Here is a 72,089-nt window from a genome sequence, read left to right as displayed (position 1 = left end):
TTATACATGTACTTTAATTAACTAAAAAACCGAATCGGTTCAGAAGGACAGACATAAAAGATGAATGAAATACAAATACGTACGTATAGTGTCTTTCTTACCTACTATACAAAGGTAATAGTTACATACGACCTTGACCATCTAAGACTTGTGTAAACAATACACATGTGTAAATATTGTCTGTGATGTGCTTCTACTGTAAATGTTCTAGAAAGAACGATGGTAATAGCAAAGTAAATATATACCTCAGATTTGTTTAGTATGGGGTGATGCCTATATAATTCATGAGGGGAATATTGAATCCCAAACCTTGTAGGATGCTGTCGGCGTTGGAGGATTAGGTACCTAAAGTTACAGTGTTTACAAATCTAGCAAGTATATGAATAAAAAAAAATCACCTTCAGCCACTATAGCAAGACGCCCGAAGCTTTGCGACCTTTGCCCGCGAAGATGTGTCTTATTATCAGCAAGGTCATCTTAAATCTTTTCCCGTCGCTCGTTGTTGGTAACCCGATAATGGCATTTTTCACCTTTATATGTACCCTACGGTACCCATCTAATGCAACCGAGCTATGTTGCTCTACGTACACTAACTATCCCATTACTGCAGTTTCATGTCAGGAATGATTGTTTAACTGTACACCTACAAACACCAATTAATCTTGGTAAAGGCGAAATCAACAGAGTGACAATGACTCGTATTTTTCCTGAAACTTTATAAAATTGACGATTCCAATACTATCGCTAATAATGTGTATGAGTAATAATTAGAAGTGTTTGTAGCTTGTTTTCCCCACCACAAAAATAACATTAACTGTTGCATTTTTTCATGTCGTATATCCCGAAACAACAGTATAATTTGCTTATTGCACAACGTACGCTATCGTAATGAAGTGTTTAAAACATATCGCCTTATGACAAGACAGGGCTGTTATGATAACGTGCTTTCTACACACGTATACAAACACAAACTACGTTACATACATGTGAACATCACTATATTATGTACATAAATTCAGGACTTTTACATACTACGTCTGTTGACAACATTATTATGCAAAATTACCGGATCTCCTTTATACGCACGTACGTTTTCCCTTTTATTATCCGCATGTCTTTCGTCATAATATGTTTACGTTCAGTTCTTTAGCGGCGCGGTTACGATGCGATGTTCAAATAGTACAGGTTGATGGCACTCAATGTAAAGGTGAGATACATTTTTTAACAATAATGAATAAAGTACATAAATAATTAAGTTTACTTTTCGCAACTTAATACACATTGTTTTGGATGAATGGGCTACTTTACTCTGCTTTCTCTCGAATTTTACAGTATTATCGTCAAATACTAAGATATGATAAAGAATTATTTATAAGGAGTTCGTTTTGGTAGATATGGATAATATTTTGGTAGATCTATATGGATACTATTATTACTTACACTTCTCACATTAATGTTTAAGTCTGGAGAGGCGTGTTTTATTGTCACCTTACCTTACATCAACATCATTTGCGTTATGATTGCGTTGGTTAATTAGGCTCTAAAATAACGTCCTATTTAACAGCTAAGGCTAATATTACCTCACCTGTACATGCATTGTGTTGCGTGTATGAATGTGTCTCCTTTTATAGTGGAAACCTTTCTATATAGTGCTAAAGGCCAAAGGTGCATGAGGACTTCTTAGTTTAAAATACAAACATGTTTAAGATAGTACGTTTATTATTCATTTCAGACGAACATACATGGTTTCCTTTTCGATTTAGGTCGTCAACTTAATTGCATGTATGTTACTATATTTACATTTTCACTTCGCTCCGCCTCAATGAAACTAGTAAACTCCGATCACTTCATTTCCCAATGAAGATGCTTGGTCACGCGCTGACCTCTGACCGGCGTGAGAATACATTTTGACATTGTTTACATTTTAACCTAGTTTTACGCCGCTTCAGTTTTGAATGAACTTTCTGGGATGTGGCCTATCGCTGTACATTTAGAAACACAGACAGAAATGTTTGATAAAGTGATATTAGAAATTGTTGGTAATATGATATTACAGATATTTTACACGTATTTTGAAGAAACGATGACTTAAGCTCAAGCCCCGGAAAATGCTGAACATAGGCTACTGAGCGCAGCGATGTTCATCACTCATCGAAGTAGGCATAATCGAACGCAAATAGTTAGGATAATATGTACAATATATAGATCTATATGTGAAACGGTGACATACATGTAAGCTTAGAAACGATAGATTCCATAAAAATACGCTCAAATACCAAACAGGCTGATTTCAGTGACATAAGCCTAACGAAACGATTCTGCGAGTGTCAAAACCCACGGCATTCGAGGGTCGTTGGAAACCACCAACATTTCAAATAAATGTTTCTCTACTTACTTTATACAGAATTTTAATCCTAAAACTCCAGTTGACAGAGAAGTTATCACATTTCAAGAATAACACACAAGTCTTCCAGTGATCTGCGACTAAATCCCACATTTTAACACGTTTTATTGAGCCCCTCAAGCATGGTTCTTGGACCGCATCGCATACCATAGACACAGGGGTTGGATTTCACAACAGGTTTAGTTAATAAACATTTAACTGCCAGCTACAAACAATTACCAGACGGAAATACAACATTCAGGTACATTCCATAACAATCGCAATTGATTTTTAAAAGATTTGATTATGTTTTGATACCAACTATTCAGCATTTTCACCACAATGTCGTCATTTTCTTCAAAACCGGACCCCTGCTAAATCGAGCAACCGGATTACACGTTGACTGCACTGCTAGTACTGCGCAGTATTTTTTTATTTGAAGCTACATGATCATGTTTTTATGATACAATTTAAGCCATTAATTCCTGTACATAAAAACAATATTTCAAAATCGCCGTTTTTAATTGTAACAACGCGCAAAGAATGAAGTTATTTTCGGAACTACATTTTATGTTGCCTTGGTGACGAAAAGAACTGACTGGCGGCTGTTCCGTAGCTGTACATACATGTACGATAACTGATACAATGTTGCAAATTGTATAATAATCTTATACCGAATACATATAATTTGACTTTTTTCAAAAGCGGGATATTTAAATTGGTTAACGTAAATATAAGGATTGATTATCAATTTTGTTGCTTGCATTGACTGATGAAGAAAGTTAATCTCGTGCAAATGTTACATGAACTGCTTCGCAGTTCACTTCATTTGCACGAGATTAACTTTCTTCATCAGTCAATGCAAGCAACAAAATTGACAATCAATCCTTAATTGCAAGAAAGTCTAGAAAAGTGAAATATAAGGGAATTGCTATCAAACTGAGAATTGCTATCAAACTGTTCGAATCCTACCGAGCACAGGAAATATTTTTATTATTTTAATGTTTTGTCTTTTTAACCATTTAACTGCCAACGGGCCGATTTGGGCCGATCATACCAGTCCCTGACTGCCAAAGGCCGATTTGGGCCGATCGTACATATGCCCTGACTGCCAAAGGCCGATTTGGGCCGATGGGGATACATTTATTTTACTATAAACACATATTTTAACCTAGAGATAGAAGACAAGACATAGATCATGTTTATTGATAAAATTGCATTTCCTGCAAAATAACGGTGTACTGACGCCATCGAAATGATGACGCCATTGACATTATGACGTCATGTATCATGACGTCAGACATTGACGGCGTGATGGCGTGGTTCCGCGTATTTCCCCCAGAAGAAAATCGAAGAAATGCAAGATTTCAAGAAAATCCAAGACTGATCAACATGCCTCCAAGGGATGCCAGGCCCATTATATACTTTTTGCTTTTATTTCCCGAATGCCTGATGAAGGAGATCGTTCGTCAAACAAACAGGTAAACAGGCAACATGATAAACAGTCTGCGTTAACAAGTGCGACGTGATTACACCTAGTACCAGTAATATTGATTTACAAAGTTGAATGGGAAAAGAATATATTTGATTATCAACCTTAGAACTATTATTTGTCATGCACTTTGTGAATGGATCTTTTTATAAGTTTTAATAAGAAAGTGCATTAGAAATGAATTTTTTTATCAAATGTTGTGAAGCATTTAGATATAACGGTAATCAGCAAAATATATAGCACAATAACATTGACAAAATTATACACTATACAGCCCATCACTTCAATGTCTGTGTATTATATGTTTTTTACTTAATATCACATAAAATAAGCACAGTCTTGTAAATAACATTCAAAGCTTTACGGTAAATCCAAAAAATCTTTCTTTCATTGTACCTTTCATAAATATAAATATCGTCCCACTCGTCCCTACCCTGTACCTATACTTCTGATATTACATGTATTTGATAGAACCGATCTACTGTATACATGTATTTGATAGTACCGATCTACTGTATACATGTATTTTATAATACCGATCTACTGTATACATGTATTTGATAATACCGATCTACTGTATAAATGTATTTGATAGTACCGATCTACTGTATACATGTATTTGGTAATACCGATCTACTGTATACGTGTATTTGACAATACCGATCTACTGTATACATGTATTTGACAATACCGATCTACTGTATACATGTATTTGATAGTACCGATCTACTGTATACATGTATTTAAGGAATAGATGTTTATTTTGTTGAGGTTATGAGGGTATAATGATAATGGAGCACGTGTAAATTATGTAACCCCAGCGAAGCAGGGTTACATAAATTTACACGGGCTCCATTATCATTATACCCTCATGACCTCAACAAAATAAACATCTATTCCTTATATTTACAGTTTTTCAAGTAAATGAATATTATCAATTCCCGCGGCAGTTGCATATTTTTTATTAAAATACACATATTATTTTCTCTCCCGCCATCGTCAACGAATTCGATTGAACAGCTGATTGGAATCGAGTCATTCATATGTTCCCGCCAAAAGTGGGGTCATGATCCCACGTTGCTACGCCATCAAGTATTCACGTAACAATAGAATCGCCGCGCGTGTTGTGCTAACATTATACACTGATAATGATAATATTAGAAAGTATGGTTATTGAGTCCGTGTCAGTGCAAACTGTAAATATTTGAAAATACCGATCTACTGTATACATGTATTTGATAATATCGATCTACTGTATACGTGTATTTGATAATACCGGTGTATTTTACTAAACCGATCTACTCTATGCATGTATATGATCATACCGATCTACTGTATACATGTATTTGACAATACCGATCTACTGTATACATGTATTTGATAATATCGATCTACTCTATACGTGTATTTGATAATATCGATCTATTCTATACGTGTATTTGATAATATCGATCTACTCTATACGTGTATTTGATAATATCGATCTACTCTATACGTGTATTTGATAATATCGATCTACTCTATACGTGTATTTGATAATATCGATCTAATCTATACGTGTATTTGATAACACCGGTATACTCTATATACATGTAGCATGCAGTACATATATTTTAAAAACGTAATCTATTCCTTGATTGCAGTTTTATTGTCATTTACATGTATCTGTATTTATTACTTTGGCAGATATGCGAGGAATTATCTGCGAACGACAGAAAATTTAGGCAGGTTCGCACGAGCGCATAGATGGAAACCATTGACAGTACAGACGTTCAAATCCTTTTTGGCCATATTTTTTAACATGGGAATTGTTAGAAAGACCTCCATAGAAGAGTATTGGAATTCGATGTTACCGAGCCAACTTTCATCCTGGTTTAAGACAGTTTCTTCTAGGAATACATTCCAAAACATCTTAAAGTTCCTGCACGTGGCTGATTATCGGAGATTGGCAGACAGACAGGTGTGTGTTATTGAGTGATATAGCTTAGGCCCAGACTTATGTTTTTTATATAAAATATGAAATGTGAGCATTCATTAAATAACAGAGACTAAAAGCCTGTCATACTTCCTTCTATGAAATTGTAAAGCTAATTTGTCGTCCCTGAATGTTGTAATACGATACAGTAAAAGACTTATCAAAATTGTACGATGTATACAGTTTTTCATGTGACATGTTTATTAGAATGTTTCATTATTTTGCAGCATCCAGCTTATGATCCAGCTGCACGCTTCAAACCACTGCTGACCTTCATTAACAGAATGTTTCAAAGGTTTTTGATACCCAATCAGGAGCTATGTGTCGACGAGACGCTAGTGTCTGCAAGAGGTCATAGTATAATGCGTCAGTATATTCCAACCAAGGCAGCCAAATTCGGTATCAAGTTCTGGATGCTGTGTGAAGCGGCAACTGGATACGTCATCCGGATGATGATTTACAGAGGGCGACAATTTGATCCAACACCAAGAGGAGAGTTGCAGGGAACTCATGTAGTGGAAAATCTCTTGAGAGAAACCTCCCTATTTAACAAAGGCTACCATGTTTTCTGTGATAGCTATTTCACTTCTCTTAATCTTGCATCACGTCTTTTAACACGCAATACCTATGTAACGGGAACACTGAGAAAAAATCGCCCAATGCCGCGTACCATTCAGCAGGCAGACCCCCAGGCTGGCACTGCCATTTACATGCGCCAGAGAGATGTTCTTTGTGTAGCATACAAAGACGAGGTGGGTAAAAAACCAGTGCGTGTGTTGAGCACTTTACTTCCTGCTCAGGACCTCCAGACAGGACGCCCAAACATCATTCACCAATATAATAGGTACATGGGAGCTGTCGATTCGTCTGACGCTGTGATGAGCGCTTATAGCTGCGTTCGACGCAATAAAAAGGTTTGGAAGAAAGTAATATTGCATCTGTTTCATCGAATCATGATGAATGCCTATATTTTATACAAGAACAACACGACGGATAGAGTGGTTTCAAGAGACTTAAGTTTTATTCAGATGGTGATAGAAGATTTAGCTGGAGTTCAGTTCATATCGTACTAGTCATCTGTCTGATGAAGGTGACAGTGTACACATCGTACTAGTCATCTGTCTGATGAAGGTGACAGTGTACACATCGTACTAGTCATCTGTCTGATGAAGGTGACAGTGTACACAGTGTACTAGTCATCGTCTGATGAAGGTGACAGTACTACATATCGTACTAGTCATCTGTCTGATGAAGGTGACAGTGTACATATCGTACTAGTCATCTGTCTGATGAAGGTGACAGTGTACATATCGTACTAGTCATCTGTCTGATGAAGGTGACAGTGTACATATCGTACTAGTCATCTGTCTGATGAAGGTGACAGTGTACACATCGTACTAGTCATCTGTCTGATGAAGGTGACAGTGTACATATCGTACTAGTCATCTGTCTGATGAAGGTGACAGTGTACATCGTACTAGTCATCTGTCTGATGAAGGTGACAGTGTACACATCGTACTAGTCATCTGTCTGATGAAGGTGACAGTGTACATATCGTACTAGTCATCTGTCTGATGAAGGTGACAGTGTACATATCGTACTAGTCATCTGTCTGATGAAGGTGACAGTGTACACATACACACATCGTACTAGTCATCTGTCTGATGAAGGTGACATGTACACAGTACTAGTCATCTGTCTGATGAAGGTGACAGTGTACATATTCGTACAATCGTACTAGTCATCTGTCTGATGAAGGTGACAGTGTACATACTGATGAAGGTGACAGTGTACACATCGTACTAGTCATCTGTCTGATGAAGTGTGTACAGTGTCTGACAGGTATCGTATAGTCATCTGTCTGATGAAGGTGACAGTGTACATATCGTACTAGTCATCTGTCTGATGAAGGTGACAGTGTACACATCGTATAGTCATCTGTCTGTACTGTCATCTGTCTGATGAAGGTGACAGTGTACACATCGTACTAGTCATCTGTCTGATGAATGGTGACAGTGTACATATCGTACTAGTCATCATCTGTCTGATGAAGGTGACAGTGTACACATCGTACTAGTCATCTGTGATGAAGGTGACAGTGTACACATCGTACTAGTCATCTGTCTGATGAAGTGACAGTGTACACATCGTACTAGTCATCTGTCTGATGAAGGTGACAGTGTACACATCGTACTAGTGATGAAGGTAGTGTCATCTGTCATCTGTCTGATGAGGTGACAGTGTACACATCGTACTAGTCATCTGTCTGATGAAGGTGACAGTGTACGTATCTGTCACAGTGTACGTACTAGTCATCTGTCTGATGAAGGTGACACAGTGTACACATCGTACTAGTCATCTGTCTGATGAATGTGACAGTGTACACATCGTACAGGTCATCTGTCTGATGAAGGTAACAAGGTACACATCGTACTAGTCATCTGTCTGATGAAGGTGACAGTACACATCGTACTAGTCATCTGTCTGATGAATGTGACACTGTACACATCGTACTAGTCATCTGTCTGATGAAGGTGACAGTGTACACATCGTACTAGTCATCTGTCTGATGAAGGTGACAGTGTACACATCGTACTAGTCATCTGTCTGATGAAGGTGACAGTGTACACATCGTACTAGTCATCTGTCTGATGAAGGTGACAGTGTACACATCGTACTAGTCATCTGTCTGATGAAGGTGACAGTGTACACATCGTACTAGTCATCTGTCTGATGAATGTGACAGTGTACACATCGTACTAGTCATCTGTCTGATGAAGGTGACAGTGTACACATCGTACTAGTCATCTGTCTGATGAAGGTGACAGTGTACACATCGTACTAGTCATCTGTCTGATGAAGGTGACAGTGTACACATCGTACTAATCATCTGTCTGATGAAGGTGACAGTGTACATATCGTACTAGTCATCTGTCTGATGAAGGTGACAGTGTACACATCGTACTAGTCATCTGTCTGATGAAGGTGACAGGTGACAGTGTACATATCGTACTAGTCATCTGTCTGATGAAGGTGACAGTGTACACATCGTACTAGTCATCTGTCTGATGAAGGTGACAGTGTACACATCGTACTAGTCATCTGTCTGATGAAGGTGACAGTGTACACATCGTACTAGTCATCTGTCTGATGAAGGTGACAGTGTACACATCGTACTAGTCATCTGTCTGATGAAGGTGACAGTGTACACATCGTACTAGTCATCTGTCTGATGAAGTGACAGTGTACACATGTACTAGTCACAGTGTTGAATATCGTGTACTAGTCATCTGTCTGATGAAGGTGACAGTGACATATCGTACTAGTCATCTGTCTGATGAAGGTGACAGTGTACACACATCGTACTAGTCATCTGTCTGATGAAGGTGTGACAGTGTACACATCGTACTAGTCATCTGTCTGATGAAGGTGACAGTGTGTACTAGTCATCTGTCTGATGAAGGTGACAGTGTACACATCGTACTAGTCATCTGTCTGATGAAGGTGACAGTGTACATATCGTACTAGTCATCTGTCTGATGAAGGTGACAGTGTACATATCGTACTAGTCATCTGTCTGATGAAGGTGACAGTGTACACATCGTACTAGTCATCTGTCTGATGAAGGTGACAGTGTACATATCGTACTAGTCATCTGTCTGATGAAGGTGACAGTGTACACGTCGTACTAGTCATCTGTCTGATGAAGGTGACAGTGTACACATCGTACTAGTCATCTGTCTGATGAAGGTGACAGTGTACATATCGTACTAGTCATCTGTCTGATGAAGGTGACAGTGTACACATCGTACTAGTCATCTGTCTGATGAAGGTGACAGTGTACATACCGTACTAGTCATCTGTCTGATGAAGGTGACAGTGTACATATCGTACTAGTCATCTGTCTGATGAAGGTGACAGTGTACACACATCGTACTAGTCATCTGTCTGATGAAGGTGACAGTGTACATATCGTACTAGTCATCTGTCTGATGAAGGTGACAGTGACAGTACATCATCATCGTACTAGTCATCTGTCTGATGAAGGTGACAGTGTACACATCGTACTAGTCATCTGTCTGATGAAGGTGACAGTGTACACATGTACTAGTCATCTGTCTGATGAAGGTCGTACTAGTCATCTGTCTGATGAAGGTGACAGTGTACACATCGTACTAGTCATCTGTCTGATGAAGGTGACAGTGTACACATACATCGTACTAGTCATCTGTCTGATGAAGGTGACAGTGTACATATCGTACTAGTCATCTGTCTGATGAAGGTGACAGTGTACATATCGTACTAGTCATCTGTCTGATGAAGGTGACAGTGTACACATCGTACTAGTCATCTGTCTGATGAAGGTGTCTGATGAAGGTGACAGTGTACAGTGTACATCGTACTAGTCATCTGTCTGATGAAGGTGACAGTGTACACATCGTACTAGTCATCTGTCTGATGAAGGTGACAGTGTACACATCGTACTAGTCATCTGTCTGATGAAGGTGACAGTGTACATATCGTACTAGTCATCTGTCTGATGAAGGTGACAGTGTACACATATCGTACTAGTCATCTGTCTGATGTGACAGTGTACACATCGTACTATCATCTGTCTGTGTGACACAGTGTGACAGTGTACACGTCGTACTAGTCATCTGTCTGATGAAGGTGACAGTGTACACATCGTACTAGTCATCTGTCTGATGAAGGTGACAGTGTACATATCGTACTAGTCATCTGTCTGATGAAGGTGACAGTGTACACATCGTACTAGTCATCTGTCTGATGAAGGTGACAGTGTGACAGTGTACATATCGTACTAGTCATCTGTCTGATGAAGGTGACAGTGTACATATCGTACTAGTCATCTCTGATGAATGTGTGACAGTGTACATATCGTACTAGTCATCTGTCTGATGAAGGTGACAGTGTCACATGTACGTACAGTAGTCATCGTCTGTCATGATGAAGGTGACAGTGTACACATCGTACTAGTCATCTGTCTGATGAAGGTGACAGTGTACACATCGTACTAGTCATCTGTCTGATGAAGGTGACAGTGTATATCGTACTAGTCATCTGTCTGATGAAGGTGACAGTGTACATATCGTACTAGTCATCTGTCTGATGAAATGACAGTGACAGTGTACTAGTACGTATATCGTACTAGTCATCTGTCTGATGAAGGTGACAGTGTACATATCGTACTAGTCATCTGTCTGATGAAGGTGACAGTGTACAGTCTGTACATCGTACTAGTCATCTGTCTGTCTGACATCATGTCATCTGTCTGATGAAGGTGACAGTGTACATAACGTACTAGTCATCTGTCTGATGAATGTGACAGTGTACACATCGTACTAGTCATCTGTCTGATGAATGTGACAGTGTACACATCGTACTAGTCATCTGTCTGATGAATGTGACAGTGTACACATCGTACTAGTCATCTGTCTGATGAAGGTGACAGTGTACACATCGTACTAGTCATCTGTCCTGATGAACGGTGACTGTGTTAAAAAAACGTACTAGTCAGTCTTGTTGATGATTCTGCCAGTGTTACGCATCGTACTTAGTCATCGGTCTGATGAATGTGACAGTGAACAATTGTACTAGTCATCTATCTGATGAAGGTGACAGTGTACACATCGTACAGTTCATCTGTGTGATGAATGTGACAGTGTACACATCGTACTAGTCATCTGTCTTATGAAGGTAACAAGGTACACATCGTAATCGTCATCTGTCTGATGAATGTTACATTGAACACTCGTATAGTATCTGTCTGATGAATGTGACAGTGTACCAAAGAACTTAAGCCGTTTATCTGATGAAGGTAACTGTGTACCACATCGTAACTAGCCATATTGTCTGGATGGAGAGGTAACATTGTACACAATCGTACTAGTCAATCTGACTGATGAATGGTGACAAGTGAACACATCGTACTAGTCATTGGAATGTCCTGATGAATGTGATAGTGTACACATTCGTACTAGGTCATCTGTCCTTTATGAAGGTAGACACTTGTACACATCGTACTAGTCTCATCATGTTCTGATGAAAGGGACAGCGTACACATCGTTCTAGTACATCTTTCTGATAAATGCTGAAAGTGTACACATCGTTACAAGTCATCTGTAACTGATGAATGTGACAGTGTTAACACATCGTACTAGTCATCTGTCTGATGAAATGTGACAGTGTACACAAACGTTACTAGTTCAATTCTGTCTATTGAATGTTGAACAGTGTGTACACACCGTTACTAAGTCATGCTGTCAGATGAATGTTGACATTGATACACATCGTACTAGTCATTCTGTCTGATGAATGTTGACAAGGTGTAACACATCGCGACTAGTCATCTGTCTGATGGAATGTGGACAGATAACGCACACATCGTACTAGTCATCTGTCTGATGAATGTGACAGTGTTACACATCGTATCTAGTCATCTGTCTGTTGATGAACGGTGACAGTGAACACATCGTACTAGTCATCTGGTCCTGATGAAGCGGTGACAGTGTACACATCGTACTAGTCATCTGTCTTGATGAAGTGTGACAGTGTATCACATCGTACTATGTCATCTGTCTGATGAATGTGACAGATGTACACAGCCGTACTGGAAGGTCATCTGTCTGATGAATGTGACAGTGTACACATTCGTACTAGTCATCTGTCTGATCGAACGGTGAAAGTGCACACATACGTACTAGTCATCTGTGGTGATGGTCGATGCGAAAGTGTACAACATCGTTACAGGTCATCTGTCTTATGTGAAGGTAACACAGTGAACACATCGTAGCTAGCCATCGGTCATGAAATGAAAAAAAAGGGGGTGGGGGGTAAAAACAAGTACACCTCCTTTCTAGTCATCTAGTCTGATGAATGTAACAAGGTACACATGTCGTACTTGTCATCTGTCGCTGGATTGAGGTGACATTGAACACATAGTATCTATTCAATTTGTCTGGAAGAACGTGATAGTGTTTCTCAACTGTACTAGTAATCTGTCAGATAAATGTAAACAAGGTACACATCTAACAGGCCATCTATCTGATAGATGGTAAACAGTGATACACATCGTTACAAGTCCCATTCTGTATGATAGAAAGTGTCAGTGTACTCAACAGACTATTTCATCTGTCCTGAATGAAGGTGGATCAAGGTACACATCGAAACATCGATACTAGTCCATCTGATCTGATGAATGTACAGTGAACACATTTGTACTAGTCATCTGTCTGATGTAATCTGCCAGTGTACCCATCGTGACTAGTCATCTTGTCTGATGAATGTTTGAAAGTGAACCCATCGTACTAGTAATCTATTGATCTATGTGACATGGTTTACACATCGTACTAGTTCATCTGTGCGTGATGATTTGTGACAGTAAAAAACATCGATACTAGTCATTCTGTCTTATTGAATGTAACAAGGTACAGCATCGTAAATCGTCATATAGTCCTTGATTGATTGTTACATTTAAAACAACGTAACTAGTCATCTGTCCTGATGACTGAGACAGTCGTACACAGAAGTACTAGTTTCATCTGTCTGATGAACACAGCCAATAATACCCATCGTAACTAAGTCATCTGTACTGATGAAGGTTATGAAAGTGAACACATCTTACTAGTCATCTGTCTGATGAAGGTGACAGTGTACACATACCGTACTAGTCATCTGTCTGATGAAGGTGACAGTGTACATATCGTACTAGTCATCTGTCTGATGAAGGTGACAGTGTACACATCGTACTAGTCATCTGTCTGATGAAGGTGACAGTGTACACATCGTACTAGTCATCTGTCTCTGATGAAGGTGACAGTGTACAGTGTACACATCGTACTAGTCATCTGTCTGATGAAGGTGACAGTGTACACATCGTACTAGTCATCTGTCTGATGAAGGTGACAGTGTACACATCGTACTAGTCATCTGTCTGATGAAGGTGACAGTGTACACATCGTACTAGTCATCTGTCTGATGAAGGTGACAGTGTACACATCGTACTAGTCATCTGTCTGATGAAGGTGACAGTGTACACATCGTACTAGTCATCTGTCTGATGAAGGTGACAGTGTACACATCGTACTAGTCATCTGTCTGATGAAGGTGACAGTGTACATATCGTACTAGTCATCTGTCTGATGAAGGTGACAGTGTACACATCGTACTAGTCATCTGTCTGATGAAGGTGACAGTGTACACATGTACTAGTCAGTGTCTGATGAAGGTGACAGTGTACACATCGTACTAGTCATCTGTCTGATGAAGGTGACAGTGTACACATCGTACTAGTCATCTGTCTGATGAAGGTGACAGTGTACACGTACTAGTCATCTGTACTAGTCATCTGTCTGATGAAGGTGACAGTGTACATATCGTACTAGTCATCTGTCTGATGAAGGTGACAGTGTACACACATCGTACTAGTCATCTGTCTGATGAAGGTGACAGGTGACAGTGTACACATCGTACTAGTCATCTGTCTGATGAAGGTGACAGTGACACATATGTACTAGTCATCTGTACTGATGAAGGTGACAGTGTACACATCGTACTAGTCATCTGTCTGATGAAGGTGACAGTGTACACATCGTACTAGTCATCTGTCTGATGAAGGTGACAGTGTACACATCGTACTAGTCATCTGTCTGATGAAGTGACAGTGTACACATCGTACTAGTTCATCTGTCTGATGAAGGTGACAGTGTGTACATACGTACTAGTCATTGTCATCTGTCTGATGAAGGTGACAGTGTACATATCGTACTAGTCATCTGTCTGATGAAGGTGACAGTGTACACACATCGTACTAGTCATCTGTCTGATGAAGGTGACATGTACTAGTCATCTGTCTGATGAAGGTGACAGTGTACACATCGTACTAGTCATCTGTCTGATGAAGGTGACAGTGTACACATCGTACTAGTCATCTGTCTGATGAAGGTGACAGTGTACACATCGTACTAGTCATCTGTCTGATGAAGGTGACAGTGTACACATCGTACTAGTCATCTGTCTGATGATGAAGGTGACAGTGTACACATCGTACTAGTCATCTGTCTGATGAAGGTGACAGTGTACATATCGTACTAGTCATCTGTCTGATGAAGGTGACAGTGTACACATCGTACTAGTCATTTGTATGAATGAATGTGACGTGTACACATCGTACTAGTCATCTGTCTGATGGATGTGATAGTGTTACACAAACCGTATAGTCATCTGTGTGATGAATGCGAAGTGTACACATCGTATAGTCATCTGTCTTATGAAGATAACAGTTGTACACATAGTTTATAGCCAATATGTCTGAATGAAGGGTAACAGAGGAACACATTGTTCTAGTCTTCCGTCTGACGAATGTGACAGTGTACACATCGTACTTGTCATTACGTTCTGATGTATGTGATCTGTGTACACATCTTACTAGTCATCTAGTCGGATGAAGTGGATGTCAGATGTACATATCGTACTTGTCATCTGTATGATGAAGTTGTCAGTGAAAACAATCGTATTAGTCATACTGTCTGATGAAGGTTTGTCAAGGACATTACCCCCCTATATACATCTGTTTGTTGAAGGTGGACAGTGACATATGTACTAGTCATCTGTCTGGATTAAGGTGTTCAGTTGTACATACAGTACTAGTCATCTGTTGATGAAGGTGACAGTGTACATATCGTACTAGTCATCTGTCTGATGAAGGTGACAGTGTACACATCGTACTAGTCATCTGTCTGTCTGATGAAGGTGACAGTACACACACACGTACGTACTAGTCATCTGTCTGATGAAGGTGACAGTGTACACATCGTACTAGTCATCTGTCTGATGAAGGTGACAGTGTACACATCGTACTAGTCATCTGTCTGATGAAGGTGACAGTGTACATATCGTACTAGTCATCTGTCTGATGAAGGTGACAGTGTACACATCGTACTAGTCATCTGTCTGATGAAGGTGACAGTGTACACATCGTACTAGTCATCTGTCTGATGAAGGTGACAGTGTATATGTACTAGTCATCTGTCTGATGAAGGTGACAGTGTACATATCGTACTAGTCATCTGTCTGATGAAGGTGACAGTGTACACATTGTACTAGTCATCTGTCTGATGAAGGTGACAGTGTACACATCGTACTAGTCATCTGTCTGATGAAGGTGACAGTGTACATATCGTACTAGTCATCTGTCTGATGAAGGTGACAGTGTGAATATACATCGTACTAGTCATCTGTCTGATGAAGGTGACAGTGTACACATCGTACTAGTCATCTGTGTGTACTGTACATCGTACTAGTCATCTGTCTGATGAAGGTGACAGTGTACACATCGTACTAGTCATCTGTCTGATGATCTGAAGGTGACATAGTGACACAGTGTACACAGTGTACATCGTACTAGTCATCTGTCTGATGAAGGTGACAGTGTACATATCGTACTAGTACACATCTGTACTAGTCATCTGTCTGATGAAGGTGACAGTGTACATATCGTACTAGTCATCTGTCTGATGAAGTGGTGACAGTGTACATATGACGTACTAGTCATCTGTCTGATGAAGGTGACAGTGTACACATCGTACTAGTCATCTGTCTGATGAAGGTGACAGTGTACACATCGTACTAGTCATCTGTCTGATGAAGGTGACAGTGTACATATCGTACTAGTCATCTGTCTGATGAAGGTGACAGTGTACATATCGTACTAGTCATCTGTCTGATGATGAAGGTGACAGTGTGTACATACATCGTACTAGTCATCTGTCTGATGAAGGTGACAGTGTATATCGTACTAGTCATCTGTCTGATGATGAAGGTGACAGTGTGTACACATATCGTACTAGTCATCTGTCTGATGAAGGTGACAGTCATCGTACTAGTCATCTGTAGTCATGATGAGTGATGAAGGTGACAGTGTACACATCGTACTAGTCATGTACTGTCTGATGAAGGTGACAGTGTGACAGTGTACAGTATCATCTGTCTGATACTAGTGTACATATCGTACTAGTCATCTGTCTGATGAAGGTGACAGTGACACATACATCGTACTAGTCATCTGTCTGATGAATGTGACAGTGTACACAACGTACTAGTCATCTGTCTGATGAAGGTGACAGTGTACACATCGTACTAGTCATCTGTCTGATGAAGGTGACAGTGTACACATCGTACTAGTCATCTGTCTGATGAAGGTGACAGTGTACACATCGTACTAGTCATCTGTCTGATGAAGGTGACAGTACATCATCGTACTAGTCATCTGTCTGATGAATGACAGTGTGACAGGTGACAGTGTACATATCGTACTAGTCATCTGTCTGATGAAGGTGACAGTGTACACATCGTACTAGTCATCTGTCTGATGAAGGTGACAGTGTACATATCGTACTAGTCATCTGTCTGATGAGGTGACAGTGATCTGTCTGATGAAGGTGACTGTGTACATACATCGTACTAGTCATCTGTCTGATGAAGGTGACAGTGTACTACATCGTATACTAGTCATCTGTCTGATGAAGGTGACAGTGTACACATCGTACTAGTCATCTACTGATGAAGGTAGTCATCGTACTAGTCATCTGTCTGATGAAGGTGACAGTGTACACATCGTACTAGTCATCTGTCTGATGAAGGTGACAGTGTAGTCATCTGTATGATGAAGGTGTGACAGTATCGTACTAGTCATCTGTCTGATGAAGGTGACAGTGTACACATCGTACTAGTCATCTGTCTGATGAAGGTGACACAGTGTGTACACATCGTACTAGTACTAGTCATCTGTCTGATGAAGGTGACAGTGTACACATCGTACTAGTCATCTGTCTGATGAAGGTGACAGTGTACTACATCGTACTGACAGTCATACTATCGTCTGTCATCTGATGAATGACAGTGACAGTGTACATATCGTACTAGTCATCAGTGACAGTGTACATATCGTACTAGTCATCTGTCTGATGATGAAGGTGACAGTGTACATATCGTTAGTAGTCATCTGTCTGATGAAGGTGACAGTGTACACATCGTACTAGTCATCTGTCTGATGAAGGTGACAGTGTACACATCGTACTAGTCATCTGTCTGATGAAGGTGACAGTGTACACACATACGTCGTACTAGTCATCTGTCTGATGAAGGTGACAGTGTACATATCGTACTAGTCATCTGTCTGATGAAGGTGACAGTGTACATATCGTACTAGTCATCTGTCTGATGAAGGTGACAGTGTGAAACACATGTACTAGTCATCTGTCTGATGAAGGTACAGTGTACACATCGTACTAGTCATCTGTCTGATGAAGGTGACAGTGTACATATCGTACTAGTCATCTGTCTGATGTGACTGTCTGTACTAGTCAGTCTGTGACAGTGTACATATCGTACTAGTCATCTGTCTGATGAAGGTGACAGTGTACATATCGTACTAGTATCTAGTCATACACATCGTACTGTCTGTCTGATGAGGTGACAGTGTACACATATCGTACTAGTCATCTGTCTGATGAAGGTGACAGTGTACACATCGTACTAGTCATCTGTCTGATGAAGGTGACAGTGTACACATCGTACTAGTCATCTGTCTGATGAAGGTGACAGTGTACACATCGTACTAGTCATCTGTCTGATGAAGGTGACAGTGTACACATCGTACTAGTCATCTGTCTGATGAAGGTGACAGTGTACACATCGTACTAGTCATCTGTCTGATGAAGGTGGTGACAGTGTACATCTGTCTGATAGGTGACAGTGTACGTATCGTACTAGTCATCTGTCTGATGAAGGTGACAGTGTACATATCGTACTAGTCATCTGTCTGATGAAGGTGACAGTGTACATATCGTACTAGTCATCTGTCTGATGAAGGACAGTGACAGTGTCACACAGGTCGTACTAGTCATCTGTCTGATGAAAGTGACAGTGTACATCAGTGTCGTACTAGTCATCTGTCTGATGAAGGTGACAGTGTACATACATCGTACTAGTCATCTGTCTGATGAAGGTGACAGTGTACACATCGTACTAGTCATCTGTCTGATGAAGGTGACAGTGTACACATCGTACTAGTCATCTGTCTGATGAAGGTGACAGTGTACACATCGTACTAGTCATCTGTCTGATGAAGGTGACAGTGTACACATCGTACACATCTACTAGTCATCTGTCTGATGAAGGTGACAGTGTACAGTATCGTACTAGTCATCTGTCTGTCTGATGATGAAGGTGACAGTGTACACATCGTACGTACTAGTCATCTGTCTGATGAAGGTGACAGTGTACACATCGTACTAGTCATCTGTCTGATGAAGGTGACAGTGTACACATCGTACTAGTCATCTGTCTGATGAAGGTGACAGTGTACACATCGTACTAGTCATCTGTCTGATGAAGGTGACAGTGTACACATCGTACTAGTCATCTGTCTGATGAAGGTGACAGTGTACACATCGTACTAGTCATCTGTCTGATGAAGGTGACAGTGTACACATCGTACTAGTCATCTGTCTGATGATGAAGGTGACAGTGTACATATCGTACTAGTCATCTGTCTGTCTGATGAAGGTGACAGTGTACATATCGTACTAGTCATCTGTCTGATGAAGGTGACAGTGTACACATCGTACTAGTCATCTGTCTGATGAAGGTGACAGTGTACACATACGTACTAGTCATCTGTCTGATGAAGGTGACAGTGTACACATCGTACTATTCATCTGTCTGATGAAGGTGACAGTGTACACATCGTACTAGTCATCTGTCTGATGAATGTGACAGTGAACACATCGTACTAGTCATCTGTCTGATGAATGTGACAGTGTACACATCGTACTAGTCATCTGTCTGATGAAGGTGACAGTGTACATGTGTCACAGTGATGAAGGTGACAGTGTATCGTACTAGTCATCTGTCTGATGAAGGTGACAGTGTACATATCGTACTAGTCATCTGTCTGATGAAGGTGACAGTGTACATATCGTACTAGTCATCTGTCTGATGAAGGTGACAGTGTACACATCGTACTAGTCATCTGTCTGATGAAGGTGACAGTGTGTACACATCGTACTAGTCATCTGTCTGATGAGGTGACAGTGTACATATCGTACTAGTCATCTGTCTGATGAAGGTGACAGTGTACATGTACTAGTACTAGTCATACACATGTACTAGTCATCTGTCTGATGAAGGTGACAGTGTACATATCGTACTAGTCATCTGTCATCTGATGAAGGTGACAGTGTACACATGTACTAGTCATCTGTGATGATGTGAAGTGTGACAGTGTACATATCGTACTAGTCATCTGTCTGATGATGAAGGTGACAGTGTACACATACTGTCACATCTCATCAGACAGATGACTAGTACGATGTGTAACTGACAGTGTTACCTATCATCAGACAGATGACTAGTACGATGTGTACCCTGTCACAATCATCATCAGACAGATGACCTAGTTACGATGTGGTACACTGTCCCACATTCATCCAGACAGATGACTAGTATGATGTGTACACTGTCACATTCATCAGACAGATGACTAGTACGATGTGTGCACTGTCACATTCATCAGACAGATGACCTGTACGTTGTGTACACTGTCACATTCATCAGACAGATGACTAGTATGATGTTTTTACTGTCACCTTCATCAGACAGATGACTAGTACGATGTGTTCACTGTCACCTTCATCAGACAGATGACTAGTACGATGTGTACCTTGTTACACTTCATCACACAAGATCTAGTTACGTTGTGTGTACACTTTCAGTCAGACAGGATGACTAGTACGATGTGTTACACTGGGTCACATTCATCAAGACAGATGTAGTACGATGTGTACACTTCACCTTCATCAGACCAGAATGACTAGTTACGATGTGTACACATTCATCATGACAGATGACTAGTACGGATGTGTTTTTACCCTGTCACATTCATCAGACAGATGACTAGTACGATGTGTTCACTGTCCACCTTCATCAGACAGATGACCTGATGTGTACACTGTCACATTTATCTAGGACAGATGACTATTACGATGTGTAACACTTTTCACCTTCAATCAGACAGATAGACTAGTACGTACACTGTCACATTCATCAGACAGAAGACTAGTACGATGTGTACCACTGTCACACCTTCATCAGACAGATGATCTAGTACGTTCTGTAACAGCTGTCATATTCATCAGACAGATGACTAGTACTATGTGTACACTGTCACCTTCATCAGACAGATGACAAGTACGTTGTGTACACTGTCACATTCATCAGACAGATGAACTAGTACGATGTGTACCTTGTTAACATTCATCAGACAGATGACTAGTACGTGTGTACACTGTCACATTCATCAGGTAAGATGACTAGTACGATTGTGTTTCACTGTCACCCTTCAATTAGACAGGATTGACTAGTTACGATGTGTACACTGTCACCAATTCATCAGACATCAGATGACTAGGTATACGATGTGTACCTGTCACCTTCATCAGACAGATGACTTGTACGATGTACACCCTGTCACATTCATCAACAGATGACTAGTACGATGGGTTACACTGTCCACATTCCAACAGACAGATGACCTAGTACGATGTGTACACTGTCACCTTCATCACACAGATGGACTAGAGTACGTTGTGTACACTGTCACCTTCACGACAGATGACTGTTCATTGTGTATCACTGATCACATTCATCAGACAGATGACTAGTACGATGTGTTACACTGTCACATTCATCAGACATCATGATGACTAGTACGATGTGTGTACACTGTCACCTTCATCAGACAGATGACTAGTAACGTTGTATTCAACTGTACACTGTCACATTCATGTCAGACAATGTGTCAATGGTCACTAGTAACGATGTGTATCGATGTTACACTGGCAGATTCATCAGACAGATGACTAGTACGTTGTGTACCTATGTCACCTTTCATCAGACAGATGACTAGTACGATGTGTCTCACTGTCACATCACTCATCAGACAGATGAACTTATTACAAGATGACTAGTTACGTTGTGTACATGTCACATTCATTCAGCGACAGATGACTAGTACGATGTGTACACACTGTCACATTTTCATCAGACAGATGACTAGTATGATGTGTTCACTGTCACCTTCATCAGACAGATGACTAGTACGATGTGTACACTGTCACCTTCATCAGACAGATGACTAGTACGATGTGTACACTGTCACCTTCATCAGACAGATGACTAGTACGATGTGTACACTGTCACCTTCATCAGACAGATGACTAGTACGATGTGTACACTGTCAAATTCATCAGACAGATGACTAGTACGTTGTGTACACTGTTTACAAAATCATCAGACAGATGACTAGTACGTTGTGTACACTGTCACCATTCATCAGACAGATGACTACTAGTACGAATGGTGTTACATGTGTCTTGTCACATTCATCAGACAGATGACTAGTACGATGTGTTCACTGTCACATTCATCAGACAGATGACCTGTACGATGTGTACACTGTCACATTTATCAGACAGATTACTAGTACGATGTGTTACACTGTCACATTCATCAGAACAGATGACTAGTACGCTTTGTGTACACTGTCTGTTACCATTCATCAGACAGATGACTAGTACGTTGTGTACCTGTACAACAGATGTCACATTCATCAATTCATCTAGACAGATGACTAGTACGATGTGTACACTGTCACATTCCAATCAGACAGATGACTAGTACGATGTGTACACTGTCACCTTCATCAGACAGATGACTAGTGTACGATGTGTACACTGTCACCTTCATCAGACAGATGACTAGTACGATGTGTACACTGTTCACCGTCACCATTCATCAGACAGATGACTAGTACGATGTGTAACACTGTCACATTCATCAGACAGATGACTAGTACGATGTGTTACACTGTCACCTTCATCAGACAGATGACTAGTACGATGTGTTACACTGTCACATTCATCACTCAGATGACTAGTACGTTGTGTACACTGTTACATTCATCAGACAGATGACTAGTACGATGTTGTACACTGTCACATTCATCAGACAGATGACTAGTATGCGTTTGTGTACACTGTCACATTTCATCAGACAGATGACTAGTACGATGTGTACACTGTCACATTCATCAGACAGATGACTAGTACGTTGTGTACACTGTCACCATTCATCAGACAGATGACTAGTACGATGTGTACACTGTCACATTCATCAGACAGATGACTAGTACGTTGTGTACACTGTCACATTCATCAGACAGATGACTAGTACGATGTGTACACTGTCACCTTCATCAGACAGATGACTAGTACGTTGTGTACACTGTCACATTCATCAGACAGATGACTAGTACGATGTGTACACTGTCACATTCATCAGACAGATGACTAGTACGATGTGTACACTGTCACCTTCATCAGACAGATGACTAGTACGATTGTGTACACTTGTCACCTTCATCAGACAGATGACTAGTACGATGTGTACACTGTCACATTCATCAGACAGATGACTAGTACGATGTGTACCTGTCACCTTTCAATCAGACAGATGACTAGTACGATGTGTACACCTGTCACATTCATCAGACAGATGACTAGTACGATGTGTACACTGTCACCTTCATCAGACATCAGATGACCAGTACGATGTGTTACACTGTCACCTTCATCAGGACAGATGACTAGTACGATGTGTACACTGTCACCCTTCATCAGACAGGATGACTAGTACGATGTGTACACTTGTCACCCTTCATCAGACAGATGACTAGTACGATGTGTTATCACTGTCACCTTCATCAGAACAGATGACTAGTACGATGTGTACACTGTCACCTTCATCAGACAGATGACTAGTACGATGTGTACACTGTCACCTTCATCAGACAGATGACTAGTACGTTGTGTACACTGTCACATTTCATCAGACAGATGACTAGTACGATGTGTACACTGTCACATTCATCAGACAGATGACTAGTACGTTGTGTACACTGTCACATTCATCAGACAGATGACTAGTACGATGTGTACACTGTCACCTTCATCAGACAGATGACTAGTACGATGTGTACCTGTCACATTCATCAGACAGATGACTAGTACGATTGTGTACACTGTCACATTCATCAGACAGATGACTAGTACGATGTGTTCACTGTCACATTTATCAGACAGATTACTAGAACGATGTGTACACTGTCACATTCATCAGACAGATGACTAGTACGATGTGTACACTGTCACCTTCATCAGACAGATGACTAGATACGTTGTGTACACTGTCACCATTCATCAGACAGATGACTAGTACGATGTATGAACACTGTCACCTTCATCAGACAGATGACTAGTACGATGTGTACACTGTCACATTTCATCAGACAGATGACTAGTACGATGTGTACACTGTCAATTCATCAGACAGATGACTAGTACGATGTGTTCACTGTCACCTTCATCAGACAGATGACTAGTACGATGTGTACACTGTCACATTCATCAGACACCGATGACTAGTACGATGTGTACACTGTCACATTCATCAGACAGATGACTAGTACGATGTGTACACTTGTCACCTTCATCAGACAGATGACTAGTACGATGTGTGTACACTGTCACATTCATCAGACAGATGACTAGTACGTTGTGTACACTGTCACATTCATCAGACAGATGACTAGTACGATGTGTACACTGTCACATTCATCAGGACAGATGACTAGTACGATGTGTACACTGTCACATTCATCAGACAGATGACTAGTACGATTGTGTACACTGTCACATTCATCAGACAGATGACTAGTACGATGTGTCACTGTCACCTTCATCAGACAGATGACTAGTACGATGTGTACACTGTCACCTTCATCAGACAGATGACTAGTACGATGTGTACACTGTCACATTCATCAGACAGATGACTAGTACGTTGTGTACACTGTCACTTTCAATCAGACAGATGACTAGTACGATGTGTTCACTGTCACCTTCATCAGACAGATGACTAGTACGATGTGTACACTGTCACCTTCATCAGACAGATGACTATTACGATGTGTACACTGTCACATTCATCAGACAGATGACTAGTACGATGTGTACACTGTCACCTTCATCAGACAGATGACTAGTACGATGTGTACACTGTCACCTTCATCAGACAGATGACTAGTACGATGTGTACCTGTCACCTTCATCAGACAGATGACTAGTACGATGTGTACACTGTCACATTCATGAGACAGATGACTAGTATGACATTAGTAGTACGTTGTGTACACTGTCACCTTCATCAGACAGATGACTAGTACGATGTGTACACTGTCCGATCACTAGTAAATTGTACCTTCATTCAGACAGATGGCTAATACGATGTGTACACCCTGTCACCTTCATCAGACAGATGACTAGTACGTGTGTGTACACTGTCACCTTCATCAGACAGATGACTAGAACGATGTGTGTACACTGTCACCTTCATCAGACAGATGACTAGTACGATGTGTACACTGTCACATTCATCAGACAGATGACTTAATACGATTGTTACACTGTCACCTTCATCAGACAGATGACTAGTACGTTGTGTACACTGTCACATTCATCAGACAGATGACTAGTATAGTACGACATGTGTAGTGTCACATTCATCAGACAGATGACTAGTACGTTGTGTACACTGTCACATTTCATCAGACAGATGACTAGTACGATGTGTTCACTGTCACCTTCATCAGACAGATGACTAGTACGATGTGTACACTGTCACCTTCATCAGACAGATGACTAGTACGATGTGTACACTGTCACCTTCATCAGACAGATGACTAGTACGTTGTGTACACTGTCACATTCATCAGACAGATGACTAGTACGATGTGTTCACTGTCACATTCATCAGACAGATGACTAGTACGATGTGTTCACTGTCACATTCATCAGACAGATGACTAGTACGATGTGTACACTGTCACATTCATCAGACAGATGACTAGTACGATGTGTACACTGTCACATTCATCAGACAGATGACTAGTACGATGTGTACACTGTCACATTCATCAGACAGATGACTAGTACGATGTGTACACTGTCACATTCATCAGACAGATGACTAGTACGATGTGTACACTGTCACCTTCATCAGACAGATGACTAGTTCGTTGTGTACACTGTCACATTCATCAGACAGATGACTAGTACGATGTGTTCACTGTAACATTCATCAGACAGATGACGATTACGATGTGTACACTGTCACATTCATCAGACAGATGACTAGTACGATGTGTTCACTGTCACATTCATCAGACAGATGACTAGTACGATGTGTACACTGTCACATTCATCAGACAGATGACTAGTACGATGTGTACACTGTCACATTCATCAGACAGATGACTAGTACGTTGTGTACACTGTCACATTCATCAGACAGATGACTAGTACGATGTGTTCACACTGTCACATTCATCAGACAGATGACTAGTACGATGTGTACACTGTCACCTTCATCAGACAGATGACTAGTACGATGTGTACACTGTCACATTCATCAGACAGATGACTAGTACGATGTGTACCTTGTTACCTTCATCAGACAGATGGCTAGTACGATGTGTACACTGTCACATTCATCAGACAGATGACTAGTACGATGTGTACACTGTCACATTCATCAGACAGATGACTAGTACGATGTGTACACTGTCACATTCATCAGACAGATGACTAGTACGATGTGTACACTGTCACATTCATCAGACAGATGACTAGTACGATGTGTACACTGTCACCTTCATCAGACAGATGACTAGTACGATGTGTACACTGTCACCTTCATCAGACAGATGACTAGTACGATGTGTACACTGTCACATTCATCAGACAGATGACTAGTACGATGTGTACACTGTCACATTCATCAGACAGATGACTAGTACGATGTGTACACTGTCACATTCATCAGACAGATGACTAGTACGATGTGTACACTGTCACATTCATCAGACAGATGACTAGTACGATGTGTACACTGTCACCTTCATCAGATAGATGACTAGTACGATGTGTTCACTGTCACCTTCATCAGACAGATGACTAGTACGTTGTGTACACTGTCACATTCATCAGACAGATGACTAGTACGATGTGTACCTTGTTACCTTCATCAGACAGATGACTAGTACGATGTGTACACTGTCACCTTCATCAGACAGATGACTAGTACGATGTGTACACACTGTCACATTCATCAGACAGATGACTAGTACGATGTGTACACTGTTACCATTCATCAGACAGATGACTAGTACGATGTGTACACTGTCACCTTCATCAGACAGATGACTAGTACGATGTGTACACTGTCACCTTCATCAGACAGATGACTAGTACGATGTGTACACTGTCACATTCATCAGACAGATGACTAGTACGATGTGTACACTGTCACCTTCATCAGACAGATGACTAGTACGATGTGTACACTGTCACCTTCATCAGACAGATGACTAGTACGATGTGTACACTGTCACCTTCATCAGACAGATGACTAGTACGATGTGTACACTGTCACCTTCATCAGACAGATGACCTGTACGATGTGTACACTGTCACATTCATCAGACAGATGACTAGTACGATGTGTTTACTGTCACCTTCATCAGACATGACTAGTACGATGTGTACACTGTCACCTTCATCAGACAGATGACTAGTACGATGTGTACACTGTCACCTTCATCAGACAGATGACTAGTACGATGTTGTACACTGTCACATTCATCAGACAGATGACTAGTACGATGTGTACACTGTCACATTCATCAGACAGATGACTAGTATGATGTTTTTACTGTCACATTCATCAGACAGATGACTAGTACGATGTGTTCACTGTCACCTTCATCAGACAGATGACCTGTACGATGTGTACCCTGTCACATTCATCAGACAGATGACTAGTACGATGTGTTCACTGTCACATTCATCAGACAGATGACTAGTACGATGTGTACACTGTCACATTCATCAGACAGATGACTAGTACGATGTGTACACTGTCACATTCATCAGACAGATGACTAGTACGATGTGTACACTGTCACATTCATCAGACAGATGACTAGTACGATGTGTTCACTGTCACCTTCATCAGACAGATGACTAGTACGATGTGTACACTGTCACCTTCATCAGACAGATGACTAGTACGTTGTGTACACTGTCACATTCATCAGACAGATGACTAGTACGATGTGTACACTGTCACCTTCATCAGACAGATGACTAGTACGATGTGTTCACTGTCACCTTCATCAGACAGATGACTAGTACGATGTGTACACTGTCACCTTCATCAGACAGATGAACTAGTACGATGTGTACACTGTCACATTCATCAGACAGATGACTAGTACGATGTGTACACTGTCACATTCATCAGACAGATGACTAGTACGATGTGTACACTGTCACATTCATCAGACAGATGACTAGTACGATGTGTACACTGTCACCTTCATCAGACAGATGACTAGTACGTTGTGTACACTGTCACCTTCATCAGACAGATGACTAGTACGATGTGTACACTGTCACATTCATCAGACAGATGACTAGTACGATGTGTACACTGTCACCTTCATCAGACAGATGACTAGTACGATGTGTACACTGTCACATTCATCAGACAGATGACTAGTACGATGTGTACACTGTCACATTCATCAGACAGATGACTAGTACGATGTGTACACTGTCACATTCATCAGACAGATGACTAGTACGATGTGTACACTGTCACATTCATCAGACAGATGACTAGTACGATGTGTACACTGTCACATTCATCAGACAGATGACTAGTACGATGTGTACACTGTCACCTTCATCAGACAGATGACTAGTACGATGTGTACACTGTCACATTCATCAGACAGATGACTAGTACGATGTGTACACTGTCACCTTCATCAGACAGATGACTGTCAAAGATGACTAGTACGATGTGTACACTGTCACCTTCATCAGACAGATGACTAGTACGATGTGTACACTGTCACATTCATCAGACAGATGACTAGTACGATGTGTACACTGTCACCTTCATCAGACAGATGACTAGTACGATGTGTACCTTGTTACCTTCATCAGACAGATGACTAGTACGATGTGTACACTGTCACATTCATCAGACAGATGACTAGTACGATGTGTACACTGTCACATTCATCAGACAGATGACTAGTACGATGTGTACACTGTCACATTCATCAGACAGATGACTACTAGTACGATGTGTACCTTGTTACCTTCATCAGACAGATGACCTGTACGAGTTGTACCCTGTCATATTCATTAGACAGATGACTAGTACGATGTGTACACTGTCACATTCATCAGACAGATGACTAGTACGTTGTTTACACTGTCACATTCATCAGACAGATGACTAGTACGATGTGTACACTGTCACCTTCATCAGACAGATGACTAGTACGATGTGTACACTGTCACATTCATCAGACAGATGACTAGTACGATGTGTTCACTGTCACATTCATCAGACAGATGACCTGTACGATGTGTACACTGTCACATTTATCAGACAGATTACTAGAACGATGTGTACACTGTCACATTCATCAGACAGATGACTAGTACGATGTGTACACTGTCACATTCATCAGACAGATGACTAGTACGATGTGTACACTGTCACCTTCATCAGACAGATGACTAGTACGATGTGTACACTGTCACATTCATCAGACAGATGACTAGTACGTTGTGTACACTGTCACATTCATCAGACAGATGACTAGTACGTTGTGTACACTGTCACATTCATCAGACAGATGACTAGTACGTTGTGTACACTGTCACTTTCATCAGACAGATGACTAGTACGATGTGTACACTGTCACATTCATCAGACAGATGACTAGTACGTTGTGTACACTGTCACATTCATCAGACAGATGACTAGTACGATGTGTACACTGTCACATTCATCAGACAGATGACTAGTACGATGTGTTCACTGTCACATTCATCAGACAGATGACTAGTACGATGTGTACACTGTCACCTTCATCAGACAGATGACTAGTACGATGTGTACACTGTCACATTCATCAGACAGATGACTAGTACGATGTGTACACTGTCACATTCATCAGACAAATGACTAGTACGTTGTGTTCACTGTCACCTTCATCAGACAGATGACTAGTACGATGTGTACACTGTCACCTTCATCAGACAGATGACTAGTACGATGTGTACACTGTTACCTTCACATCAGACAGATGACTAGTACGATGTGTACCTTGTCACCTTCATCAGACAGATGACTAGTACGATGTGTACACTGTCACCTTCATCAGACAGATGACTAGTACGATGTGTACCTTGTTACCTTCATCAGACAGATGACTAGTACGAGGTGTACCCTGTCACATTCATCAGACAGATGACTAGTACGATGTGTTCACTGTCACCTTCATCAGACAGATGACTAGTACGTTGTGTACACTGTCACATTCATCAGACAGATGACTAGTACGATGTGTACACTGTCACATTCATCAGACAGATGACTAGTACGATGTGTACACTGTCACATTCATCAGACAGATGACTAGTACGTTGTGTACACTGTCACATTCATCAGACAGATGACTAGTACGATGTGTACACTGTCACATTCATCAGACAGATGACTAGTACGTTGTGTACACTGTCACATTCATCAGACAGATGACTAGTACGATGTGTACACTGTCACATTCATCAGACAGATGACTAGTACGATGTGTACACTGTCACCTTCATCAGACAGATGACTAGTACGATGTGTACACTGTCACATTCATCAGACAGATGACTAGTACGATGTGTACACTGTCACCTTCATCAGACAGATGACTAGTACGATGTGTACACTGTCACATTCATCAGACAGATGACTAGTACGTTGTGTACACTGTCACATTCATCAGACAGATGACTAGTACGTTGTGTACACTGTCACTTTCATCAGACAGATGACTAGTACGATGTGTTCACTGTCACCTTCATCAGACAGATGACTAGTACGATGTGTACACTGTCACCTTCATCAGACAGATGACTAGTACGATGTGTACACTGTCACCTTCATCAGACAGATGACAGTAGTGAGTACGACTAGTACGTTGTGTACACTGTCACATTCATCAGACAGATGACTAGTACGATGTGTACACTGTCACATTCATCAGACAGATGACTAGTACGATGTGTTCACTGTCACCTTCATCAGACAGATGACTAGTACGATGTGTACATTGTCACATTCATCAGACAGATGACTAGTACGATGTGTACACTGTCACATTCATCAGACAGATGACTAGTACGATGTGTACACTGTCACATTCATCAGACAGATGACTAGTACGATGTGTACACTGTCACCTTCATCAGACAGATGACTAGTACGATGTGTACACTGTTACCTTCATCAGACAGATGACTAGTACGATGTGTACACTGTCACATTCATCAGACAGATGACTAGTACGTTGTGTACACTGTCACATTCATCAGACAGATGACTAGTACGATGTGTACACTGTCACATTCATCAGACAGATGACTAGTACGTGTTGTGTACACTGTCACATTCATCAGACAGATGACTAGTACGTTGTGTACACTGTCATATTCATCAGACAGATGACTAGTACGATGTGTACACTGTCACATTCATCAGACAGATGACTAGTACGATGTGTACACTGTCACATTCATCAGACAGATGACTAGTACGATGTGTTCACTGTCACCTTCATCAGACAGATGACTAGTACGATGTGTACACTGTCACCTTCATCAGACAGATGACTAGTACGATGTGTACACTGTCACATTCATCAGACAGATGACTAGTACGATGTGTACACTGTCACATTCATCAGACAGATGACTAGTACGATGTGTACACTGTCACCTTCATCAGACAGATGACTAGTACGATGTGTACACTGTCACCTTCATCAGACAGATGACTAGTACGTTGTGTACACTGTCACATTCATCAGACAGATGACTAGTACGATGTGTTCACTGTCACCTTCATCAGACAGATGACTAGTACGATGTGTACACTGTCACCTTCATCAGACAGATGACCTGTACGATGTGTACCCTGTCACATTCATCAGACAGATGACTAGTATGATGTTTTTACTGTCACATTCATCAGACAGATGACTAGTACGATGTGTTCACTGTCACCTTCATCAGACAGATGACTAGTACGATGTGTACCTTGTTACCTTCATCAGACAGATGACCTGTACGATGTGTACCCTGTCACATTCATCAGACAGATGACTAGTACGATGTGTACACTGTCACATTCATCAGACAGATGACCTGTACGATGTGTACACTGTCACATTCATCAGACAGATGACTAGTACGATGTGTTCACTGTCACCTTCATCAGACAGATGACTAGTACGATGTGTACACTGTCACCTTCATCAGACAGATGACTAGTACGATGTGTATACTGTCACCTTCATCAGACAGATGACTAGTACGATGTGTACACTGTCACATTCATCAGACAGATGACTAGTACGATGTGTACACTGTCACCTTCATCAGACAGATGACTAGTACGATGTGTACACTGTCACCTTCATCAGACAGATGACTAGTACGATGTGTACACTGTCACATTCATCAGACAGATGACTAGTACGATGTGTACACTGTCACATTCATCAGACAGATGACTAGTACGATGTGTACACTGTCACCTTCATCAGACAGATAACTAGTACGATGTGTACACTGTCACCTTCATCAGACAGATGACTAGTTCGTTGTGTACACTGTCACATTCATCAGACAGATGACTAGTACGATGTGTTCACTGTCACATTCATCAGACAGATGACTAGTACGATGTGTACCTTGTTACCTTCATCAGACAGATGACTAGTACGATGTGTACACTGTCACATTCATCAGACAGATGACTAGTACGTTGTGTACACTGTCACCTTCATCAGACAGATGACTAGTACGATGTGTACACTGTCACCTTCATCAGACAGATGACTAGTACGATGTGTACACTGTCACCTTCATCAGACAGATGACTAGTACGATGTGTACCTTGTTACCTTCATCAGACAGATGACTAGTACGATGTGTACACTGTCACATTCATCAGACAGATGACTAGTACGATGTGTTCACTGTCACATTCATCAGACAGATGACTAGTACGATGTGTACACTGTCACATTCATCAGACAGATGACTAGTACGATGTGTTCACTGTCACCTTCATCAGACAGATGACTAGTACGATGTGTACACTGTCACCTTCATCAGACAGATGACTAGTACGATGTGTACACTGTCACCTTCATCAGACAGATGACTAGTACGATGTGTACACTGTCACCTTCATCAGACAGATGACTAGTACGATGTGTACACTATCACCTTCATCAGACAGATGACTAATACGATGTGTACCCTGTCACCTTCATCAGACAGATGACTAGTACGATGTGTGTCCTGTCACCTTCATCAGACAGATGACTAGTATGATGTGTAAACTGTCATCTTTATCAGACAGATGACTAGTATGATGTGTACAATGTCATTTTCATTAGACAGACGACTAGTACGATGTGTACACTGTCACCTTCATCAGAATGATGACTCGCAGCCATAACTCTGTCATCTGTTGATAAAAATATATCAGACAGATCCCAGACAGATGACTCGCCTTCATGAATATTAGAAGAAAGAAAAAATATGAATAAATTTGTTTAAATTGTATTAATATACTAATACGTTTTATATCATACTTACACATTTCATATGTTTCTGTTACAACTCGCCTTTGTAAAATATTACAAAGGCGAGTTGATGACGTATGAAAAATGATGAATATATAGTATATGAGTATATATACACGCCACTGTGCTATATTGACTAATTAACAACACATCTCTAAGTCAATTTGACCTACATAAAATGATATATTTATTAACTTATAAAATCCCGTGTATTTCTGAAACAAAGTTTACACAACACAGGCCTATATACATAATTCTTGTGTTTCAGTTGAAGATGTAGTTTTTAATCAACATTTCTATGCAGTGGTGTAATCGAATACATTCTCTATGTTATCCTCTCCTGCATGGCGTACATGCAGTTCGGCTTCGGCGCCTGATTCCTCCGCGAGCACGGCTAGAGCATACGCAACAGTCTTTTTCCTTCCGTTGCGGGAGGACGTCTACATGACATCTCCTCGGTCTCGGTCTTGCTACCTGTGCGTCGGGCTGAACTCCAGCTAAATCTTCTATCACCATCTGAATAAACTTAAGTCTTGACACCACCCTATCCGACGTGTTGTTCTTATATGAAATATAGGAATTCATCATGATTCGATGAAACAGATGCAATACTACTTTTTTCCAAACCTTTTTATTGCGTCGAACGCAGCTATATGCGCTCATCACAGCATCAGACGAATCGACAGCTCCAATGTACCTATTATATTGGTATATAAAATATAGGCATTATCATGATTCGATGAAACAGATGCAATACTACTTTTTTCCAAACCTTTTTATTGCGTCGAACGCAGCTATATGCGCTCATCACAGCATCAGACGAATCGACAGCTCCAATGTACCTATTATATTGGTATATAAAATATAGGCATTATCATGATTCGATGAAACAGATGCAATACTACTTTTTTCCAAACCTTTTTATTGCGTCGAACGCAGCTATATGCGCTCATCACAGCATCAGACGAATCGACAGCTCCAATGTACCTATTATATTGGTATATAAAATATAGGCATTATCATGATTCGATGAAACAGATGCAATACTACTTTTTTCCAAACCTTTTTATTTCGTCGAACGCAGCTATATGCGCTCATCACAGCATCAGACGAATCGACAGCTCCCATGTACCTATTATATTGGTGAATGATGTTTGGGCGTCCGGTCTGGAGGTCCTGAGCAAGAAGTTAAGTGCTCAACATACGCACTGGGTTTTTACCCACCATCTTTGTATGCTACACAAAGAACATCTCTCTGGCGCATGTAAATGGTAGTGCCAGCCTGGGGGTCTGCCTGCTGAATGGTACGCGGCATTGGGCGATTTTTTCTCAGTGTTCCCGTTACATAGGTATTGAGTGTTAGAAGACGTGATGCAAGATTAAGAGAAGTGAAATACCTATCACAGAAAACATGGTGGCCTTTGTGAAACAGGGAGGTTTCTCTCAAGAGACTTTTCACTACATGAGTTCCCTGCAACTCTCCTCTTGGTGATGGATCTCCTCTTGGTGTTGGATCAAATTGTCGCCCTCTGTAAATCATCATCCGGATGACGTATCCAGTTGCCGCTTCACACAACATCCAGAACTTGATGCCGAATTTGGCTGCCTTGGTTGGGATATACTGACGCATTATACTATGACCTCTTGTAGACACTAGCGTCTCGTCGACACATAGCTCCTGATTGGGTATCAAAAACCTTTGAAACATTCTGTTAATGAAGGTCAGCAGTGGTTTGAAGCGTGCAGATGGATCATAAGCTGGATGCTGCAAAATAATGAAACATTCTAATGAATATGTCACATGAAAAACTGTATAAATCGTACAATTTTGATAAATTGCTAAGTCTTTTACTGTATCGTATTACAACATTCAGGGACGACAAATTAGCATTACAATTTCAAAGAAGGAAGTATGACAGGCTTTTAGTCTCTCTTATTTAATGAATACTCACATTTCGTATTTTATAAAAAAATATATTACTCAATAACACACACCTGTCTGTCTGCCAATCTCCGATAATCAGCCACATGCAGGAACTTTAAGATGTTTTCGAATGTATTCCTAGAAGAAAATGTCTTGAACCAGGATGAAAGTTGGCTTGGTAACATTGAATTCCAATACTCTTCTATGGAGGTCTTTCTAACAATTCCCATGTTAAAAAATATGGCCAAAAATGATTTGAACGTCTGAAATGTCAATGGCTCCCATCTATGCACTCGTCCGAACCTGCCTAAATTTTCTGTCGTTCGCAGATAATTCCTCGCATATCTGTCAAAGTAATAAATACAGATGCATGTAAATGACAATAAAACTGCAATTAAGGAAAATATAACGTTTTTAAAATATATGTACTGCATGCTACATGTATGGAGAGTATACCGGTGTTATCAAATACATGTAAACAGTAGATCGGTATTATCAAATACATGTATACAGTAGATCAGTATTATCAAATACATGTATAAAGTAGACCGATATTATACAATAGATCGACATTATCAAATACATGTATAAAGTAGACCGATATTATCAAATACATGCTAAATTAGATCGGTATTATCAAATACATGTATACAGTAGATCGGTAGGATCAAATACATGCATAGAGTGGATCGGTGTTGTAAAATACTTAGATCGGTATTATCAAATACAGGTATACAGTAGATCGGTATTGTCAAATACATGCACAGTAGATCGGTATTATCAAATACACGTATACAGTAGATCGGTATAATTTAATACATGCACAGTAGATCGGTATTATCAAATACATGTAAACAGTAGATCGGTATTATCAAATACATGTATACAGTAGATCAGTACTATCAATTACATGTAAACAGTAGATCGGTATTGTCAAATACATGCACAGTAGATCGGTATTATCAAATACATGTAAACAGTAGATCGGTATTATCAAATACATGTATACAGTAGATCGGTACTATCAAATACATGTAAACAGTAGATCGGTATTGTCAAATACATGCACAGTAGATCGGTATTACCAAATACATGTATACAGTAGATCGGTATTGTCAAATACATGCACAGTAGATCGGTATTATCAAATACACGTATACAGTAGATCGGTATAATTTAATACACGTATACAGCAGATTGGTATTATCAAATACATGCACAGTAGATCGATATTATCAAATACATGTAAACAGTAGATCGGTATTATCAAATACATATATACAGCAGATTGGTATTATCAAATACATGTATACAGTAGATCGGTACTATCAAATACATGTATGCAGTAGATCGGTACTATCAAATACATGTATACAGTAGATCGGTACTATCAAATACATGTATACAGTAGATCGGTACTATCAAATACATGTAATATCAGAAGTACACGTACAGGGTAGGGGCGAGTGGGACGATATTTATATTGATGAAAGGTACAATAGAAGAAGAAAGATTTTATGGATTTACCGTAAAGCTTTGAATGTTATTTACAAGACTGTGCTTATTTTATGTGATCTTAAGTAAAAAAAAATATAATACACATACAATTTTGTCAATGTTATTGTGCTACATATTTTGCTGATTCCCGTTATATCTAAATGCTTCACAACATTTGATAAAAAAATTCCTTTCTAATGCACTTTCTTATTAAAACTTATAAAAAGATCCACTCACAAAGTGCATGACAAATAATAGTTCTAAGATCGATCATCAAATATATTCTTTTCCAATTTAACTTTGTAAATCAATATTACTGGTACTAGGTGTAATCACGTCGCACTTGTTAACGCAGACTGTTTATCATGTTGCCTGTTTACCTGTTCAATGCAATTTTATCAATAACCAGGTTCTTTTTCTGGTCTACTATCTCTAGGTTAAAAAATGTGTTTATAGTAAAATAAATGTATCCCCATCGGCCCAAATCGGCCTTTGGCAGTCAGGGCATATGTACGATCGGCCCAAATCGTCCTTTGGCAGTCAGGGAATGGTATGATCGGCCCAAATCGGCCCGTTGGCAGTTAAATGGTTAAATGACCGTCAACAGAATATGATATCTGACTACAGACCAAAGAGGTTTTGACATATAAAAGTGAAACTGCCAAACGGTACCGGGGTCATATGAAATATAGAATGAATATTCAGTTCACACTGTCAAGTAGAGGCTTCAAGTGTAAGATCTGCAGCGATCTCGTACTTGGAGTGTAAAGTAATTAAGAACACTTTTGCATAAAAGGGAGTGAGACTACTGGTTTGCCCGTTGTCAGTATAATGACCGAGGGGATGTGCTGGCATGTTTCAGTGAGATAGCACTATAAATGGACAAGAGATTCCACTATTGCAAAGAGACATAGCACGAATAAAACCTATTAATTAATATGACACAAAACCTAATCAAACAACTATTTGTTGCGCCCAAAATCATTTGGCAACAAATGGAAATACTTTAACAACGCATTTACGGTAAAAATTAAACGGAGTAAATTGGCCGATTACAATTTTTTCATGAATGTATATACTTTTCCGAGACTGGCACGAAATTATTGGATTCTAGATACAGACAAATTTTATACATATGCTAATAGTTATTGAGAAAGAGAGAATAATCATATATAGTTTCTATAAAAAGACAAAGTCCAATAACAATTGTTACTACAAAATTGTTACAACCCCCCCCCCCCCCAATAACAAAGTCCAAAAACAATTGTTACCGTAAGTTACAATCGAATCAAGCTGATTTTCCAACTCGTCCGAGATCTTTCTAATGTTAGTCTACTTTAAAGTTTCATTAAGATCGGTGCATATTTACTCAATTCAAAGTGTTCACTATGTTCATTAATTGTTATTGCAAAGGGCAATAACTCCGTATGTTACAGTCAAATCAAGCTGATTTTCGAACTTGCCAAAGATCTCTCCAATGTTGGTCTATAACTCAAGTTATCATGTTCGCAAGATCCAAAAATAATTATTAGTGCAAAGGGCAATAACTTCCTAAATTAAAGTTGAATCAAGCTGATTTTCATACTCGTCCAAGGATTTCTTCGATGTTATTTTACACACAAAGTTTCATTAAGCTCCGTGCATACTTACTCAAGTTATCGTATAAACAAAGTCCAGTAATAATTATTAGTGCCAAGAGCAATAACTTTGTAACTTACAGTCAAATCAAGCTGATTTTCAAACTCATTTATTCATTAAGTTGGTTCAAATTTACTCAAGTTACCGTGTTCACAAGAATGGACAAAAGACTATCACAGGTCATCATGACCTATGGTCAGGTGACCTAAAAATGTAAAATGTATGCTGCAAGCGTAAATACGGGGATTTGCAGTGGTCCAGTAAGGGGTTATCCAGTGGTTTCGATAAGGGGATTTGAAGTAACGGAGTTTGCAGTGGTCCTGCCAAGGGGATTTGAAGCGGTCACACAAAGGGGATTTTAAACGTCTACAATATGTAAATGAGGACACCAGTGGATTTGAAGTGGTATCCTTAGGGGGATTTGAAGGAGTCTCACTTAGAGGATTTAAAGCGTCTAAATTCAAGTGGTGCTTAACATGAGTTATTTCATTAAAATCATCTTTGGTAACTTCTGGCTTAAAAGAAATTTAAAAAAAAAACTGCTGTAACAGCTGTTGTTTGAATATCTAAGCAAATCTGGAGTCTAGGGGTTTGTGAAAGATGTTTTACTGGAATAGCTCTTATTTCTGAAAAAATAACAAATGTGACAACTAAATAAAAGTGTATTATATTTCATATAAATTCTTATTTCTTTCTTTTTTTAAATACATTCATAAATAAAATATTGAATGGTAGTACACATAAAAATTAGAAATAAATACCATAATTACAGGACAACATGCATGTCAATCTACATATAATCCCCTAAATGCTCTATTTAAAATATATATTTTGTAATATAACAGCACAGTCATTACTTTATAGTATATATATTGACTAATGATATTCTGAATTTGCATATTATAGAGTTATCTGCCCTAGCGGGTAGATATTGATTGTGATGTCATGTGCTTGCAGGTATAATATCATACTTTTAAGAGAAATCTACCGCACACAAAATAATGACATTACAATGGATACCTACCCGCAAGGGAGGCAATTCTGTAATATGCAAAGATGGAGTAGGTTTTATATGAGGAGACACAATAATATTTTTATAATTGATTAGTTTGGTCAAAATCCATGAGTTTTCATTTTCTTCATTTGGTTTTTTCTTTTCTTTGTTAAGATTAACTTTGAAATAATTCACATGCTATTTTTAGTTATATTATTTAGTTATCAATTGTTATATTTAGGAAAAGGAGAAGAATATTACTAATATAACGTATCATATTAAGCACGAACTTTGTAGTTTGGGATTTCGATATGTTTGGAAAAATCAATGTGTTTTAAATGAAAATCATTTTTTGCAAAATATACCACCAACGTATTAATGATGTTTTTGTTCAAGAATTATATAGTGCGTTTGATGTATCTCCTAAATGTTATTTGTATAAACATATTGTTGATAATTTTTGTACACAGTTCTATTTAATTAAGCCTGTAAATCATAAATTCAAGAAGTTTTTAAGCCAATTCCGTATGCAATGTCATAGTCTTAATATCGAATCCGGACGTTATAATAATATTCCTAGAAATCAAAGGACTTGTTCATTATGTGATAAAAATGACGTCGAAGATGAAGAACATTTTGTTCTTCTCTGTCCGGCATATTCTGAATTAAGAGAAAAATACATTAACAGATATTTTTATCATAGACCAAGCGTGCATAAGATTATAGAATTATTCTCTAGTAAAGATGTTAAAATTTTGAATATGTTGGGTAACTTTTTGTTTCGTGCAACAGAGAAAAGAAAAACTCTGCTCACAATTAATTAAATGATAAAATTGCTTTTTATTTGCCGTCAGCATCAACGTGGGTTCTGTTGTGATCACGTCTTTTATACATATGTAGCTTATTAGTATATTGAAATACTGAAATATTGTCCTCCGCCATCTTATACTTGTATACATTGTATGTCATATTATAATGATAATAATTGTACTGTTCCCTATATGCTTGTTATGCATTTGGATGAAATAAAAAACTTGAAACTAGTGTCTTTTTGTGAACAGCATATGTCTTTCTGTCATCGCGGTCTACTTCAGTATCTGAAATACATGTAATAAAAAGAAAACATTAATAGTTTTTGCATGTGTGAAGAATGATTTATTTTTATATACCGGTACAAGATGTATTCATCACTATTTTTTTTTTTTTTTTTTTTTTTTCAATTGAGATTTCTTATTAACAATCCTAATAATATTTTCATATTCAAATGACTGTAATTCATAAAACTTTGATCTTAAAATTAATATCTCATATATGGTCCTCGCCATTCCTCTGACAAAAGGGATGTAGGGAGGCAGTATAGGAAAGGTATCTATTTTTATTCATTTACGGACCTTCCAGGTCAAGGAGATGGAAGAGAGGTGAAGGAAAGTCAAGAGTATTCAGAAAAAAACATCGATCTGCTATTTGTACATGCAGGCAACTGCCCAACGCAGGTTTTGAACTTGTAACACAGGTGGTAGTAATTTGACGACTCAATTTACATAGCCATAAGGCCACTGCTTCCCAAGGAGGGGGTTTAATCAATTACAAAATAGAAGGCCGTATAGCTATAATATACTGACCATTTTTTATTAATTAAAAACATCTTCATAACAGCTAAGTATATACCCAGTATAAATTAAGGATTTGGATCACACTACACATTTGTACCCGCAGTAAGGTCGGCATTGATGACAGTCTCCATTATTCTAGGCCGGCGATACAGATTTCATTTCTTGTACATTTCTTCAAAAATAATAAAACATACATTTAGGAAGCTCTTCATTTCTTCGAGAATAAAACCTTTAAGAATATAATGATCGATGACTAGAAGAATACAAAAAAAATTAGATTCTAAGTACAAGGCAAATATTTTTTTTAAATGCAAATCTCTGAACTTACACTGTAAAATTGCACAGAATAATTTCCAGATAAAAAAATCAAATGTCACTTGATAAAAAGTTAGTTTTTTTAAACAAAATTTAAATAACATTTTTTGTCATCATATACATTTATCATGACTTTTTGTTATTTTCACATGGATCAATTGAGAATCACACTACAATCATACCTGTTTTAATGACTTCATAAAAGAGGACAATCAGCCAAATCTGGAATGAATTATTTTCATTCTGCATGATGACATAATTATGTAGTTTAATAATTAGGATATATACTATACTATCAAATTGGATATATCTCACTAAGATTACATGGTAAATTAATCTTATTAATATACAAATATTTCAAAATCAAGAATAAAAATTAATTTGATGTAGTCTACTTTAGTAGAAGGCCTTATTGTTTTTTATCTCTACATTTTCCCAGTTTTAATTTGCTGGTTAAAAATTAAAAAAAAAGAATGCTATAATGTCGTTTAAATACATCTAAATACCAAGTACTAAACTTCAATTTCCAGATTTTATTTTACGTTACATTATTTCTTTTGGAAATTGACACAATCATTAACACAAAAATGTACGACAACTTTGTCTATTGTATCAAGAACATTTTCCAGCATGACGTGAAAACTGTAACGATCGAGATTCTAAAAGATTACAGAGAACTTCCACTTCATCTGGCATATGTCTGATGAATATGTCTAGGAGTAAAGAAGAATATATCTGTAGGATTCTTTCGTAGGAAGAAGTCATTCACGGAATATAGGAACACGTTTCTGAAGTCTGTCTAGTTATGTCGAGGATCAGAATGTCAAAGAATGGGTCCAAGAGATGCGTCTGAAACTGTATATAGAATCGTACACCATCTAGACTACCCCTCCATCGTCGGTTATCCACGTTAATCAGCCTACAGAGCGTATAAGTATAGACACTGGGTTTCCGATGGTACTATCCCCCACAAACACATATAACTGCACTATATGGTCAATGCATATACATAATTACATATACATAACAGAATACATGTATTTCCACTGCCTATATCTACATGTAAAGCAAAAATAGATCCGTTAAAAACAGCACAGAAGCTCCAAAAGCATATGTCGTTAGCCACATACAATGTATACATTAGTCAGGCAGTCTCAATAAAGATGACCTATATACAAATCGGTCGTTATACACAGGTGGTCGTTATACACAGGTAGTCATATACGCAGGTTTGACTGTTGTGCGTCTCAGATCTCAACAAATAACGCCGACAATTCAAGTTCATCGTTGAACAGAACAGATTGACTGTAATTAAGACATAAAACACAAAGTAAAGTTATACATATGAATCTAACAAGCGCGGCATCACAATGTAAACAAGCTAACACGCACACATATGACTCAATATATCAAGATGAAAATAGCAATTACATCCAACTGTACATCAGAATCAATCATTAACACTTCTGTAATATAAGTAAAGTCTTGACAAATTATAATTGTATGCACAGTGATCTCCTACCGTATCGTTTCCGCTGTTGATCCTATTCGCTGAGACACACCATACTTAGCTAGCGTTCATGATATCCCATAATAGGTGGCGTGACTAGTACTCAAACCAAATTCGGAATTACTAAAGTTGGTACCGGAACCTACCTGGATCCGGAATTACTTAAACAGGCCTTTACATTCTCGCCCCTAATCGAGGCTCAGACCGAGATTACTTCAATGACACATAGGCCTATTTCGAATAAGTATACACACGTATACATATAATTCCAATCTTAGTAAAATTAACTTTACACAATTTTTTTTAATAAATGACACTGATCCATTCATGTCCGAAATCACTCAAAGTTACTCATCCAATATCTAATCGGAAATGTCTGACTACAGAATAAGAACAAGTTTCGCGACGGGCCGCGTCAACACATTTGTGGCGGTTTTCACTTTGACAATGCACACAAAATTGTTTTTGTCTTTCACGACTTCCTGGATCCTTCCCAAGTTCCATGCATGTCTAGGCAAGTTATCCGCGATCAACACTAAGTCACCAATCCGAATATTACATTCCCTTTTTAACCATTTCTGGCGCTTCTGCAACATCAGTAGGTACTCTCCAGTCCATCGTCTCCAAAACACATATGCCAGGTATTGGACTTGGCGCCATCTTCTTCTGCAGTAGTTGTCCGTTTTCTCAAAGACACCTGGGGGAAACCATTCTCCTGGACGAAGTAGCAAAAGATGGTTCGGGGTCAAAACATTGGGGTCATTCACGCTGTCCGAAGAAGTGGTTAGTGGTCGCCCGTTAAGTATTGCTTCAACCTCACAGAAAAGCGTAGCAAGACCTTCATCATCCAATTTAATATTCTGTTCTTTCATGAGGCCATACAACACTTGTCTAGTTAATCTTATGAGTCTTTCCCATATCCCTCCAAAGTGGGAACCTGAAGGTGGATTGAATTCCCAGTGAATACCATGCTGTAACACGTCACGTTGTATCTTGCCATGGTTCCATTTGTGAATCTCCTCTTCTAACTCTCTTTCGGCATCGACAAGATTCGTTCCATTGTCAGATCTAATGAATGTAGGCTTCCCGCGACGTGCAATAAGTCTACGAATGGCATTTATGCAAGAGTCTGTATCTAGGGATGCGGCTACCTCCAGATGTACTGCACGGATAACAAGGCAGGTGAATATCACCCCATACCTCTTAACAATGCTTCTTCCGCGTTTCAGTTCAAAAGGACCGAAAAAGTCCATGCCAACTCTGCTGAAAGGAGGTTCATCGGATGCCAGACGTTCTTCTGGTAAGTTATCCATTTTCTGTTGACAATGCGGAGCTCTGTACTTTCTGCAAATGACGCACTTTGATAAGATAGACTCTGAGCGTGTCCGAACACCGATGGTCCAGTACTGTTGTCTCATGAATGCAAGCACTGTATTCTTACCAAGATGTCCACATGCTTTATGAGCATCTCTAATAAGTAGTCCTGAAACTACTGAATCCTTAGGAAGAATAAGAGGGTGTTTAGTGTCATATGGTAGATATGCTCTTTGAAGTCTTCCGCCTATGCGCAATAAGCCGTCTTCTGTAAATGGGTCAAGTTTTCGCAGTACTGATGATCCTTTCAATTTTGGTGATTGTGAGTCATCATGAGATGTCTGAAGAACCTCAAACTCCTCTGTAAAGAATTTGCGTTGCTCGTAGCTGATCAAAGCTGTCTCTGCCCTCTCTAGTAGCTGTGTGCTAGGATGAACATTACGCAGGTTCTTAGCAACTCTCCGAAATCTGTTCCGTCTTTCAATCGCAATAGCTGATTGCAACTTTTACTCTCTCCTTGTAGGATCCTTTTCTGATAATTCAGCATTGTCCTTTATCTCCTTCGTTTTCTCTGCAGAGGTACGCAGATTGTCCATAGCAAGAAGAATCCAACCTACAGCTCTTTTCAACTTAGACCAGCCTGAATAATGATTCAGTAGCTTATCCATGCCGTTGTTCACTTCTCTGTGGACACTAGCTACTACACATGTAGTTTTCTTCACCTCTGGGTCATCTACTTCTGTGTCTGCAGTCATATCAATAACTGGCCACTCAGACTCGGGCTTCCAAAGAAATTCTGGTCCTTTGAACCAAGTATCGTTCTGAGAAAGCTTCTGAACACTCATACCTCGTGAGGCGCAATCGGCTGGATTCTGTTTAGTGTTTACGTAATGCCATTGGTCCTCTTCTGTTGCTTCATGAATGACTGCAACTCGGTTCGCGACGAAAGTGTGAAACCGTAAGTTCCTGTTGTTGATATACCTCAGGACTGAAGTACTATCCGTCCAATACAAGACTTTGTCTATGCTGTACGAAAATTGGTCTTGTAAAAGTTTACATAGCTTTACGAGTGACGCAGCCGCAGTGAGTTCCATTCTTGGTATCGTAATGGTCTCTAATGGAGCGACTCTTGCTTTTCCAAAGACGAAAGAATAGTAAATCTGTCCATCACTGTCTATAAACCGTAAGTAGAATACCATTCCAAATCCTACGTTGCTTGCGTCTGCGAAGCCATGAAGTTGGCAAGAAGTAACCTTACCTAGGCTGCCTGTCTTGTAACATCGATCAATACTTACACGCTCAAAATGTGGAAGCTGGTTCAGCCAGTCATTCCAATCTTTCAAATCTTCTTCTGATATCTCCTCATCCCATCCTACTCCGTTCTTACAAAGTCTTTGAAGAATGGACTTGGCCTTCAACACGAAGGGTGATGCTATTCCATGGGGATCATACACTGAACTGGTAATTGACAGCATGCCTCTTCTATTGGCTGGTACGTTCCTCAAATGGATTTGAAATCCGAGTGAATCCTTCTCCACAAACCAGTATACACCTAAAGCTCTTTCGATAGGTGGTTCGCTGTCGAGACTCCATAGCTTTGTAACTGTCGTGCGTTCCTCTTCAGGAATGGAGTCAATTACATCTGAGTTGTTGCTTAACCACTTGGTTATCCGAAAACCTCCTGCTTTGCAAATCTTTGTAATGTCCTCAACTAAGCTTACCGCTTTCTTTTCTATACAGGCTGAAGTTAGGCAGTCATCAACATGCATGCTTCTCTTGACAGTATCCTGAACGTCTTGGTTAACGGTATCTTTGCTGTCCTCTACTGTTCTATGGAGAGCATATGCTAGGAGAGGATGTGGCCCCAAACAAGTGGACTGTCATCCTGTAGCTTCTAGGCTTCTCGTCTATGTTACCATCTGGCCACCAATAAAATCGAAGGTAGTCTCTCTAATATTTTGGAACCTTGACTTAGTGAAACATCGCATCAATGTCTCCAACTACAGCCACTTGTTCTTCTCGAAATCTTAATAATACACCAAGAAGATTATTGGTCAGGTCGGGACCCTGTAGCAAGTTGTTATTCAGCGAAATGCCTTGATACTGCGCAGAACAGACAAACACCACTCTGATCTTGTTCTTCTGCTAATGGTAAACACCATGGTGAGGTATAAACCAAACTTTACCCTTCTCTCCGTCATGGGGTGCAGGCTCTGCATATCCTTTTTCAAGAATAACCTTCATGAAATTGGTATAATCCTCCTTGAACTTTGGATCCTTCATGAATTTGTTTCTGATGCCGTGTAGCCTCTTCCTGGCCATCAATGTGTTGTCAGGCAAAACAATGTTCTTATCGCGGAAGGGTAGTGATACACAATAGTGTCCATTGTCTAGATGAATAGACTGCTCTGCTTGTCTCATGAAGTCTTTATCCTCCCTTGAGGGTTCTCTCTTGTCATCAATGAGACGTTCCGGGAAATCCATGTTGATGGATTTCTTCGCGATGTCCTCTAAACTCTCTGTTGTCTCGTTCTCTATGTGTAATCTGTTCACCTCCACTGAGTCGTTGTTTCGTATAACATTCCAGATCACCCATCCTAGCTTGGTTTTAGTAGCATGCGGCGATCCGCTTGGTCCAGCAATAACTTGTGTAGGGGTGTAAGCATCCGGAACATTACTACCCAGCATCAGGCCTATCTCCACATGGGGTCGGTCAAACGATATCTGGGCTAGGTGCTCCCACTTAGATATTTCCTCCTTCGTAGGAATATGACTGTTATTTACAGGCATTGATTCTTTGGTGAAAACCTTTGGTAAGTCAATGATATTATCCATGTTCATATCGCTTACCTGCATACCGTTGATGGCGTATGTTTTCATCTGAAATGGCTTTCCCATAGTACTCAGTGTAAGCTGTGTTCTTTTTCCACTGGCTCCAAGTTGCCTCATAACTTTCTCAGCACAAAATGAAGCACTACTTCCTGTGTCCAGGAATGCATGTCTCAACACTGTGTGGTTTACTCTTCAGTTTAATTCTCACAGGAATAATCGCCATAGCACTCGATACATCACCAGCGGATTGATCGTCCACTGCAAAGGTGTAACCAGTACTAACACTTGGGATTTCTATGTCTCTAGAATTTGCCTTATCTGAATCCTATGATCTGTTGTTGTCACTGGTGGCTTTCATCGAATCATTATGTAGAATAGAAGGGTGTCTCGTACCGCACACATTACAAGTTGATCGGTTCTTACACATCTTTGATTTGTGACCTTTCCTCAAGCAGCCGAAGCACAGACCATTTTCCTTAATGTGATCATACCGTTCCTTCATGTCCTTGGCTATGATTTTTCTGCATTTATCAAGTGAATGAGACTTCATATTGCAGTATGAGCATTTATTCTGAGATTCTGACTCTGACTTCGTTGTAGACACTTCAGTAGTACTAGTAGCATTAGCTATTTGACTAGACTTATTCTTTTCTGATGACTGTTTGTATTGGCCCTTTGCCTGAGTTCTTACAGCTAAACTTCCAAATGCTGGATCGTTCATCTTCTTAGCCTCCGCCTTCACAAAAAGAGTAAAGTCCTTAAATCTCACAGACTTCTTGGATTCCTTCAATTTGAAGACTTGACTTCTCCAGCAATCATGTAGGTGGAAGGGAAGCTTCAACATCAGTCTTTTGATGTTCTCGGAATATTCGAGGACGTTGATAGATTCAACTGCATTCTGACACTCGACCAGGAGTAGAGCAAACTCATCAAGAGCTTTAGCATCTCCTGCGCGTATCTGAGGCAAATTCAATGCCTTTCCAATAAAAGCTGTAGCTATTACTTCTTCGTCTCCATACCGCTCCTCTAGTCCACACATTGCTGCCTTATACGTTCTCTCGCCTCTAAGGTGTCCAAATCCATATACAACCCTATGTGCTGCATTAAATTGGCGAAGGAATCTACGGTACTCAAGAGGATTTCCACTGAATTTCTTTACCTCAGCTACAGGTTTCCTTAAATGTTGAACAACGGATTGTATAACAGTGTTTGAGTTTGATAAATTAATGTTGTCATCAAGGGATATATTTCTAAATGTTGTTACTGAAGGGTAGGTTGTAAATGGTCTTGTTCTATCACTAGGTATTGGCGGTGGAGATACACAAACTGTTTCATCATCAAAGCGTACAGGAAGTGGTCTCGGCCTAGGGATGGTAAATCTCGGCCTAGAGGGCTGTTCATTCTCTAAATTCTTATTGATTGAAATATCAAGATTTTCGTTGGAGTTAAACTTGTCCAGTACTTCACTTCTCGCTTGCGAAACAGCGATATCTGTATCTAATTCAAACTCTTCTTCCTTTAGTTTAAGCGACACCTTTGCTAACTCAATTTCACGCCTTTTCGCTAAACCTGACTTCCTTGTTTCAAGCTCAACTCTACGTTGTTTTTTTGTTTGTTTTTTTTTTCGTTTTACTGATGCATACGAACTTGCACTACTCACTAATGATTCATTATCATCAGTTTCTAATTTGATTTTCTGAATATTAGTTTCACCAATATTCTCATGAGCATCCCTCAATTCTTGGGCAATACTAATAGTGTTTTCAGTCAAAGTTTGTATACTTCGTTTCGAGATATAGCTTTCCATAAAGGATTTAAACTGATTTGCTGATATATAATTCTCATCGAACCTTCGAACAAACTCATCGTGCTCTTCTGAGGATATTTGAGGTAGCAGAATATCACAAAGTTCCAAATATTTCTCATAATCCTCCATCCACACAAAATATTTCTTTCGCACTGTTTCCAAAGGTTCATCATTTTCTGAGGCAATTTCTGACAAATATCTCTGTGATCTACATAGGGACTTATATTTCTTCTCTAGCTGTTCCATGCTGTACTGTATGCCTTTCTCACTTAATTTTCTGGAACGCCCAGAATCTAAACTTAAGCCATACCTGACATCTACAGCTTCATCGGCCTTTTCCTTAGAAGTCATCTCGCCCCACGTCTGTCGTCGATCTTGCCCCACTTGTCACCGATGATAATCCATCTTTCTATCACACGATGATATGTCGATGATAGGAGGATACGTCAATGAATGTACTGCTCAGATCTCAACCAATACCGCCGACAATTCCAGTTCATCGTTGAACAGAACAGATTGGCTGTAATTAAGACATAAAACACAAAGTTACACATATGAAGCTATTGTAAAAACTCCTATATACGCTAACTACAGCAGCCAACTCACCTAGTCCGCGTTGCGGGGTCGTGGGCAAGTTGATGTCATCGCTGTACGGCTAACGTAGTCGTATGAAAAGGGTTCCAAATCCCGGCTTGTAGGGTGTCTCGTATTACATGTCCTCTCAGGTCGGAGTCTAGCTCTGGAACTGGGGCTCTAGCAGGAGCCCCGACGTCACGTCCGGTAGAGTTCGGCCAGGGGTCTCCGGGACGCTTGACATCCCTGGGCAATTTCACCACATTCCTCCCTCAACTATTTTTGGGAGTCAGGGGTATAGCCCAGGGATCAAAGGAGTCTCGGGGGTCTGATGTCCGTACCCATGAACCGGCTCCGGCTCACGGGTCTTCATTGTGTTGAGGGTCCACCGTCTCCGGGGGCCAGGTGTGTCGGGGGCACTCTAGTGGAACAGACGGAAGGCGTTCTCGTCTGTTAACTGCAGCACGGCTGTCATATCAAGGTCTTCAAGGATCTCAGCTACGCGCTAAGCGGTATACCCCAATAGGTGAGAAGCCCCATGTGGAAATCCCGGCGCCGGGAAATAGGGACAACCGTCTCCAGGATGAGGCGATCCCTTGGAATGGCTCGGAGAGCTCGTTGCTGTGCCGCCTGGAAATGATGGACCATTCCGGACACGCTGAAGTAGGTGTTCGGGAATGTGTCCAGCCAGGAGTGTACCACGTCTTGGCTCCCCCCGAAGCAGTGGAGTTGAATCCGCTGGTCCTCATGGCCTAGCAACTCCGCAGCTACAAGGCGTAGAACATAATTGTATGCAAAAAGGGCCGTAGGGTCATCTCTCAGGCTGCGTATATGTCGGACCAGGACCTGGTGAGGCTTGATCTGATGGAATAGCCTCCGAATCTGACGTTCCTGCTCCACCCAATGGTCAGGGGAAGGGACGGATAGGTCGAGACCGACCTCGCCAAACCCCTTGACGTCGGGTCTCTGGACTCGTTCTAAGAACGCAAACTCCTCCTCGGGTGTAAGAAGGGCCTTGGGGTGGGCTCCGACTGCCACGTGGTAACTGTCTCCGGTCACCCGGCGAATTTCGTCGTCCGAGGGGTAAGTTGCAGGGTCTTAATAAACGGCGACACCGCCGGTTATCCCAACCCTCCTCTGCTCCTCAACCAGGGGTGACGCTGCCTCCACGTCGTGCGCCGACGCGGTGTCTCCTAAACCCGGCCATTTGCGGGTCCTATCCAAATGGAAGTGGGCGTCAAAGGCTGGGGGGAAACATATAGCTTCTGGTTCATCGGGAACTTGAACCTCCTCTCCCTCTACCACGAGCACCTCGTAGGGGGCGGACCCGTCTCCGGATCTGGGGACTGGAACCATGGGTTGACGGATGGTCAGAGCAAACGTCTCCCGTAGCTCTGCCATAGTGGATTCCGGAATAGCGGACGCGAGGATCGTCAGGCTCCTCCAGTGCAACAATCCCGCCGGGCTATTCATGGGATCCAGGGAGAAGTTATGGGGTATTGGCCAACCCATAACCCTGCACATCTCTTCCATAAGGTCGCTCTGCCCCGGGGTGATTTGCCATCCTTCTGCCATCAACCGATACCGGTTGATGTGCTGGACCAGATCTTGGAGGGTCGCCTTCGGTCCCAGGATACTCTTGGCCTTCAACTCAAGACAATTCCACCGGGTGTTGGCCAGGTCTCGATCGCGACTCCTTCCAGGACCTCTTGGGCGATCCCTGGGGGCTCCCCGACTTCGGGGCCCGGATAGGACTGGCCTTGAAGGAACCCTTCTTCGGAGCCTGTTTTCGGGTCGGGGTACCAACGGAAGGGGCCTCAGACTCCTGAGATGCAGGTCTCCTGGGAGTAGGGCTGCTAGGTGGGGAAACCATCTCCACATCGGCCGGTAGGTAGGGTCCCAAATCCACCTCGGCCTCGAGGCGATTTAGGGGTTCCCCGGCCACCTCACAGCCGGATAGGGCCTCGAGGTCCAAACAGTCTGGGTCATCAGGGTCCTCACGGAGCAACAGGAGGGAGTCGAGTAGAAGCTCTCCTGAAGGATCCTCCTGGGGCGGTCCTGGAACCGTTTCCGGCTCAGGGCCAACGTTGGCAGAGGAGGAAGCTCCGAGTTCTGCGGAGGGCTGGTTACCTGCCCCTCGGACGTCTTCCGTCACGAGGGTAGGCAGTGTGGGGTCCAGTGCCAACCGGTAATCACGAACGGGGGCCAGGGGGTCCCAGGAACTCGCCGTCGACTCCCGAGACTGTCTCCGGGTAGCTGGGGCTCGGCTGGGGCTGATATTGGCCCGGATCCACTGGTCTGAGAACAGGGTCCCGGCTGCTTGGGACGCGCGGCGTAGCCAGCCCCGTTTACCGGTGCGTCGAGCTATGGCGACCTGTCCCTGCACGATCTCCCCATCTCCTGGAGACTCAGGTGGTTTGTGAGGAACAACTCACGGAACAACTCTTCGGCATCGAAAAGCCGTCCCTCTCTTGTTGCCTGGCGAATCAGGTTCAAGGCCCGTTCCCGGGCAGCAATCCTGTCAGGCTGCAGCATGACGATTGACCTGAAACATACGAAACATGCAAACTTAAAGGACTCTGCGACGACATCGCCCAAATTTGTATTTGTCAAGGCCCAGAGCGTCTGAAGGAGCCTTATTGACATTGACACAGGATCCATGGTACCATTCGTCACAGTAATCACACTGGATCATAAACCTACCCCCCCCCCCCCCCCCCCAGAGACGTACAATATTCCTCCACTCCCCCCTCTTCCGTAATGTTTGGGGCTGTAATTACCAATCCAATCTGGAACTTGTCGATCCCGACAAGGTTTCAGTTTGTCATGGTTTAGGACCATAACTGTGTTCCGGAGTTTGACCCGGAACAGGTACGGAGTTATCTTCTCTGTGATGACCCCAGGACCTTTCCATGGTGATGAAAGCTTCTTGCACCGGCCCTTCGGAGAGCTATTGTCAAGGACGTAAACTATATCTCCCTCCTCGTAGGATCTCTCAAATAGCCGCAAGTCATAGTTTTTCTTCATGACCCTTTGGCATTCGCCTAGTGATTGCCTGGCAATGTGGTGAGTTTGCTGAATGGCTTTGGTGAGATCTGATACATAGTCTGGAGGGCTTAGGACTTCCCCAACTGCCGGGGCCGGCAGTGGGAATATGAGGTCCGACGGAGTGTAGACCTCACGCCCCAACATCATTTTATTTGGGGTATAGCCTGTGCTACGATTTACCGTAGCTCGAATGCTATCTAGGGAAGGAAGGTGTCCCAGTCACGTTGCTGCTTCCCAACAAAGCAACGTATCGCATCCAGAAGCGTACGGTTGTATCGCTCAACCTGTCCGTTCACCGATGGTCGATAGGGGGTCGTTCGCGATTTGTGAATGTGAAGGACGTCACAAAGGGCTGTAAATAGTTTACTCTTAAAGTTTCGCCCTTGGTCCGAAAATAGTTGTATTGGGACCCCGAACCTTGAAAAGAAGCTATTCACGGCAGCCTTTGCCGTGATCTCAGCAGTCTGTGAGGGCAAGGGTATCGCCTCCATCCATTTAGTGAATTGATCCACCATGACAAAGATGTGCTCGTTCCCGCTCTCTGTATTGGGTAAGGGCCCCAAGAAATCGATATGGACTCGTTCCATGGGGACTCCAGCGTGGTAACCTACTAGGGCGTGACGACTGATTCGATTTGGTTTCTTATTAACGTTACAGACGTTTCATCCTTAGACATAATTCCGGACTTCGGTGCTCAGGCCATACAAATGGAACTTTTCTTTCACCCGACTTGGGGTGCGACTAACCCCTTGATGTCCCGCACAAGGGAGGTCATGATGCAGCCTCAAAGCTTCCTCCCGGAAGGCTTGGGGCAGTATCAACACCAAGTCTGGTCTCTCTCGTTTCTTTTGGAGATAAACGATACCGTCTATCTCCCGGAGGCGCTTCTTGATTATCCAGTAATATTTGGTCGCTTCACTGGACAGAAACAGGGCCTCTTTCGTTGGTTCCAGACCGGAGGCCAACCATCTTCGGATTAGCGTTAGGTCAGGATCCTTTTTCTGCTCCTCCTTTAAGGTTTCTAAGGAGAAACCCCAACAGCTTGGGAACGAATCCGTACCCATCTGTTCCAAATTAATTTCCTCTCCGGCCTCGGAGAGGATAGAGACCCGCGCTGTGCTCGTAGCGATCTCAACCGTCAAGGGATACTCCTCGGTTTCTTTGTCTTGACAAGGTACCTGTGATAAGAGCACTACATCATCCACTTCCTCCAGGAACGCGGCCCATTGGTCGTGCGCCCTTTGACAGTAATTACAGCCTCCACATGGTAAATCAGATATACGCGATCCATGGATGTAATGGCTTGGGTTACGGGTAGACCGGGACAGTGGGTCAGCGTTGCCATGGACCTTACCCTTCCGATGACGAACTACCATATTATACTCAGCTCCTCCATCCACCGAGCTAACTGGCCCTGTGGTTCACGAAACCGTAATAACCAAGTCAGGCTACTGTGATCTGTCCGGATCAGGAAAGGTCTACCCAGGAGATAGTGTCGAAACTGTCGAGTTAGTCGGACCACTGCCAGGAGCTCTTTGCGAATAGTAATGTACCGTTTCTGCTCCGGCGTCAGAGCATAACTAGCATACGCGATTACCCTCTCCTGTCCCTCTTGTATCTGGAGTAACTCCCCTCCAATGGCCTCATCGGATGCATCCGTGTCCAAAACAAACTCATCCTCAGTGTTGGAAAGGGCTAGTATAGGTGGAGTAGTTAGCTTAAGTCGTAAGGCGTCAAAAGCCTTCTGTTAAGCCTCCCCCCATACAAACGGTTGTTTGCCCGTAACTTTAAATAAAGGGGTAGCCAAGGCAGCAAAGTTGCTTATAAAGCTGCGGTGGTAATTGGCCAGTCCCAGGAATCTCTCAACATCCTTTGAAGTCTGAGGAGTCGTCCACTGGCTTACTGCTTTAATATCGTCCCCGACATTTCCAAGGACTCGGGGCCTACAATCCGGCCCAGGAACTCTACTTTCTGCTTACAGAATGTTCATTTCTTAGGTTTCAGATTGATCCCATACTGGCGGAAACGGAGCAAGGCTTCCCTGAGATTGTTCACGTGCTCCGTGAAATCCGTTCCCAACACCAAGATATCGTCAAGGAAGGCCAATACCGTTCGCCATGTCATACCTCTCAGCACCAAGTTGATCGCGCGCGAGAAGGTCGCGGGGGGATTGCAGAGCCCAAACGACATCTTTACATACTCGAACAGCCCATATTTGGTGATGAACGCCGTTTTCTCTTTATCCTCTTCCCGGATCGGAATCTGCCAGTAAGCGGAGTTAGCGTCCAATTTGGAGAACCACTTGTTCCCGACCAAGGTGTCGACGCATTCCTCCACTAATGGCAGGGGGTAGACATCCTTCACCGTCACGTTGTTAAGAGCCCGGTAATCTATACAAAAACAGACGGAACCGTCCTTTTTTCGTATCAATACCGGGCCGAGGCCCAAGCGGAAATGGAGGGTTGGATGACTCCTGCTTCCAACATTTTGTTTACTTCCTTCTCCTCCTCCCCTGCAAATTTAATGGGTGTACGTCGTATGCCCTGCTTTATTGGTGTCGCCTCCTTGGTATTGATTTCATGTTGGAGTGCTGTGAATGTCCCCAAATCAAAGGTACTTTTAGCGAAAACGTCCTGGAATTCCACTATGAGTTATGACAATGTTCTAAATTGTGATGAACTTAATTCCGATCGAGAGGACTCCAGCATGGACACCAGGTGTTCCGGTATTGTGGGGTTCCGAGTTATCCGGAGATTCGGAGGTGTTGTTCTGACCTGGCTCCATGATCACAGCCTCCCTAGCTCGTCCTACCACTTTGCCTTTCTTCAGGACCAGGAAGTTGTCCGTGGGGTTCAGCACACAAATACCTGGGTCTGTACCCTCGTCGTGTAATGACCTGGGTATCCAAAAACGACGATCCACATCGGCATCGATGTAGTAAGTCGGCATACATCCGTCCACATTACAGTTTACCCTCACTATTGAATTGGGGGAAATTACCCGTCGTCGGGCAATCGTTACTTTACATACCTTGGGTTCTCGGTTGCCTATTTGAAGTGACACTTTATTTTGCCCCAACGACAACGTCTGACTTTCCATATCCAATACGGCACCGTATTTATATAGGAAATCAAACCCTAATAGCATGTCATCCTCAATAGGAGCGACGTGCATGACCTCAGTATAGGTTGTGGACCCTATAGTTATGTTTACGGGCCCCAATTTATGCCCTTGTATTGTCATGCCTCTCCCCGCAGTGTGATAAATTATCCTTGGTTTTGGTTCTAGGGATTGAAACAAACGGTCTGACATGATAGAGGAATCAGCCACAGTATCCACAATAGCCAACACCGGCTTTGAACCAAGTTTTAGGGGAATGTGGTAAAGGGATGTGGATTTAACACCGTTGATCCTAATCTCCTGGCCCTTTCCTTCCCACTCAGAATTATGGATATTAAGCCCCAAGCCGTTACACGGTTTTGAATACTCGGCTCCGTGTAATCCTCCTGGTCCTGTCCCAGAAGGTCAGTAAGCGGACCCGCCTCACTGACCTCTACGCGTTTAAATCCTCAGAGGACAGTATCATGAGCTTCTGTCCGGCGGATTCGGAAGGAGTGGAACTGGACTTGTTAGATTGAGCGCAATCCTTCTTGAAGTGCCCTGGTTGGCCACATCCATAGCAACAAGGTCTCGGCGAAGGCGACCGACTCCGGCCGTTCTTAGAGTCCCATCCTGGCTTATCTATTATAGCCAATATCTTGGACAGGCTGTTCTGTACGTCAGCCAGTCCTGTCTCCACAGCTGACAAGCGCCTCTCTTGGTCCGACATCGGCTTCAGAGAGGTTTTGTTGTCCCGACGTCTGGGTTTAATCTCCTGCACGGAAACATAGGATTCGTCACCATCAGAGGACGAAGACGATGAGGGAGACGATGGATGACTCCCGAACTTGACAGTTCGGCTAGGGGGCTGGTACCTATCTGACGAGGTCCTGTAGACTTTAGCGGAGGAGTCCGGCCTCGGCCTCCCCTTCTCTCCTTCTTGTGAACACATTTGTACCATTCAATGGCCTCAATGGCGGCCTCAATGGTTTGGTGCCTTCCCATGCATGCGTGCAAGGCAGCATCTCAGTCTCTGCATCCTTGGCAGAAACGTCTGACAGTTTGGGTTCTAATCATGACTCGGGCAAATCGCGATAGGTGCGGGTGGCGAGGGAGAGATACGGTCTCCCCAATCCTGGAGATCTTCTCCCTCCTCCTGCTCAGCCGCTTCGAACTTGGCTTGTGCCGTTTCCGGCAAGTCCTCTGAACGGAATCGCCTATCAAACTGTCTGACCATTTGAATGTAGGACATATCGCCGTCCATTTCGATTAGGGTATTGTAGTAATCCCTTGTCTTGCCACTGAGTGCCCAGCATTGCGCATCGCGACATTCCCTCTCTCCCCAACCTGATGCCTCCGCAAAGCGATTAAACTTCAATTGGAACAGAGACCAGCTAGATTTACCATTAAATTCTAGGGTCTTTGGTAAGGTTGCGGGTCGAAAATTGCTACTAAGAGTCGATCGCCGACTCTTACGATGATCACTGTCGCTGTCGTTTCTAGGGTATCTGCTACCCCTCGCGTGATGTCTAGGTCGGTCTGAATCATAATGGTGGCGCACGCGTTTTATTTTTACAGGCATGGGTAATTTTGGACGGCGGTTAGATCGACCACGTCTTCGTGGCGATTCATCTATGGAACTATCAGAATCGGTAACGTCGTACCTCGACGCTCCTCTATTATAAATCGGAGGGCCCACATTCGTCCTTCGTTCGATTACCTTACTCACTCGCCGAGTCAAGGAATCCATATCCGAATGCTCTGCTGACCGCCGACTCTCTGATAGACGAAATTCAGGTAAAATGTCATGTTCAGGTATTCTTGATGGCCGTATATCAGCTTCGTCATCGAAACTGGAAAGCCTGGGGTTGGGTGCGAAGTCAAGAAGTTCTATTAACTCCGGCGTAATACGCAATTTATTAATCTGTTCTAGGGATGAAGTAGTAATATTACGATTTACCTCCCTAAATTTAACAATTAATTTTGCCACTCTCTTTCCTACGCTGGGAAGTCCATCTAGTTCATTTTCATGGCAAAAGTTGATCTTAACTTTATTGGAAGGTGACGCCATGACGGATTAAAGTTAGAATGGTACCAAGGGAGAATCCTGTGTTACCAATATCAACGGCAAGAAGACAGTGGAATCTCAATTGGTAACTTATACTTGCTTGTGTACAGTTATACAACAATTTGTTTAATGTATAATCGTGACCGATTATTTCATTTATTACCAAACGTTTAATTTGAAAATTGTTGTTAACTGTAATTTAAATTAGCAAGGATAATAATAAAACAACACCAATAATTAAAACACAATATTTCTAGATGTTTGTTAACAATCAGAAATCAATTAACACATGTACCTAGTCAGGCACCGACAACGATGTCAATGTTGAAAATTGAAGTCTGAAAATTACTAAGTCGTTACCGACCGAAGTACAAACAGAAGTGTATAATTATGAGTGTGATGTGTTATGCTGGAAGTTTATTAACTAACAAATCTTATCCCTCATCGACACCGATAAGGATTGAATAAAAATTTATTGTAAGTAGATAAAACTACCCAATAATTATGGAAAATTGCCAAACTTCCAGCAAAACTATATATATGTAAACACACTGACACCACAATATTGTTCTGTCAAAGGTCACACACTCAAATATTTACAGAGTATGCAAGTGTGTGTTATAGAATAACACCCACTTGGTAACATAAACTCTGATTATCATGTAAATAATAATAAATAATGAACAATATAGTATTGTGAGTTATGCGTGTTACTGGATGGTTAACAATGAGAAGTTTAATAAGTGTAAGCTGAATGTTTTGTCGACGTCGACAACAACACCAAGTATAAATTATATCCACCGAAACGGTTGTATAATAATATGCTTAAATTACTATATTTGTAAACCAACCAGTAAAATATAAGTACACAAGCTCAATAATATTACGACTTCGTAATATCAAAGCAAGCCCACTGAGAATTGTTGACATAGAAAAATTAATTCAATGCAACCGGAAACCGGAAACAGGAAGAGAGGGCGGAAGTGTGCAAAGCGACGTCGCAATGGACTCCCGCCAAATTTCCTGCTGCACGATTTTTTCAAATGGTCAAAAACACTAAACCGTGTATTTAGTATAAAAAGTATATAAAAGTGGTTGCAACAATTAAATCAACTATGTAATATGTTCACAATACAAAAATATTAACAGCAAAAGATCTCTTTTCCGTTGAAAATAAAAAAAAACAAAAAAAAAACACGTGGCCGTGTCTGCACGTGATTTTCCCCGGACCAGATTTCCTCGTCGCCAATATTGTAAAAAACTCCTATATACGCTAACTACAGTAGCCAACTCACCTAGTCCGCGTTGCGGGGTCGTGGGCAAGTTGATGTTATCGCTGTACGGCTCACGGAGTCGTAGGAAAAGGGTTCCAAATCCTGGCTTGTAGGGTGTCTCGTATTACATGTCCTCTCAGGTCGGGGTCTAGCTCTGGAACTGGGGCTCTAGCAGGAGCCCCGACGTCACTTCCGGTAGTGTTCGGCCAGGGGTCTCCGGGACGCTTGACATCCCTGGGCAACAAGCGCGGCAGCTCAATGTAAACAAACTAACGCGCACACATATGGCTCAATATATCACGATAAAATAGCAATTACATCCAACTGTACATCAGAATCAATCATTAACACTATAATATAATTAAAGTCTTGACAAATTATAATTGTAAGTACAGTGATCTCCTACCGTATCGTTTCCGCTGTTGATCCTATATTCGCTGAGACACACCATGCTTAGCTAGTGTTCATGATATCCCATAATAGGTGGCGTGACTAGTACTCGAACCAAATCCGGAATTACCAAAGTTGGTACCGGAACCTACCTGGATCCGGAATTACTTAAATAGGCCTTTACAACTGTATTATCAATCAAAACGCTATATCCATTCAAGGGTCGTTTCGGTATTTTGCATTAACGTGACCTTATTATATCATTCAGTTCTAGATTATTGTTTTTAATCGCAATTAAACTGAATTGGCAACTTCACGTGCGAATGTGCGTACATGTAGATGTGCATTGCCTATATTGGCAGTTAGTCTACACGACTGTCGTGCTAATATTAGGAGATTTATCGTTCCGACTATTTCAAGCATATTTTATCTAAAAATTAAATATAAATCGGCATTATGTTCAAACTTTAGTAGTGGGGGAGGAGAAATAGGTTCCCATGTACCCCTCTGGCAGTTTTTCGAAACATGGTTTTTTAGGACCGGTATGATGTCTAGTTTCATTTTATGCTTGTTGCCATTGACAACTAATGTCCCATGGGGGTCATATGGCGGCCATCTTGGATTTCAGGTATCAAAAATGGCCAAAATGACACATTCGCATATATGCGCAAAAATAGAGAACCAGACAACATTCAGAGGCAAATAAACACATTTTTGATATGATTGAAAGATGCTGAATACGATTAAATCATAATAAAGACGTAACGTCTTCTTGTTTAAGTGAAATGACGGGAAAACAATGAAATTTTCAGCTTTTTTCACCTAAAAAATCGATAAATGTCATAATTTTTATCACAAGTAAAAAAATTGATCGACAAATCACCTTGTAACAGTCATTTCGAATTGAACCAACTCTTATGTAAACATATGTGTACTATAAAAAGACAGATTGCATCAATGAGGTCGGAAAAAGAGAGTGAACCTCCCCCCCCCCTAAAAAATTCACAAAAATGGCCAAAATGACACATTCGCATATATGCACATAGATAGAGAACCAGACAACATTCAGAGGCAAATTAACACATATTTTTATATGATTGAAGCATGCTGAATACGATTAAATCATAATAATGATGTTACGTCATCTCATTTTTGTGAAATGACGGGAAAACAATGACATGTTCAGCTTTTTTCCCTAAAAAATCGATGAATGTCGTAATTTTTATCACAAGTGAAAAATTGATAGTTAAATCACCCTGTAACAGTCATTTCGAACTGAACCAACCCTTGGGTAAACATCTGTACTATAAAAAGATAGATCGCATCAATGAGGTTGGAAAAAGAGAGGGACCCCCCTCATAAAAATTTATCAAAAAATGGCCAAAATGACACATTCGTATATACGCGCATAGATAGCGAACCAGACAACACACAGAGGCAAATAAACACATTTTTAAATGTGATTGAAACATGCTGAATACGATTAAATCATAATAATGACGTTACGTCTTCTCATTTTTGTGAAACACGGGAAAACAATAAAATTTTCAGCTTTTTTCCCCCTAAAATATCGATAAATGTCATAAATTACACCACAAGTAAAACAATTGATGGACAAAACAACTTGTACCAGTCATTTCGAATTGCACTTACTCTTGTGTAAACATATGTGTATTTAAAAGGATTTTATGTTTTTTAGCTGAAGAATCGTGGACATCCCCCCTCCCAACACTACTCATATTTCCTGATCTATGATTCAGACAGTTCAAAACTACAATTACATTTTTTAACAGTCATGGTCATGTAAGGATGTGCCAGGTTTATTGGTGGAGGAAAGGCGGAGTTCCCGCAGAAAAAACACCGCCAGCAGTCAATACCTGGCAACTGCCCCTGTAAATTCGAACAAGCTACCCAGAGGTGGAGGGATTGTGGTATTATGTCGAGACATCATAACAATCAGCCATCCCGGCCCCAATTACAGCTAGAACGTGGTTAGAACCGTATAATCCACTCTTTTAGTGAACAACTGGAAACATAGATTTTTTCATAAATTTTCGGCTCGTGCCAGAACGAAACATACCACTGTGCTCGAATTATTATCCTTGTTTTGTTTGTCCTGAAGACACGATGGTATAGCACAGCTCATTACCACAAAACTAAATCCTTTCGGTATCACGACTGTTACTTTGGTTTTCATCAAACTGCGGCAGGTTGGCGTAGGTTTTCATCACTCCAGGAAAATAAATGTACACATCTATTTCGACGATTCCCTCATACTCCACCAAGTCTAGGAATCGTTAGAGCGATGACAAATGACAGGTTGGGGGGCTTACCTCGACGGCCATTGCCAGTCGGGGGAGTTGTCTGGGGATCAGGTCTCCGAGCACATCAACGTGCTGGAGATAAGGCTGTTCGGTTGGCGCTGATTCTACATTCCAAGGTGGTTTGTGTGACTACAGAAAACTCTACAGTTGTCGCGAATCTGGAAGGAAAGGGTGGGGGGCAAAGTCCCACGTCCTTTGTGCCCTCGCTATTCCTGTTCTTCTCTTCTGTCTTAGTCAAGCATCTTCCAGACAGGGTAAATGTTCTGGCGGATACTCTTTCCAGGCGCCGTAAGCCGGTTGTGACAGAAAGGCAGCTAAATTTCTTCGAGGGCATTTGCTAGATGTGGAACATACCTCATATAGACCTTTTCGCCACTTCGCCACTAATTGTCCAGTTTTGTCTCTCCGGTGCCAGACCAAATGACTTGGGCTGTGGACGCTCTATCTCTAGATTGGGAGGGGATACATGCTTATGCATTCCCTCCATTCAACCTGGTGGGCAGGGTTCTAATAGAAGTTTCGGAAGCATCATTTTCCCCTCCTTCTGATAGCCCCCCTGTGACCGAGACAATCCTGGTTTCGGAGCTCTTGTCGTTTCTCTTGGTGGATATTCCTCTGGTTTTCCCACTCAGAACCAATCTCCTGCGCCAGCCTCGGTCCCGGAAGATCCATTCAAGAGCGTGGAAGCTATCTCAGGAGGCCTCGCTCAGTCAGGCTTTTCTTAAGACTTGTCAGCTCGCATCGCCCGATCAATAAGTCTTCCTCACCTGGCGTCTAACATTCATGGAAGTTCTCATGGTAAAACAGAGTTAGGGTCTTCCAACTCTTTGTCTACCTTGATTAGGTGGTTCAGTCTGGACAGGCCTAGGGTATGGCAGTTAGCTCCACAGTGGAATCTAGCACTTGTGTTACTGAAAGGGGCTCCTTAAGAGCCTTTGGTGTCGGTCTCCATTAAGGTTTTTACTTTTGACTTCCTGCTTGCTTTTGCCTCAGGCCGTAGAAGGAGTGATATCCATCTATTCAATTTTCGTGCTTCGTTGGGCCAGATATAGCTCTGTTACCCTACTCACTGATTCTGCCTTTTTGGTAAAGATTCACAATCTCTATTGAGTCGAAGGAGAATGATCGGCTGCTTTGTCCCAGTCGGACGCTTAGGTTTTCCCTTGATAAAACAAGGGGCGATGTATTATTCTTGTCCATTAAACAGGGCTAGCAGGATTTCTCCTCCCAGTACATCTCCAGATGGATATGTTAGATGATCAGGATTGCTTATGAGCAGTCTAATTATCAATCTGGGGCGAAATGCAAGGAGATGGCCCATGAGGTTAGAGCCCTTGCGGCTTCTTTGGCTCTCCATAATGGGTCATGGTTCCAGGACATCATGTCTGCTGCCTTTTAGACTACTTTCAATGACTTTTACCTACGGTCCCTATCCTCTCATTCTAATCGACTGTTTTCCTAGGATCCCGTTGTGGCGGCTCAGTCTGTGACTGTTCCTCCTCAGCAGATATTATATGTATTCGTAGTTTTAACTTATGCGAGGAGGAATCACAATGGTACACCTTTTTCATGGGGAGGTATATCCAAAAATTGAAGGAGAATAATTCGAACCCAGTTGTTTTCACTAAAAAGAAATAAATTATTACGGTTATTGGGAACTGCCTGAATTATGGATAAAACATGTGAACCAGCCTTTGGATGTTAACTGGATCCGGGAATATATTTTTTTTTAATTATTGGGGAGGGGGTTGGAGGTCATCTCGCTTCTTCTGCTAAAAACCATAATTCTATCCTTTTATAATGCACATATGTTTAGACAAGAGTCAGTTCAAATCAGAATAACCGTTACAATGTGTGTTGACAGAATATTTGGAGTTTTAATTTATTGATTTTGTTTTTCAATTTTTTTCTTCTGCGTTTTCTTTTCTGTGTGTGTGTGTAGGGGGGTCCCTCTCTTTTTCCCACCTCACTCATGCGATATTCTTATAGTACACATGCGTTTACACAAGGGTTAGTGCACTTCGAAATCCATCAATTGTTTTACATGTGATGTAAATTATGACATTTATCGATTTTTAGGGGAAAAGCTGAAAATTTCATTGTTTTCCGGTCATTTCACAAAAATGAGAAGACGTAACGTCATTATTATGATTTAATCGTATTCAGCATGTTTCAATCATATCAAGAAATGCGTTAATTTGCCTCTGAATGTTGTCTGGTTCTCTATCTATGCGCATATATGCGAATGTGTCATTTTGGTCATTTTTGATACCTGAAATTCAAGATGGCCGCCATATGACCCCCATGGGACATTAGTTGTCAATGGCAACAAGCATAAAATGAAACTAGACATCATACCGGTCCTAAAAAACCATGTTTCGAAAAACTGCCAGAGGGGTACATGGGAACCTACTTCTCCTCCCCCACTATAGTGCGCACAAAGAGAAAACAAAACACGTTTTAGTGGAACCTCTTGTTGATTTATAAAACTGCTGAATATTATCGAGAAACCGATGTCCAAGACAAATTAAACACATGTTTGGTCTGAGGCGGCGGGAGCACAGGGTTTCGAGAATAAGTTACAGTTCATATCTATTTGGAGCCACCCGAGTGTCCACAGACCATTTTTAGAGGTCTTAGGGTTCTAGATTAAAAAAAAATCCCAGTGAAGTTCATATTCTACCTGTACACGAGAAGGGAGAAAAATTCCCCGAGACAAAAAAACATTTTAGCGGCTAAGTAATCATTTGTCGAGTGGGTATTATTACAATTCAATTCAATTCCACTTCATCAGCACTTTTACTATTACACATGTAATTCGATAGCTAAACAAAATGCCAAAATGGTACTGCCGTTGGAAAGAGGAGTGATAATTTTACATTCAAGATCATCCTTCATAACTAAATTACAAAGTGCGTTACTAAGATGACACCATCCTCGATACTCCAGGGGTTCCGATCACTTACGATCTCTATCCACCCCTGGACTATCCCAAAGTAAAAATTGAGGCAGCTCAGCGGAAGAGCTGAACCAATCACAGGCGTGCAAATATTTCCTTTGAAGACTACAGAGAGAGCGACGCCCAACATCAAAGCCACACAGCCAACCACAGTGTACCGTTACACGGGTCTTTTGTTGTACATCAAACGACTGAATTACCTGTCTCCAATTTTACTATCAGATAGTCCAGGGGTGTAGAGATCGTAAGGGATCGGAACCCCTGGAATGTCGAGGCAAGGACGTATCTCACTTATAAATCCTTGGTCGAGGGAATATTCAATTTTCTTCAATTTTCATTATGTGATCTAAAGGAACGAATTCGGAAAATGATGGTCATGTAATTATCAATTTGAAAATGTTTCTGTGTTAATAAAAATTCACTAGCCCTATGGATTTCAAGAACCAGCATAACGAAAAGAAAATGTATTTTATAGCTCAATGCACGTAGATATCATAGACATAAATTGGGAGGGGGGGGGGTTAAAAAATAAAAACTTGAGAGTTTGATTTCGTGGTATATAATTCATTTATAGCTGTAATGAGTCTCTCTTCCTTTTTATGCTACATGTACATGTATGTCGACATGTGTTCTTAAACAATCATCAACAGTACATTTATTGGTCATATAGAATATCATTAATGGTATTACATATCGATTGATATTGACCAAAATTCACAGTGAATTGGATATCCGAAATCAAGCAACTATCAGAAATATCAAAATTCTGACATTGTGCATTATATTTGTATTGTTCTTTCTCTATATGTCATTTGAAAATAATTTTGTAGTTTTTGTTATAAGAATACATTTACATGTAACCAGAAATATATGTACAAATATATACATAAGCGTTTCTGAAGTATATGCTAACTTGTTATATGTTATGTTCGAACGGTATATTTTACTGTAAACCAAGAATTGAAAAGTGAAAACAAATATCACCACATTATACAACAATTACATGATGGTCCATCGCTAACTTACCTGTGAACTGATATTTTGACACCTGATGTGAGCTAATCAACAAAGCGTGACAGGTCTCTAAACACCTTTTTTTCGTAATCAGGTGTGCCCACAGCTCATTAGTCTCGGTTGACCACGCGTTTTAGTTACTGCAGTATACAGGTAACGTATACGTAGCACGACATTGGCTATTCTAATTTTGATACCTCATATCTGCTGTTTGGATTAGAAATAGACATCTTCAGTCTCATTTTTTCCCGTTTGACCCGTGCATGATTTATTTTTCAATTAAAGACACCAATGAATGAACTTGAGTGAAATATTAACAAGTCTTCGGATGTACTGTATTATTTGAAAGCTGAATGTATTTCGTCAAAAAAATAAAAGGATAAAAAATATCACTCCAGCTAAATTATAAATATTTGTAATATTACGGTTCTCAAAATTTGGTATATAGAATCAGAAATATATGTTTCTGATAGAATTAAATCCGCCAAATCACAGTAGAATTAAATGACAAACAATTATGTACTTATATCCTGATAATTAAGTAGTAAATGTGTATTAATTAAGTCACCTGATCGATTTCAGACAACGCAATTTTGGATAACATAATCAAGAACATATACGTCCTTGATATAATACTCATGTATAGTATACAACGTAAGTGTATAGTTAGGTATATTTTATTGTGTGTAATTATGCAGTAATCGCATGGAGATGTTTATTTATCTACAATGTACGACAGATACATCATATATGTATGGTATAAATCCCTATTTTCAAGCATATTTCAACTCACATCTGTGATCGATGATAATATTAAAGAGGTATCGGACATGTAAACAGGTATTTGTGTCTTCAAAATCGATATTTTCAAACAGATAGTTTGTTTTAGTTGGCAGAATACGAAAATCGCCACTCTAACTTATGCGAGTAGAGTCGATCCCGTTGTCCTCGTGACGTCACAGGTCAGGGGTCCCGAATCGGGGCCAATGGCTTCGGTCTTCAGGTGTGTTTTAAAGAAAAGTCGCATTATCTCTAATACCGTAATCGCTATGAAACACGTACTTTCTCCATTCTAAATTTTATCTAACGACGCCTTTATCAAGCCTTATATACCAAACCATTCCGTGTACACTTTAACCCCTATACATATGTGTCTTGAAATTACCAATATAAAATTATTCTAATTATAACTATAAGCAATCTGTCTGTAATTTTGCTACTGTCGCTCGAAAATGGGAAATTAACCCATGACAATTGAATAAAATTTGTCCCATGCATGAAATATATAAAAATGAAGTGGCCGAATACTTTTGGCACGGTATATTGTCCAGTATGCATCGACACTATTTAAGTGGCTAACAGTGATACATGCAATGTATTGAACAATGAGTATGTGGTTGTACAGGTCCCTGTGCGTGTATATGATCAATATAGATGTGCAATAAATTGGATCAGTACTTATGTTATTTCATAAATGTATTGGAATTTGCATATATTCGACCGCTTAAATGTTATGAAATAAAATAAGTTTATGATTATTTATTAGTGTTTGCAAATATCTATTTTTTTTTTTTTTTTGGCCGAACAATTCGGTGAAAACCCGAAAATTACACACGTTCGACGTCACTTCTGTCGGCGAATCGCGCATCAATATCTTTGACTTGATCACTCTCGACGAGCCTATTTATGTCGCGTCATCAATTTTTGGCGTCATCAATTATAACGTCATTTCTGGCAAATTCAAAAATCCGGCAGTGAAAGGGTTAACTGCCGAGGGGCCGATGGGTCCCGTTAAATGCCGGGGAGGGCCGATTGGGGGCCGATATGGTCACGCACATATTTGAAGTAAACACAAAATATAAAAATAAGTTTTTAAGTGTGGTTATCACTCGGTATTCATGTTTTATGTCACCTGACGTCATAATTGAAGAACGTGACGTAAACTATATACATATGACGTCATTTTACGTCATATACGAATAGAATAATCATGGCAGGTCCGTGGATACGGACGTTTTCTCCGGAACCTGAGAAAACAAAACCGTTTTTGTCTGTTCCGTGTATGCGACATGCCTGCCAGGGACGCAGAACCAGTGAAATACTTTAACCTACTCTTCCCGGACAGTCTTTCAAGGGAAATAATTCGGCATACAAATACGTAAAAGTTACAGATACAGAGCAATAATACTTCTTAAAAGTTAAATCCAGAATATCGCCTAGAATATAGAATATAAAGTACCGCTATGCTAAAAAATCTTCCTACACTAGACCTTCTTAATTAGATTTTTGAAATTTAAAAAGATGTAAATGACATTAAAGTCTAAGTATACTAAAAATGTCGGTATGTTCAGTTATTCTAGGCAAAATAATTAGAAATGTTCACAATACATGTTTTCATACCTTAGAGTTCAAGGAACACATACTGACACATATTACTGTAGTAAGGCAATCAATTGTTTAATGACCATTTTGATATTAGGAATTCAGCTTTTTGATCTATTTTTTTTTTTTAAATACACATCCTATAAAGATAAAATATATCAACAGCTAAATCGAATGGTTAAACTTCAACTTAATGTCAACACGCTCATTGAGCATTTCAGGTCTCCTAATCTAACATACAGAATGTGTATAGTTTCTAACTTCTGTACTACACAATACGCAAAGATATAGCGCAAATATTCTATAATATATATATATATATTCACTCTACTGTATAGAAATGAAACTTTACTGTAAACAGGTTCCCTTAAATCTAAAACATTTCGATTTAAAACAGTATATATAAACTCGATTACTGTAGACATTATGTATATACATTTGTACATGTAGATATGCCAAGAATCAGCTCTCAGATCAAAACCTACAACCCAGATCGAGAACGAGAGAATGGAAAAGGCTGACTTTGCCAGAATTCAATGCCTTTCTTGCTATAATGTTCAACATGAGCATTATCAAAAAACCAAGCATAGAGGATTATTGGGGCAAATCCACGATAAGCCAAAGGTCAGACTGGTTTGGAAAAACAATGGGAAGGAATAGGTTCCAGAGCGTCCTGAAATTCTTACACATAAAAGATTTCAGACACGTTGCGGATAGAAACGTCAGTTTTTTATTTGACAATTTGTGAATGAAGATGGTGTACTGTATAGCTTTTTATATGGTATAGATTTTACAACATTGACTACCATTGTAGTACAATATACACGATGAGATAAAACGACTGATTCATGCTTATGTCTCGAAGTACGAGACTGCAATGATGAATTTTATGTTCTATAATATATACAATACTATGTACATTGTATTTGTTACGTGTATAAATAACATACGAAAAATCGATATATAAACCAATCAAAATAATGTTTGAACCCTTAAATACTATAGGGGAGAGAACCTGTATATACTTAGCCTGTTGTTTGATTCCATTTCATATTTTGTATGAAATGAAATTTGTTGAAATTGTAATTGTAAATACTATATACCCGTTAACATTACAGCATCCTGGGTACGATCCATCGGCAAGATTTCGACCTTTACTGAACTTTGTTAACCGACAGTTCATGCGCCATAGAGTCCCAACAAGAGAACTATGCGTTTAGTCTAACCACTATACCATCATACCTCAAACAAATTGCAAAAGAAACAAAAATACAAGTAATATTTACATTTCGTAGGCATACGACACATATCAAAATTCGAAAAAAAATCGAACAAGGGGAAAATGACTAATTTTAGTGTTTTCTGTTCGAAATATTGCCTACCATTCATACGGCCCGTTTGGGCCGCCGTAGATATGAAGAGTGCTACAAAGGGATATAATTATTGTAAACGAAAGCAGACGACGTATGTTTCCTTCGTTGTTATCGCTGGTAAGTACGTTTTATACATCTTGTTATCAGTCTAAATAATATTATATTTGATTCAATATTAAAACCGAATTACGATACATCATTGATACTCTCATGAATATGATAATCTATGCTTTTACGATAATTTTATTTGGTTTCACGCTGCCATTTGAATTAAATAGTTTCTCGGCGATAATATTCTTAGATCTGTGACAAAAAGCACAAAGAGATGAATTTATATAATGTATGATGACATTTAACTCACTGAATACAAGTAAAAACAAAAAAGCACGGGAAAAAAGGGGCTTTAAAAGAGTTTATTTGCAACAAAAAAGTATGGAAACCTGTCCGTGAAAAAATACAGCATATTTGAAAATTGCGTACACACTTTGCAATTTTTCCTTTTTTCGTTAATCACGTAATTCAAATCTTTTAATTCGTCTGTTTGAACTCATCGTTGTATTTTTGCCTTATTTTTAGTATTAATAGACGTTTGATATTGTATTTAACTGTATAAATATGTATGTATACATTAAAATTCGTACGATTCTGATAGAAAAACGTCATACAATTGATCAATATGCAAACGTTTCCTTTCTACATTTTTCAGATCGTGATGGAAGCATGCGTGTTCTGCATGCAATTAATATCCGATGATGGTCCAGCAACATGCCGATTAAGACAAAAAGGGAGCGAAAAGATTAACGAAGTGAGTGTATTAAGAGGGGACATAATTAGAACAAGACCCGGACAATTGATTCACAAAGACTGTCGCAGAGATTACGTGAATCCAAATTCATCTACATACAGACACGACGTTGGTAATATAGCATCTACTGGACCTAGAATCCTGCGTTCGACAACACCAGATTTTAATTTCAAGGAAAATTGCCTGTTTTGCGGACATTTCGCTAAAATAAATGACAGAAAAAGAGGTCCCGATGCTTATCCAGTCAAGACTGTTGAGTTTAAACAATCATTGGAAGAAACATGTGCCTCGCGGAATGACGAATGGGCGGCAGAGGTGCTTGGGCGTCTTAATATGGCTTCGTCCGATCTCCATGCTGCGGATGCTGTTTATCATCATCAATGTAGCATAAACTTCTCAACAAATCGACAAATACCCAAGTCACGGAAGACGGATGACACAAACATAACGGGCACCCCTGGACGTCCAAGGAATTCTAAATTGGAGCAAGCTTTTCTACAACTGGTTCAATATTTGGAGGAAAATGATACAGAACAAGTAACGGTAAATGATTTAGTGGGGAAAATGAAAGAAACATGCGGGGAAGAGGTTTTCAGTTCGGTCTACATGAAAAAGAGATTATTAGATTATTTTGGTTCGTCTATTACCATCACAAACATTAATGGACAACCAAACGTGATCACTTTCAAACACAATGCATCGAAGATACTTCAAGAGTTTTATCAACGACCAAAGACAGAAGATCCCGACGAACAGAAGAAAGCTATTATCCATGCAGCAGCAAAGATGATAAAAGCTGACATAAAATCTATTTCTAATAGATTCAAGGCGGCATATCCTTCAGCAGACTATATTTCCTCAAAAAATGACCTTACAGACTTCGTTCCAGAAGTTCTTCAGACATTTCTCACTGACATTTTTGGACAGGCTGATTCAGCTCTCAAAGTAGCATCGATTGGACATGCTATTATCCAGGCGTGTAGACCAAGAACAATTATTGCCCCACTTCAACTTGGACTTGGCGTACAAATGCACCATCAATTTTCGTCTAAATTGATGATAGATACTCTGAACTCTTTGGGATTTTCATCTTCATACACAGAGGTACAGAAATATAGAATGAATGCCGCTGTAGCTAATGGTACAGATGCAACTATTCAGGAAGATGACAACATTACAGACTCATTCGTCCAATATGTTGCAGACAATGTCGACCATAACGTGCGGACGTTGGACGGACATGGCACATTCCATGGCATGGGCATTATTGAAGCAGTGTCACCAGGATCATCTAAAAGAAAACCAGTCCCTCGTCTATCTCCAACACTTCAAGATATAACAGATTTGGCCAGGATCAACATATATCCTTACAAAGGACAGCATAATAATGCCTTATCCAAACTGAAGTATGAAATCCTTGCAGATTACTCAGCTCCTCGAAACGACGATCTATGGAAAACTGACCTCCTCTCTAGAAGCTCTTGGCCTCATGAAAACAAATACCACAGCTGGGCAGCTACGATGCATCAAACACTCGAAGGCGATTTTCCAGGGA

General features: G+C 40.6%; 4 protein-coding genes and 2 pseudogenes across 4 annotated transcripts; 2 read left to right on the top strand and 4 right to left on the bottom strand.

The window, feature by feature from the left end:
• The first annotated feature begins 3,402 nt into the window (after positions 1-3,402).
• LOC138327274 (piggyBac transposable element-derived protein 4-like) lies at positions 3,403-6,923 on the top strand. The gene is made up of 3 exons (XM_069273252.1): positions 3,403-3,864; positions 5,562-5,835; positions 6,078-6,923. Exons 1-3 carry the CDS (start codon positions 3,659-3,661, stop codon positions 6,921-6,923), a joined length of 1,326 nt encoding a protein of 441 aa, XP_069129353.1. The 5' UTR covers positions 3,403-3,658.
• A 27,122-nt stretch (positions 6,924-34,045) lies between these two features.
• Positions 34,046-35,953, bottom strand: LOC138327273 (piggyBac transposable element-derived protein 4-like; annotated as a pseudogene).
• Positions 35,954-43,652: 7,699 nt separating this feature from the next.
• On the bottom strand, positions 43,653-49,576 carry LOC138327272 (uncharacterized). Its single transcript, XM_069273251.1, has 4 exons — positions 47,842-49,576; positions 46,773-47,594; positions 45,097-46,432; positions 43,653-45,012 (listed from the first exon to the last, which is right to left on the bottom strand). The coding sequence occupies exons 1-4, from the start codon at positions 49,574-49,576 to the stop codon at positions 43,653-43,655; spliced, it is 5,253 nt and encodes a 1,750-aa protein (XP_069129352.1).
• Positions 49,577-49,671: 95 nt separating this feature from the next.
• On the bottom strand, positions 49,672-51,373 carry LOC138327271 (uncharacterized). Its single transcript, XM_069273250.1, has 3 exons — positions 50,914-51,373; positions 50,317-50,565; positions 49,672-49,745 (listed from the first exon to the last, which is right to left on the bottom strand). The coding sequence occupies exons 1-3, from the start codon at positions 51,371-51,373 to the stop codon at positions 49,672-49,674; spliced, it is 783 nt and encodes a 260-aa protein (XP_069129351.1).
• A 5,026-nt stretch (positions 51,374-56,399) lies between these two features.
• Positions 56,400-56,897, bottom strand: LOC138327270 (uncharacterized). Its single transcript, XM_069273249.1, has one exon. It carries the CDS (start codon positions 56,895-56,897, stop codon positions 56,400-56,402), a length of 498 nt encoding a protein of 165 aa, XP_069129350.1.
• An 11,412-nt stretch (positions 56,898-68,309) lies between these two features.
• Positions 68,310-72,089, top strand: part of LOC138327269 (piggyBac transposable element-derived protein 4-like) — a 7,222-nt pseudogene continuing 3,442 nt past the window's right edge.

Source organism: Argopecten irradians, chromosome 7 (assembly GCF_041381155.1).
Source record: "Argopecten irradians isolate NY chromosome 7, Ai_NY, whole genome shotgun sequence".
In the NCBI taxonomy this organism is placed as follows: domain Eukaryota; kingdom Metazoa; phylum Mollusca; class Bivalvia; order Pectinida; family Pectinidae; genus Argopecten; species Argopecten irradians.
The sequence above is the reverse complement of the archived record's forward strand: the minus strand, read 5'-3'. Positions and strand labels throughout refer to the sequence as shown.

Bases quoted from the DNA above. Each gene is read 5' to 3' on its own strand.
- LOC138327271 (XM_069273250.1), bottom strand. From the start codon at position 51,373: ATGGCAGAAGGATGGCAAATCACCCCGGGGCAGAGCGACCTTATGGAA. The intron at 50,566-50,913 runs GTGTCGCCGTTT...TACGCCTTGTAG, and splicing joins GAGGGTTGGGATAACCGGCG to CTGCGGAGTTGCTAGGCCAT. The intron at 49,746-50,316 runs GTATACCGCTTA...TCTTAATTACAG, and splicing joins GGGGCTTCTCACCTATTGGG to CCAATCTGTTCTGTTCAACG.
- LOC138327270 (XM_069273249.1), bottom strand. From the start codon at position 56,897: ATGTGTTCACAAGAAGGAGAGAAGGGGAGGCCGAGGCCGGACTCCTCC.
- LOC138327274 (XM_069273252.1), top strand. From the start codon at position 3,659: ATGACGTCATGTATCATGACGTCAGACATTGACGGCGTGATGGCGTGG. The intron at 3,865-5,561 runs GTAAACAGGCAA...TTACTTTGGCAG, and splicing joins ATCGTTCGTCAAACAAACAG to ATATGCGAGGAATTATCTGC. The intron at 5,836-6,077 runs GTGTGTGTTATT...ATTATTTTGCAG, and splicing joins GGAGATTGGCAGACAGACAG to CATCCAGCTTATGATCCAGC.
- LOC138327272 (XM_069273251.1), bottom strand. From the start codon at position 49,576: ATGACTTCTAAGGAAAAGGCCGATGAAGCTGTAGATGTCAGGTATGGC. The intron at 46,433-46,772 runs GTAAAGTTTGGT...ATCCTCTCCTAG, and splicing joins ACCCCATGACGGAGAGAAGG to CATATGCTCTCCATAGAACA. The intron at 45,013-45,096 runs GTAAAAGTTGCA...TGTTCATCCTAG, and splicing joins AAGGATCCTACAAGGAGAGA to CACACAGCTACTAGAGAGGG.